Source organism: Protopterus annectens, chromosome 2.part2 (assembly GCF_019279795.1).
Source record: "Protopterus annectens isolate FY-2018-M chromosome 2.part2, PAN1.0, whole genome shotgun sequence".
NCBI classification, from domain to species: domain Eukaryota; kingdom Metazoa; phylum Chordata; order Ceratodontiformes; family Protopteridae; genus Protopterus; species Protopterus annectens.
The window spans coordinates 805,484,859-805,556,947 of record NC_056730.1 but is presented as its reverse complement, the minus strand read 5'-3'; positions in this window follow the sequence as shown (position 1 = coordinate 805,556,947).

The window sequence follows — 72,089 nt, the reverse complement described above, 5'->3', positions numbered from 1 at the left end:
TTCTCCCCAGGCCTCTGCTGAAAAAGGGCTTTAGCTCAGTTGGACACCCCCGGTAAACAAATGTAAAATAAATAAATAATAAAATAAATATTTGAAATCTGTCAATAGTTTTGTGCCTTTGTCTATCCATTATTTTAGACTTTATCCTGATTTCTTGGGTGAAGAGGTTGTGAGGTATGACCAGCATGTGGTCAAAGTGTTGACTCCTCCTTTGACTGTAACACAAGTACTGGTTATGTGACAGACATGCACATCAGAGGGCATAACAAAGTCATTATTCCCAGCATTCATCACACCAGTAATGGAGTACAATGCACCCTTCTCCATGTACCTCCTTAGACATGTACCAGTGATGTGTAACTGAAGTGTACCACATTTGTCACAGTACACTATCACACAGATATTGCCCATACCTAGGTATTCTTTCTGTGGAATATACATGACTGCCTGATGATGCAGAACACCAATCATGTTGTTACACCAGATGCATGTATGCTACCTGTTCACCTTATGCATCCACTGCATAGGTTCATAGGTTCATAGGTGTGTAGTAAGCTAATGGCCTTGGAGCCTTTACAAGCCTAGCCCATAGGATTACCCTGGCATTGTGCCACCTGGCATTAGTTCCCAGTGCCTCTGTCGAGTAGAGTCACTGGAGTGATCCCCAGGGTATATTTTCTATTTCCCATCCACTCATCAAGATTTCTCTTGAAGAGGACCAGTGAGGTGCTCTGTTTGACATGTATGGGAAGTTGTTTCCATAGCATGGGCAGTCTCTGGGTTATGAACCTGTCCCTCCAGCATGTTCTGTTGACTGTGGTAATGAAGTTGAGGTCTCTGCAGCATGTGGTGCAGAGGGATTGGGATTTCTTTAGATGTAGCATTTCTAACAGAGCTGGGTCAGACATGGCTTTGTAAGTCAAGCAGAGATCGCCTCTAAGTAGGCGATATGAGACAGAGAATAGTGGGAGTTTTTCTAGTCTGTCTATACAGGACAACTGTTTAAGACCTAGGATCATCTTTGTGAGGTACTTTTGCGGCCTCTCCAGTTGTTGCAGGTGTCTAGTGAGGTACATGGCAAATGGGGCATTGTACTCGGTTATTGGCCTAATGAGGGAAGAGTAGAGGGAGACAATGACCTCTTTCTTCCTGGATGCAAAACCTTTAGTAATGAGATGTGCCACACAGAAGAACTTTCCGACCACAGTAGCAATGTGGTGATCAAAAGAGAGATTGCTGTCAAGCTGTGTTCCCAGATCTCCTATAACAACTTCTGTGTTCAATGGACTACTATTGATGTGGTAATTCATGAGAACTGAGTTTTTCCCAAAGGGGATGATGACACATTTTTTGGTATTGAGCTTAAGGCCATGGTTCTGACACCAGTCATTGGTCTCAGTGAGGCCTTTCTGCAGGATGTCAACATCACTTGGGGAGTTAATAATTGCTCCCAACTTGCAATCGTCTGTGAACTTTGTCAGCCAGAGTCCCTTAATGTTGGCCTGGACTTCAGAGAAGTAGATACCAAACAGGAGAGGACCCAGGACCAAACCCTGTGGGACTCCACTCATGACTGGTTGGCAGTCTGACTTGGAGTCAGATACTTTCACACTATGGGCTCTATCTGTGAGCCAGTTTGCAACCCACCTAATGATATAGGGGTTGATGCCTAACTTAGTGAGTTTTTCTATGATTTCTGAGTGGGGAATGGTATTAAAGGCCTTGGCCAGATCAACGTAGGCTGTATGAACCACCTTGCCTTCATCCACAGCTCTGGTGACTGACTCAAAGAAGTCAACCAGGTTGAGCAGGCATGCTCTACCCTTCACAAAACCAAACTGTGTGGGATACAGAGTTTGGAGATTCCCTATATCTTTGTTTATTAGGTCCATGATGATACATTTCATAGCTTTGCATTTTAGAATCGTCAGGCTAACGGAGAGATAGCTCCCAGGGTCTGTAGTTGTTCCTCCTTTGTGGAGAGGGTGACTGTAGCAGTGCGCCATTCGGTAGGGACAAAGCCTGAGGTGAGGCTGTGATTGCACAGGGCACACAGGTGTGGTGCCAGTTCACTCTGTAGTTCATGTAGAGCACAGCCAGGGATATTGTCATGTCCCATAGAAGCTGTATTCTTGGCCTTGGGCAGTGCTGTTTTAACCTGTGCAGCAGGAATACTGGGTGCCTGGCAATCTACTGGTATTGTGTTTGGTCCTTTTAGGGAGGAGAGAGGTAAAGTTAGCACTGAATCTGTTAGCCAGTATATTGGCAATATCTGTTTGGCTCGATATAGGCGGTACCATTGCGCAGTAGCTCAGAGCAAATCTGGGTACTGCTGTGGAGATTCTTTACATAACTATAGAAGGCCTTGTGGTTGTCTTTGCTATCTGCTGCAATTCTGTTTTCATAGCTAGCTTTAGAAGATTTGATGAGATCTCAACTTTTTGTTGAGGCTGATAAGGGAGTTTTTCCAGTCTTGCGACTTCACCTTATTCAGCATTGGTTTCTTCCTTCTGTTGTAGAGTTTGTTTATGGCAGGGGACCACCAGATTGGCTTCCTTTTTTTGGAGGAGAGCATCTTGGTTCCATTGGGTATGGTGAGATCCATGCATTTGTGTACGTGTTCATGCAGTGCATTGATATATGATTCAGCGGTCATGCAACTATTCTCCATTTGCATGGGTGCCGTGAAGTTAGCCACCTCTGTTTCTAGGAGCCCAAAGTTAGCTTTGGAGAAGTTTTTCATGGTGGTTACCTTTGCGGGGGGTGGGGTGGGGGGTGGGAGGAATGTGGATTTCCAAGATGATTAGCTTGTGGTTGGATCTAACCACGGAGGAGTTGACTATTGGTGTACAGCAATGGTCGCCCATGTTAGTAATGACCAGGTGAAGGATGTTGCTACCTCTAGTGGGGAAAAGAATGAGCTGGTTCAGGGCATTGGAATTAATAAATTCCAAGAAACGTTTGGCAAGTGTGTTGGTACATGAGTAGTTTACCCAGTTAATGGAGGGGTAGTTGAAGTCACCCAATATGAGTGTGTTAGATTGGACCCTAATATTCTCCAGGGTGCTTAGGAATGTGGAGTGTGAGTCTTGAGACATGAAACTCTGAACCTGAATCTCTGTCTTACCCAATGTTAGTTGCACCTGAAGTATCTCTGATGCATTATGTTGGGCTACAAGTCTGGAGGTGTGCACATCCTTTATGAATATGGAAACACCACCGCCTTTGGAGCTTCCGGGATAGAAAGGTGTGGAATGAGTTATAGCTTGGTAGTGCAGGGGTGGTTTCTGCTGCTTTGAACCAGGTCTCTGTTACAGCACAAATGTCAGTGTTCTCCATTTTAAGGAGTGCTTTGAGCAAGTGCATTTAGAGATTTAGACTTCTAGCATTGAGCAACATGACCCTCACATTGCATTTGTTTGTAGCTGTTATGGTGGTAATTTGGTCTTTGAAACACCACCTAAAAAAGGCACTATAGGGGTGGCAAGAGCCTTGGCCAGTATCCAGAAGCCTGGGGGTGACAGATGCAGGCAATCTCTGGCAAGGCATCAAGGTATGTCAGTCAATCATGTCATCCCAGGCAGACAGATACTGGATCCCCTTGGAATGACACCAGAAACTTAGCCAATTGTTGAAATCAATCATTTTCTGCTTGTACTGTGGTATCATTCTGGGTGATGGTAGGATGCTGCTCATGGCTAGGGTCATACCCGCCTGGGCTACATAATCCAAGAGCTCCTCCATGTCTCTTTTCATGTAGTCCAGGGGGGTACGTCTTAGGTCATTCACACCCATATGTACAGTGACAGATTCATATTTGTACCTGCTGTTGAGGGACCTGAGTGCATGCATTATGTGGCGGATCCTGGCACCTGACAGACAGGCAGTTACTTTCGCCTTATTCAACCAAGTGAGTGGAACATCAGTGTGCCTCACTATTGAGTCACCTATGACTAGTGTGTTGTGCATGCTGTTTTGCCTAAGGGGTTTGGTTGAGTGGAACACTATTTAGGAGAGTTATGTGTCTAGTGATTAGTGTTGTGTTGTGGTGGTCGAGTGCGTACATCGTTGTTTGACAACATTAATGGCATGTATATCATTTGTTTGTTGTTAGTTTAGTTATTTGACCTTATTTTGTTAGCCTAAGCCTCTGCAAACTCCACATTTTATTAGAGTCGACTTGTCTTGTCATCCTTCCTGAAAATTGAATTGAAAAACTAAGTCCGGACTCCATCACCATGGCTCTGTGCTTTCAGTCACTGCTTTAAATTGAAATTGCATTAATGACTAGTACTGCCCTGCTCCAGCTGGGTCTGCGTAGTGTGTGTGTGTGTGTGTGTGTGTGTGTGTGTGTGTGTGTGTGTGTGTGTGTGTGTGTGTGTGTGTGTGTGTGTGTGTGTGTGTGTGTGTGTGTGTGTGTGTGTGTGTGTGTGTATGTGTGTGTGTGCAAGCATGTGTATGTGCGTGTAGTTAGATAGTTAGTTTAGTTAACTATAGTGGATCGCTGGGCAAATGTTTCCTTGTCGGTGCTTGTGCATACTTGGAAACTACTGAGGGGATGGATTGCTGGGGGAAATGCTTCCTTTTGGTGCTTGTTCATACACACTTGAAACTACTGAGGGGAATGGGGCTAGATCGCTGGGGGAAATGTTTCATTTTGGTGCTTGTGCATACTTGGAAACTACTGAGGGGATGGAGTGCTGGGGAAAATGCTTCCTTTTGGTGCTTGTGCATAGTTGAAACTAGTGATGGGAATTAAGCTTTTGGCTTTTTGCTATAGGTCAATTTCTCATAAAATTGTAGTCTTCTGGCAAATCACTGGCAGTGGCAGATCTTTGCGGACTGAAGTCAGAAAATAATGGCAGGCAGCAGACATTACATTTGATTTTCAGACTTCATCCTTCAGAAAATTCATGCTATACAAAATCTGTTATTCTGTCAACAGTCTAAGTTTGGAAGAGCAGTATTTAAAAAGTGGCACTGACCATTTCTGTGCCTTTGTTTGGTCCCCTATTATTTGTGGCTTTGTTCAAAATGATTTCTTGCTCTAAGAGATTGAGAGGTATGGGTCCCGTTTTTCACAAAATTGTAGATTTCTGGCAAATCACTGGTAGTGGGAGTGGCAGATCTTTGAGGACTGAAGTCAGAAAATAATGGCAGGCAGCAGACATTACAGTTGATTTTCAGACCTCATCCTTCAGAAAATTCATGCTATGCAAAATCTTATTCTGTCAACAGTCTAAGTTTGGAAGAGGAGTATTTAGAAAGTGTCTCTGACTCTTTCTGTGCCTTTGTTTGGCCCCTCATTATTTGTGGCTTTGTCTAGAATCATTTCTTGCACTAGAAGTTCAGATGCTAATATAAATAAAACAGTTTTGTTCTGGTTATATTTTGTGTTATTTAATATTAATGTAGAAGGCTGATGTGCAGCTAATTTTATTTTTATAAAAGAAAATTGTATTTTAGTTTTGCGCAAGTTCAAAGTTTGATACAAGTTTAAATGTTAATATAAATAAAACACTATTGTTCTGTTTATTTTGTGTTTCATGATCATATTTTGTCTGTTCTTCATTTTGCGTTCAAAAGTTGGTATCCTACAATTCCTGTGGAGTGGGCAGAGTTACATAATTATGTATGCACATTTTATGTTAATTAGTGTGCAGGTTTTTGGTCAGTAATTAGCATACAGTTTTTTTGCCAGTTGTACCTATTTTTCATGGGCCTTTGTCCAGATTTTTGAGTTTCCAGGTTGAGAGGTATGCTCCAGATCACATATGTTCTGTCAGAGACAGCAGATTAGTGATGGTATTATTCAGATATTGTCTGTGATTGTGCTTGGTTTTTGTAATGTTTGACATTATCCTTTCCCTGTGGCCACCATACTGGAAACCTCTGCTGAGAGTATAGTCATATTCAGGGATATCATTTTGTACAGCTTCCCGATATGCATCCTACTTCAGTTGTATGTCAGATCCCTGATAAATATCCTCTGCATTATTTATGTAAAGATGCTTATCTCTCACACACACACACATCATCCCCATTGTGTCACCTTGCTTGACAGTCACAGACACATTTTCACTGTTCAGTCTGTACTGTACCATATATGTATGTGCTTGATGTTGTCACTGCAACCATCTTCCACTGACATGCCCTCCTCTGCTGTACATGCGGTAGTTTCACCTGTACTCCTTCCCTGTGTTCATTCCTACAAGTCATCTGTGTGTCCCTATTCAATATACACACTTCCCCTGCATGAATATTTTACATGTCAGTCCCATGCCCTTTTACAGATCATTAACTCATCATCATTACAGAATGGCAGGAAGTGGATATCACAATACCCTGCACTGTGGGTACACTGTCCTGTACTATGTTTGGACCATATACTTCACATTCACACCTCTCAACTACCCATATATTCCCAGGATGTCTGGATGCTTTCATTTTCAAATATGTGTCTTTCCGACATTTCACTAGAATGATGTCTGGACTGCTGAGACTCAGACTTACAGACATTTGGGTGCATACTGCTCAACTGTCCTGATCTGTGCAGAATGTCCAGTTTTTTACTCATATCTGTGATCTTTTCTCTCATAACATGTTTCCCTGGCAAATCAATGGTATGTCATTGCAGAGTGCAGTCAGTAACTGATGACTGACATTTGAGTTTCACACTTCATGCTCTTCAGAAAGTTCATGCTAATGTACAACCTATATATTCTATCAACTTCATAAGTTTTGACGTGGACTATTGGCAATCTAGCCCAATTTCTGACCCTTTGTCCCCCCCATTTTTATGGCTTTGTCCACGTCTCGGTCTAAGAGGGTGAGAGTGTTACATTAAAACATATTCCCATGGACATCTCTGTCAAATAGGCTCCTGCTACTGGATATTTGTCCTGTCATTAAGGTGGCCTCTATGTAGATATGTTGCACTGACCGAATGGCAGCTATTTGTACATCCATACCTCTCCACTGAATTTCCAGATGTTGCCTCATATTTTGCTCTGTTTCTTATACAATAGTGTTTTTTTGGCAAATCATTGTTAAAGCATTGAGTGTTGAAGTCAGAAAACAGTGATCAGACTTCTTACCCTTTTGACAAGTCATGAGAATGCATAACCTGTCATTCTATTAACTTTCTAAGTTTGTAAGAGCAGTATTTAATATGTGTGTCCCTAGCATACCTCTCAATTGTCCAGATGTTCACAGAATATCCAGCTTTTTGCCTCTTGTTTTTGGCCTGTTCCTCAAACTGTATAGTTTTATCACAAATCACTACTATGATCTGAGGATTAAAGTGGGTAAATAATGACATGCCTTTGAGTTTCAGACTTCATGTCCTTTAGACAATGCACGCTAACACAAATTGTGTTATTCTAACAACATTCTATGTTTATAACAGCAATATTTAACTTGTGTCTCTATTTTTGTCCCTTTGTTCCCACATTATGTCATGCGTTGCCCGGATGTCTTGGCCTAAGAGGTTGACAGCATACCTCTCAACTGTACAGATTTTCCCAGAATGTCCGGATTATTGTCTCATATTTTTGGTCTGTTTGTCATTAAATTTGTAATTTTCTGGATTTCTGAGGCAAATCAGTGGGGTTTGAATTCAGTAAATAATAGGCAGTCCTTTGAGTTTCAGACTTTGTATACTTCAGAAAGTGCATGGTAAACAAGAACTTTTAGTCTAGCAACTTTCTAAGTTTATAAGATAAGTATTTAAAATTTGACTCAGTTTTTGAGGCTTTGTCCCCCCCCCCCCATTACTGTTGGGTTTGTCCAGATCTTTCTTTTGTACCAAGAGATTGAGAGATATGGTTAGCAGCAATGTATAAGTCTGTAAGACCAATATTTAAAAAGTGTTCCTATGCCTGTCCCTTTTCCAACCCCCTGTTGGATGTCTTTGTCCAGATGTTTTCCCTGACAGGTTGTGAGGACTGCCTGACTTATGATATGTACTGTGCCTTGGGGGGGGGGGTGGAGTGCATACCTCTCAGCTGTCCAGATTTTCATAGAATGTCCCGATTTTTTGCCTTGTATAGTTGGCCTTTCCCTCATAAAATCTCTTGTTTTCTGGCAAATTATTGGGATAATATAAGGACTGAAGTCACTAAATAGTGACATACATTTGAGTTTCATACTTTATATCCTTAAGAAAATGCATGCTAACACAAATCATTTTATTCGAACAGCTTTCTAAGGTTATAAAAGTAATACTTAAAATCTGCCCATATTTTTGGTCCTTTGTCTCCCCATTACATCAGGCTTTGTCCAGATTTCTTAAGCTAAGAGGCTGAGAGGTATGGGGGGCATGGCATCCAAGCTGCTTTCTGCAAAGCCGGTGTGATTTGCAATGTTTTAAAAGTTTGTATGAGCAATATTTAAAAAGTGTCGCTATTTCAGCCTCCCCCCCCTAACTTGATGCCTTTGTCTAGATGTCTTGCCCTAACAGCTTGCACCCTGACCTACAATCTGTACTGTGATTTGGGGGGCATGGCAGCTGAGCTGCTTTCTGCAAAGCCGGTGTGCTTTACAATGTTTTAAAAGTGTATGAGAACAATTATTTAAAAAGTGTCTCTATTTCAGCCCCTTTCCCCACCCTTTACTTGATGCCTTTGTCCAGGTGTCTTGCCCTAAAAGCCTGCACCCTGACCTATGATCTGTACTGTGCTTTTGGGGGGCATGGCAGCTGAGCTGCATTCTGCAAAGCCAGTATGCTTTGCAATGTTTTAAAAGTTTATAGAAGCAATATTTAAAAAGTGTCCCTATTTTTTAACCTTTGTCCCCCTTTTATGACAGGCTTTGTCCACTCCAGATTTCTTGCTCTAAGAGGTTGGGAGGTATGGTGATGTGTACTGTTCATCTGGGGGCAGGGTGAACCTTTTGTCCCCTCCTTTACATGGACTTGATATCCGTATTAGGATTCAAAGTTTTGCGGCCGCCAATAGTGACATGAGCCACAAAACCTCAGTTAGGCGAGCTTTGCTTCATTAATATGCATTGGGAGCTGCTGAGGACTGATTGCGGTTGTGTACACGGATACACTCCGTGTAGGCTCTACACGGAGCCTACACAGAGTTTAATGAATCCTGGGATAGGTTCTTCCATCCCATAGACTTATGTGTTGCATATTCTTTCTTCTTTACATTTGCATTCTGTATTCATTCTTACTGACAATTTGCATAACGATAATTACCACAAACATTTCCAGATTCTATTGAATTGTGCTTAAATGTAAATGTTTTAGCCCATGTAAACATCTTTTTGGAAATGCTAGGGATGTTATATTTTTGGTGAGTTCTTTTATTCCATCTTCACTTATTTATGTTTTGTTTTTATCTCTTGTGAATGTGTGTTGTTTAATAGTACTTAATACAGAAATATTGTGTTTAAAAAAATCTCCATATTCTGGCTAGGAGGACAAGGGATAAATGGTCACAAGTATTTGTGGTTGATAATTTTATCTTCAAGAAAAAATGTACTGCATGCCAAAATGGTTATGGTGGTCATAGAAGTAACATGCTGAAGTATGATATAGCATCCCAAGGACCTCTATTAGTGGGGAATTGCACCAGTGAGGAAAAATATAGAGCAACTCATCAGTGTGTGAGTGTATGCACAACATGTACAGGCAGTAGGGATGCATTCTGGGAAGGGGTACACAGACTGCTTGTATCTTTCCCTTCTTGACAACAAGTACAACTAGAGCTAAGGAGCTGCAGCACATGGGAGCCAAAGTTTCAGAGATTAATGCTTCTGTGCACCAGAATGTGACCTGGGTAATGCTCCCTAATCACAGCTGCTCTGCATTGTCATCCCTGAAGTTCTTTTATCAAACTATCACTTGGAGAAATGTTGTAAGGGTCACTGTTTTTTAATTCTGCAGATCTCACCCCTTGTATCTGTCTTTACTGCAGGTGCAGTTTCCTACTGTGATACAGTCTCCAGTCACAAATATTTGCCAGCATTTGTCCCTTGACCTGTTAGTCAGATTCCAAAATGTCTTCATTCATGCATTTGCTTAAATTATTCAGATTTTCCCCATATCCCCTTCTTAATTTCTTTCCAGATCCAAGTGTCTCCAAGCATCTAATTAGTGCATTTTTATAACATTCTAAAACCAGTTTTCTCGTTTCTTATAAACTTTCAGCATCAGTTTTTATCTGAAAAGTATTTTTATGAATATACATAACTATTTTCAATCCCTTTTCTCATTTTTTTGCAATGCGTTTTCTCAAAGCTCTTCATACTTCATATACTTCAAATTTTCTCTGAAGTTAGGCACTGGACTAAGCTGCTTAACACGTCTCCTGCTGTGTCTGTGCTATTGAACTTGGCCTACAACCAATTTCTCTAAAATCAAGGAAGTGATATTATTTGTTTCATTTCATTTTATTACTTAAACTGCTAAGCTACTTGTTTTAATTATGTTTTCCTTAATTTGTGCTTGGGAAAATTCTTTATGCATTGAGAATTTGCTTTGTGAGAGAGAATAACTAGCTAGTGCTCTGAGAATCTCATTATCCTAGGGAACAAAGCAGATTAAACTTATTGGCTACATTGATTTTTTGTTGTGTTTAAATTGCAGTGCTCTATTTTGCTGGGCTGCACCAAGCTGCTCAGTAGGCTTCTTGCTGTGTCTGTGGTACTGAACACGACCCACTGGAATTGGGGAAGTGGCATTATGTGTTTAATTTTATTATTGAACTACTGTTTTTAATTTTGTTTTGCTTAATTTATACTGGGGGGAAAAGTTTGCTATTTGCACTGTTTGCTTTCAGAGTGGTAGTAGATTGCCAGTGCTCAGTGCATCTCTCTAAACCACGGAACAAAAGAGGTTAAAATGATTATCCATGTAGCTTTTTTGTTTTGTGATTAAATTCCAGTGTTTCATTTTGCTGTGCTGCACAAATGAAATGTCCTAGTATTTATTAATGTCATCATCAAACACACAGATTCCATGCACAGAACACTGTATGAGGATAGGGTGACAACTGGTTGTCTTTTTGGTGCCAAAATCCATCACATCACAAGGACTCTTCAGTCCATCATACAAGACATATATGAATATGACCTAGTAGTAGTCCATATCAGTGTGAATGACTTGTAACACTCAACCTAGAGTTATAAGAAGAGAGCCATGAAGGATCTCACCATGTATGTTCTGGTCCTATGTGGAATCCTACAGTCTCTCCAAATGATGCCTAAAACATACGTAACATAATTGGTTTCAACAACTGGCTAAGCAGTTGGTGTCATTCTGAGGGGTCCAGTATGTGTCAGCCTGGGATAAGATGGAAGATTACCAACTTGTTTCACAAGGGGTGGTCTGTACATCCTATTCCAGGGCTTCTACGCTCTGGCAAAGCTCTTGTTTTTTTCTCAATGGTGCCTTTTCTAAACCAAGTCCAGCTGCTGGTCATCCCAACATAGAAGACATATTTACAGCAAATTTCACTTCTGATCCTGTCAAGGTTGCTTTCTCAATGCCAGAAGTCTTAATAATAAAATGCCTAGCCTTGAGGCTCTTCTGTATCGTAATGGAGATTTGGTTTCACTGTAAAGATAGCTCTCCTTCCTGTGCAGGGTTTAACACTTATGCATTCATATCTGAGGGTATCTGCAGAGGCATTTCCATACTTTTCAGATATTATATCGCCTGAGTCACCAACTCCCTCTCCTTTGATAATCATGTAGTATCAGTAGTTAGGAAGTCCTTCTGTCTAACACAACTAATTTCTAAAGGCATAATCCCTCTGTACTTAACCCTAATTAGACCAATGATAGAGAAGAATGTCCCTTTTAGCATGGACCTAGTCAGACATATTGTACAGCCAGGAAGGCACTAAAGGTTCATAACAAAAAATGCTATTGGCATAAAAACTCTTGGATGCCCATACTGGTGTAAAGCCCCATCTCTATACTCTATCTCTTGCACTCACCAATTATGAGCTCTCTGCCATGCATTCCATGCCATGAAGAACCCTACCCTACTCAATCTCTTGTATCTCCATAAGACAAACAGCTCCACAAACACTTAAACCAAGGATCTAAACATCCACCCACACACACAGGTAAAGAACATTGAGAGACATTTATTATCCCCTAGTCACTCCATCTCTGAAAAAATTCCCTTTCCTGTTGAGCAGAATGACATTTTTACATCTTTAAGATGAACATGCATGCCTGGATTGGTATAAAAAAAATCATCCTTGACCTGACTTGCCTTGTCTTCCTGGAAATGAGAGGAACATCTTGAAGGTAAATATTGCCAAGACAGAAATTGTCTCTTGGCGTGCTTGCCTTACAACTCCAATGATCCTAGACTTTCTTTCTCAGCAAAAAATCATCTTCAGTACTTAAGATATGTAAAGAGATGGATCTGAATGTAACACAGCCAGCCTACTGCTTTTCTTCTTCTTGTACACAATACCACTTTTTATTGGATTTAATTTGAATCCCTGTATAAAGTCAAATGTAATCTCTATCATCTCTTTTTCTATCACCTCTTGCAAAGCAAATATACTTTCCAAATAACATTATTCCCAGTAATGTCCCATTTATTACAGATACTTTTTTGGCAAATGACTCCTCCTGAAATGCATTCTACATCTTAATTACATTATTTTGGCACTTTTTTCTCTCACATTTCTTTTACACAGTCTTGCTTTCCATACACTCTTCCTAGCACTGAAATCTTTATCTCAAACCTACTACTAGGAAATGTAAAGCCAACTAAAAACTTAAGATTTTCAACTAATTGAAAAAACAACCATAAGCTCTTCTTCAGTTATATTAGGAAGCAGAGAAATAACCTATAACTCTGTACTGAACTCATCTCCAAAGGTAACTCCTTCTCTGGCCTGAAGAGTATTGCTAATATTCTTGTAGACAAATTCTCTTCAAACTTCACTATACCAAGTCTCCTCACTGTCCCCTCCATTCCCCATCACATCCCTCTCCTAATGTAAATCTGTCCAAGTCATTTAGGCACTTTCTAAAATTACAAACACTACTACTACTAGTACTACTACTACTAGTACTACTACTACTAGTACTACTACTACTAGTGCTAGGAGTCCTGACAATATCCTGTGATGTTTGTTGAGAAGTGTAAACTCAATTTTTCCACTGGTTATATTCCTGAAGTGTGGAGAATGGAAGTTGTGGTGCTCTTGCATAAAGGTGGCCCCTTTATTGACCCTAAGAATTACAGGCCCACTAGTCTCACTAATATTATTTCCATGCTATGGAATGCATTATAGCTGAACTAACTGCAGTGACACAGATGACATCATATCCCTGGATGCAGACCACACCTTTATAAAAGGCAGATCATATCTCCTCAGCCTGATTGAGTTCTTTCAGAAAGTCACAGAGGCCATGGATAAGGGACATACAGTCCACAGTAATTATCTGGAACTTGTTTAGTCCTTTGACACTACCCTACTCAGCCCCATGATGGGATTATTGACAAACTCTCCCAGCTCAACATTAACCAATAAATATTTCAGTGGATTGGGAAACATCTGTCTGATGGAACACATGCCATAAGGTCAGCAGTATTTGCTCTTTTCAGAAAAATGGCACCGGTGGTATCACACAGGGCTTAGTCCTGGGTCCCCACCTGTTTGATATATATTTCTGTGAAATAAAAGCTGATATCAAAGGACTTTGGCTAACCTGGTGTGCTCATGATTGTGAATTGGTGGGTTATACAATACAACCAACGGTGTAAAAAAGGCACAAAGAAACCAGGAAAAACACACTCCTCTTTCGCCTGGCTAAAATGGTGTGTGAGTAAAAAACAAAATAGAACAGCAATCCAAACGACAGTTGCAACAGGTTTTTTCAAAGAATATGCTCAAGCGCTTTCTTCCAGGAACCCTGGACTTCATCAGAACCAATTATTTTTAAAAAAGTCCACATTTAAAAATAAAATGCAACCAATCAAATCACTTCAATCAATACATGTGATAGAATTTAGAAAAACACAATTAAACTTTTTAATTTATACAAATATAAATGAAGAATTTTAAAAATAATTTAAAATATTAAATAACACCATTAATTCAAAGTGTCAAAGCTCTATACTTTAAAAATGGCATGATAGATATAAATTCATTAATACCAGGGGTGTGGGCGGCATTTAGTCATATTTGCCATTTCATTTCAGCTATTTCTAATGTATTCGCCCATTCACCCCCCCAAAATCCTTATAAACAATTTCTAAAATGCCAAATGAAAACTTTGTGCAACATGGATTGCTATTTAAATGTCTAAAAAGGGCATTATTTGTGTTTTCTGTCTAATGGCGTATAAATGTTCGTACATTCTTCTACGAAGTGTCCTTTCAGTTTTCCCTATGTAAAAACTAGAACAATATTGACACAATGCCAAATAGACATAACCTTTAGTACCACAATTGTCCACAACTGTATTTATCCTAACCCCGTATTCACCTATGTTTAGTAGTGAATCTTTAAGAATGTATTTACAGTAATTACAATACCCACATCCAGTAGTGCCTTTCCCATGTACATCTTTGAAAAGAATAGAATGTTCAAACAAGAATTTTAAATTCACATTGGTTTTGAACACAAAAGTTGGGTTATTTCCCAAAATGGGTAGAAGTTCATTGTTGGCTCTAAAAAGGACGCAGTTCTTACTTAAATTATCTTTAACCGTTTGGCTGTAACAACCAAAAGTTAATACCATACTACTTGTATGTTCATCTGGGTTGACTGTCTCCTCACTAGTCCTCATCGGGTTACCCAATAGTGGAGTGTACTTAATGCCCCAATTCTCCTTTACAAACTTATACATATCCAAAACTAATTTTTCTGGGTAACCTCTGTTCCTAAACAAATTAGTAAGTACTTCCATCTCAGTAACAAATCGTTCAAATGTTGAACACATTCTAGCCACTCTAATAAATTGTCCTTTCACAATACTTTTTTTCATTGAGAAGGGGTGATTGCTGCTAAACTCTAAATAATCGTTGGAAAATGTAGATTTCCTATATATAGTGGAAGAAAATTCTTTCCACACAGCTTCCTTACGAATTGTCACATCCAAATAATTAATTTCATCATTATTATGTGTAGAAGTGAACTTAAAATAATCACAAATACTGTTAATGTGTTCACTAAATTTTTCACCATACCTATTTATATTCCACATAATAAAAATATCATCCAAAAATCATACATATAAGGACCATTTGTGTTGGAAATCAATATTAAATACATACTTTCTCTCCCAACTATACATAACTAAATTAGCAAATAAGGGGGCACAACTCAAACCCATGGCTACCCCTTGGTTCTGTTTAAAATACTCCCCCTCAAAACAAAAAAAAATATTTTTTAGAATTGTGTCGATACATAACATAACGAAGTTTAATAATGAATTGTTTAAAGTTGTTTTCTCCTTAAGGGCATCGTAAAATAAATCTAACCCAATTTTATGTGGAATGGATGTAAAGAGATCACAAACATCAATGGTAGAAAATGAACAGTCATCACTGTATAGTTCCTTTTTTAACCTTGTCAGGAAATCCCATATATCTTTCAAGATATAGTCTATGGGAACTGAAAATTCTCTTACTATTCTGTCAACAAAGACACCAAGTGAATAAGTCATACTACAACGAGAAGAAATTATAAGCCTGTATGGGGGATCAAAAATATCCTTGTGTGTCTTTGGTATTCCAAAGACCACAGGTAAAACAGGGTGTTTATTAACCAAAAAGTTATAAATTGCTTTGTTGATACTACCTTGGAACAAACTATCATCCAACATTAACCCTATCTTACTCAAAGCTATGTTAACTTTGTTCTTAGATGCACAACAAACTTCCCTTCATCGTGTAACATAGCAAGGGTACTAGAGTTGTAGTCAATTTTAAGTACAATAACAATACCCCCACCCTTATCTGGCTTCATGACTCTAATGTTTATGTTTCCCCTGATGTTGTCCAGTACATTGCTCTCACTAACCGATAAATTGTAGTGTCTTCTTTTAGTAGTATTATATAACCTGAAAATCTCCTTTGTACAAACGTTCTCAAAGGATGCAATTACTGGGTGTAACGGAGGGTTAAAACAACTTATTTTCTTAAACTTTGAGGGTAGTCAAAGGTGCTCACCAAGGCCATTAAAATACCTATTTTTAAACATGTACTTTAAATTTAATTCCTGGTGAAATTCTTAAGCTCCAAAAGAGTGTGTAAAGCTTCTTATTTTCTATTGGGAATAAACTTCATCCCCTTCTTTAATAATGAGAAGTGTTCATATGTAATATGTTCATCTGAATAGTTGAAAATATTGAAGCCTCCAAGGCTCAAAAGTCTTCCTTCCTATTTAACTATCATACCCTCAGACTCCTTATTATTTAATGGTTGTAATTCCCCCTTCTCCACCCTTGTCCTCGGGGTATTTGACCCCTCCCTTGACCCTGTCTCACTAAAAAATTATTATTATTAGTATTATTATAACTGTCACCCTTGTTAATGAGCCTTTCAGATCTCCTCAGGGGTGGGTACCCTTGGTCATAAGAGTCTTCTTCATTAACTGAATAACCTTCATTTTCATTCCTAAAAGTATTCGGCTTCCTCCCTTGTTGCCCTATTTTATTCATATTCACATAATACGATTTAGGGAATGGGTATGCTGTTCTGTCCTTAGAGCAATGTACTGGACAACATCAGGGCATTCACAAGCATTAGAGTCATGAAGCCAGATAAGGGTGGGAGTATTGTTATTGTAAATGAAATTGACTACAACTGTAGTATCCTTGCTATGTTACACGACGAAGGGAAGTTTGCCGTGGCATCTAAGAACAAAGTTAACATAGCTTTGAGTAAGATAGGGTTAATGTTGGACGAAAGTTTGTTCAAAGGTAGTATCAACGAAGCAATTTATAACTTTTTGGTTAATAAACACCCTGTTTTACCTGTGGTCTTTGGAATACCAAAGACACAAAAGGATATTTTTGATCCCTCATACAGGCTTATAATTTCTTCTCGTTATAGTATGACTTATTCACTTGGTGTCTTTGTTGACAGATTAGTAAGGGAATTTTCAGTTCCTATAGACTATATCTTGAAGGATTCATGGGATTTCCTGACAAGGTTCAAAAAGGAACTATACAGTGATAACTGTTCATTTTCCACCATTGATGTTTGTGATCTCTTTACATCCATTCCGCATAAAATTGGTTTAGATTTATTTTACAATGCCCTTAAGGAGAAAACAACTTTAAACAATTCATTATTAAACTTCGTTATGTTATGTATGGACACAATTCTAAGAAATTATTTTTTTGTTTTGAGGGGGAGTATTTTAAACAGAACCAAGGGGTAGCCATGGGTTTGAGTTGTGCCCCCTTATTTGCTAATTTAGTTATGTATAGTTAGGAGAGAAAGTATGTATTTAATACTGATTTCCAACACAAATTGTCCTTATACGTACGATTTTTGGATGATATTTTTATTATGTGGAATATAGACAGGTATGGAGAAAAATTTAGTGAACACTAACAGTATTTGTGATGATTTTAAGTTCATTTCTACACATAATAATGATGAAATTAATTATTTGGATGTGACAATTAGTAAGGAAGCTGTGTGGAAAGAATTTTCTTCCACTATATATAGGAAACCTACGTTTTCCAATGATTATTTAGAGTTTAGCAGTAATTACCCCTTCTCAATGAAACAAAGTACTGTGAAAGGACAATTTATTAGAGTGGCTAGAATGTGTTCAACATTTGAACGATTTGTTAATGAGATGGACGTACTTACTAATTTTTTTAGGAACAGAGGTTACCCAGAAAAATTAGTTTTGGATATGTATAAGTTTGTAAAGGAGAATTGGGATGTTAAGTACACTCCACTATTGGGTAACCCGATGAGGACTAGTGAGGAGACAGTCAACCCCGATGAACATACAAGTAGTATGGTATTAACTTTTGGTTGTTACAGCCAAAAGGTTAAAGATATTTTAAGTAAGAACTGGGTCCTTTTTAGAGCCAACAATGAACTTCTACCCATTTTGGGAAACAATCCAACTTTTGTGTTCAAAACCAATGTGAATTTAAAATTCTTGTTTGAACATTCTATTCTTTTTAAAGATGTACCTGGGAAAGGCACTACTGGATGTGGGCATTGTAATTACTGTAAATACATTCTTAAAGATTCACTACTAAACACAGGTGAATACGGGGTTAGGATAAATACAGTTGTGGGCAATTGTGGTACTAAGGATTGTGTCTATTTGGCATTGTGTCAATATTGTTCTAGTTTTTACATAGGGAAAACCGAAAGGACACTTCATAGAAGAATGTACGAACATTTATACGCCATTAGACAGAAAAACACAAATAATGCTCTTTTTAGACATTTAAATAGTAATCCATGTTGCACAAAGTTTTCATTTGGCATTTTAGAAATTGTTTATAAGGATTTTAGCGGGGGTGGGGTGACTGGGCGAATACATTAGAAATAGCTGAAATGAAATGGCAAATACGACTAAATGCCACCCACACCCCTGGTATTAATGAATTTATATATATTATGCCATTTTTAAAGCATAGAGCTTTGACACTTTGAATTAATGGTGTTATTTAATATTTTAAATTATTTTTAAAATTCTTTATTTATATTTATATAAATTAAAAAGTTTAATTGTGTTTTTTTAATTCTATCACATGTATTGATTGAAGTGATTTGATTGGTTGCATTTTATTTTTAAATGGGGACTTTTGTAAAAATAATTGGTTCTGATGAAGTCCAGGCTTCCTGGAAGAAAGTGCTTGAACGTGTTCTTTGAATAAACCTGTTGCAACTGTCGTTTGGATTGCTGTTCTATTTTGTTTTTTACTCACGCACCATTTCAGCCAGGCAAAAGAGGAGTGTGTTTTTTTTTTAACTGGTGGGTTATCAAATCCCATTCTGTTACTCAAATTTTCTATCAAGGGTAGAACTAAATATATGTTTGATGTATTACATACAGGCTTAAACTCAACATCGAGAAATGCAACAGAGCTTATCTTGATAAACTAGCTTACTATACAGATACCATTCCATTCACATTTGACACAGTTATGAGGGATAAAGGTATGTGTGTTTATAGGTTCATAGGTAGGTACTAGGCTATTGGCCCTAGGGCCTATACAAGCTTAGCCAAAAATGTACCCTGGCTTTCACCACCCAAGAAAATTATTTTCCTGTGCCCCTGTCAAGCAGAACCACAGAAGTGATCCCCGTGGTGAATTTCCTATTACCCATACAATCATCAAGATTTTTCTTGAAGATTGCTAATGAGGAGCTCTGTTTGACATAGATAGGTAGTCTGTTCCAGAGTATGGGAAGTCTCTGGGACAGGAATCTATCCCTCCAGCATGTTCTGTTTATTGTGGTGACAAGGTTTAGGTCCCTAGGGCGTGTAGCTCGGAGGGATTGGGATTTCTTTAAGTGGAGCATGTCCAACAGCTCTGGGTTTGACATAGCTTTGTATGTTAGTCAGAGATCGCCTCTGAGTAGGCGATATGCGATGGAGTAAAACTGGAGTTCTTTTAGATGGTCTGCGTAAGCCATCTGTTTGTGGCCAGTAATCCTCTTTGTGAGGTATTTTTGCGGCCTTTCCAGTTGTTGTAGATGTCTTGTGAGGTACATACCAAAAGAGGCATTGTTCTCTATAATGGGTCTAATGTGTGATGAGTAGAGGGGAACAATGACCTCTTTTTTTCTGGATGAGAACCCTTTTGTGATGAGGTGTGCCACATAGAAGGATTTCCTGACCACTGTGGCAATGTGATTATCAAAGGAGAGACTTCTGCCCACCTGTGTCCCAAGGTCTCTTATCACACTTTCGGTGTTAAGTAGACTACCGCCTATGTGATAGCTCATGGGTAAAGAGTTTTTACCAAAGGGGATGACAATGCACTTTTTGGCATTGAGCTTGAGACCATGGCTTTGACACCAGGCATCTGTCTCAGTGAGGCCCTTTTGTAGGATGTCCACATCATTAGGAGTTTCAGATATGGCTCCTAGATTGCAGTCATCTGTGAATTTAGTTAGCCAAAGACCTTCTGTGTTAGTCAGTACTTCAGAGAAGTAGATACCAAACAGGAGAGGACCCAGGACTGAACCCTGTGGTACTCCACTTGTCACTGGTCTGAAGTCTGATTTGGAGTCTGCTACTTTCACAGTGTGGATTCTGTCAGTAAGCCAGTTGGCAACCCATCTTGTGACATAGGGATTTATACCTAGTTTAGTGAGTTTATCTATAATTCCAGAGTGGGGGATGGTGGTGAACACCTTGGCGAGATCCAGATAGGCTGTGTGAACCACCTTACCCTCATCTATGGCTTTGGTGACTACTTCAAAGAAGTCTATCAGGTTTAGGAGACATGATCTGCCTTTTAAAAACCCAAACTGTGTTGGGTCCAGAGTTTGGAGATCTCCAATGTCTTTGTTTATGAGTTCCATGATGATACGTTCCATGGCCTTGCAGACCAGACTTGTCAGACTAATGGGGCGGTAGTTCCCGGGGTCTGTTGTGGCCTGCCCTTTGTGGAGTGGGATAACTGCCATGATGCGCCATTCAATGGACACAAAGCCTGAGGTGAGGCTATGATTGAACATGGTATAAGAGAATCTGCTTTGATGATCTTGTCTCTGTGGTGGTTAGAAAATATTTCTACCTTGCACAGTTTCCCTTCATGTCATCTCTTCAAGTTCATCCATTATTAGGCCCATTATTGAATATAATGAACTCCTCTGCATGTACTTTACTAAGCACATGAAACTGCTTGAGAAACTTCAATGTTTCATCAATACAAATATCTTGGGTTTCACTACCCTTAGATATTCTGGAAGAGTAAAAACCATGGCCCTTAATTCAGCATCATACAGACTCCTGAGGGCTGAGATTTGCTTAACATTCCATGCTATGAATGACCCACCATTTTTTGAACTCTTTTACCTGAATAGAACTATTGGTAAAGCATGCACCCATTCTAGAGACCTAAATGTATAGAAGCACATCAACAATACCAGATGGCGTGACAAATCCCTAACATAACATTTGCCCCAGTTTTTGAATAAGCTGCCTTTACTTATCACTCTGTGTACTTCCATAATAATATTTAAAATCTGTCTGGATGACTGCATGGATGATTACAAATTTTCACCAGGGATACGTGAAGAAAGTCTGTTTAATGGTGTCACTGTTAGTCTGCCATCAAGATTTTGTGATGTGTCTGAGCTTCTCAATGGTCTGCTTTGGATGTTAGCAGTAAGAACCTTTGAATCTATGGACCTATCTCAGAAAAAAACAAATTCTTCCCACTGTATTAGTTTCACCTAATCTTGTATTTTTACTGTTACTTCTTTTTACCTATAAACATATCTTTTTCACATTTCTCTATTACTATAATAATTTCCTTTATCCAAATGTTATTTTTGCTGATTAAAGCAGAATCATCAATCTTACACATTCTAAGAATCCCCACTTTCCTTTTTACAATTTATCTTTACTTTTTCATATAGCATTCATCATTAATCCAACAATTAAACTAATTAGTGTGTGGCCCTGCCTCAGTCCCTTACCTGTTTTTTAATCTACTCCCCAAAAAACATTAATCATTATCTGAATTTTCATATAGCAATATACTGTTGCCAGAAAATGTCTTGCCTTTTTCATCCTTCCATGTACCTTTAATACATCCCATGCCTGTTTATTACAAACATTATCATATGCCTTTGCTGCATTACATGCTAATATTTTGCCTTCCTTACCTACTCTCAAATTATCATCTACCAGCTCTTTAACAATTAACATTGATTCTTTCACCTCTCTATCCCTCATGCTATAAATATTCTTACTTAGCAAACAGTTGACAGTTACATACACACTGCCATCCTTTCCTGTACTATTTACATAATTAGTGATCTGAATTACTAAGGCTATATGATACCCTTTTCTATTATCTTCCTTTATCTATTTCTTAAAAAAACCTAATAACTACTTTAAAGAGCTGCTCCTTTCATATTGCATTACCTAACTATTCATTTCATATATTTAAAAAAAATTATAAACTTTATAAAGCAAATAACTTAAAACATGTTTTCACTATATTTTTTATCTGTTAAACTTAATTTTTATCTAGCTCTTCCATAATACTTTTTCCCATTCTTTTCTATGCTTATCTTGAATATTTTGAACTAGCCATCTTTTTAATATTTGTTTTTCTTCTTTATAATTTGGCTTAAACAACTTCCCTACCACCTCCACGATCACATTCTGTTGTTATGCCATCTTTCCTTTCCTATTTGACATTTCCCATTACATTTTCACCAAATCTCACTTTCTTTTTTTTCTTTTTTTTTCTTTGGTTTTAAAACAATAGAGAAACAAATCAATTATAAAGAAAATAAGTATTTACATAGGTCCACAGCCGATCAATACATTAAAGTTATACATATCAACAAATTAATATTTTTCAAGTCTTTATATTTAAGCCAAGATTTATATGAATGTGTAATATTAGAAGTTCTCATCTTTATGGTATGAATTCACTACTGCAAACAATGTTTGCCATACTAATAAATTCAACACTAGAAGGGGTAACTTTACTTTTTCAATTTCTAGTAATTATTTTTCTGGGTATAGCAAGAATAGATCAAAGAAGAGGCACTTGGGTTTCTGGAATTATCTCATTAAATAAAACTAAAGATTTTGAAATAGTAGATCTATCTGACCATAGAGCTTGAATGGAGTTATTAATTTCTTTCAAAAAGGGGAGATGACTTCACATTCATATACCATATGCATCCAATCAGCTATTATTTCAGAATCACATCTCCATCATTTAATTCTATTTTATTTATACATAATTGTAATTTTGTTAGGCGTGACAAAAGCTCTGTGTAAGAATTTTCAAGTGAACGTTTTCCAGTATAATGAAGATGTGGTTTTAGCTGTATATTTTAATATTATTTTCTTGAATTCTACAGAGAACTCTTCATTACTAATTTTTGAGGAATAATTCCAATAGAAATTGTCTAAATATTTGAAATCTAACTTAAGAATTTTATAAATTTGTGACAAATATGATGTATTTTTTATTGCATTATTATTGATATTTATTAAGAATTCCAATAATCTGGGGAACTGTTTATCTAGGTTAAATATATACATCCCTGTGTTCATACAGTCTCTGTCTCTATTTGTAAAATTAACCAGTTCTGAGAATCTTAATTGTATTTGGACCTTAAATTTTCAATAACATATATATCAGTACCATTCAAGAATTGATGATAATAAATTAAGTTACTTTGTTGTTTCAATACTAGCATTTTGTTGAAGTTATGAGTTTCTAAGCAGCCATTTGTATATGCAATTAGAAATATAGAAAATATTAAGTCTTTGATACAATGGTTAGAATATGTGAACTTTTCGAAAAATAAATTATGTTATTTAAATATGGAATTTAAGAAGAGAGTGTAATTCAATTTACTCAAAAATCTTTTAATAACCAGATACAACTATTAGGGACTATTTGTTTATGACATGCTGTAATATATTTATTATTTACTAATAATATTTCTTGATGCATTTGTTTCCATTTTGAATCATAAGATGAATTTATCTACAACACTATAACTTTTACAATTGTTGAAGCAGTATACAATTGAATATCAGGGAATCCAATTCCACCATTATCCCAACCTTTCTGTACTATTCAAAAGAAACTCTTGGTTTATTAGAATGTCAAAAAATTAAGTAGAATATTATTTATCTTCTTCATCAATTTTATGTAGGAGAGAGTACTAAAATTGTAAGGCAAACAATATATTAGGGAAAATTACCATTTTAATAAGCATTAATCGTTCTTCCATGGTAAAAAAGATTTTGTTCCAATTTATGATTAAACTTACAATTTTATCAACAGCCTGTTGAAAATTTGTTTGTATTATTTCTTTACTATTAGATATAATGGTTATATCAAGATATTTCATTTGATTGCTATTCCAATTTAAGTTGTAATATTTTTGTATGATTTTTATTTATTTTTTATTAATTAATAATGTACTTGTTTTATTATGATTAAATCTTAAGCTTGAGATTTCTTCAAACTGATTTATAATACTAATTATATGATCTAATGAATGTTTTATATTCCCTATGGTTAGTAAAATATCATCACAGAGTTGAATCTTTAGTTCAAAATCTTCTTTTATTTTGATACCATTAATGTTCTTATTGGATCTTTAATACCATTAGCAAAGGGTTCTATAGCTATTGCAAAAAGTAAAGGTGATAATGGACAGCCTTGTTTGTGCCTTTTTGTAATTTAAAGGAATTAGAAAGAAAATAACCTATTTAACATAAGCACATGAGTTATTGTATAACTTAGAAATTAATGCAATTAGCTCAGTTAAGAAATTATACACTTTAAGTGTTTTAAATAGGTACAACCAATCAACTGAGTCAAAAGCCTTATCTAAATTGAGACTAATGATACAAAGTTCTTTTTCTGTTTTTATTTGCATAGTCTATTAATGTGTGTATTCTTATTATGTGATCCTATACTTGCCTATTTAAAATAAACCCAGTTTGATCATTGTTAATTTGTTTAGGTATAAGAAGATTAATTCTGTTAGCTAAAATGGACATGAACATCTTACAGTCCACATTTTAAAGGGTCTGTATGATGAACACTTTGTAGGATCCTTATCTTGTTTTAAAATAGGTGATATCAGAGAATATTTCCATGATGAGTGACTTCTGAAGTTGTTTTTATTTCTCTGTAGACCTTATCTAATATTTTAACTGCATCATCCGGTAGTATTTTATACAGTTCTGGTATAAGACCATCTAAACCCAGCTCCTTATTCTTTTTTCATCTTTTTTATTTGATCTTTTATTTCTGTTAAAATGAAAGGTCTATCATTTTTTTATTTGTTCACTTGTTATTTTATTATTAATATTTTTCATTAGAAAAATTTCAACTATATCATCATTATCTAGGTTATTTGTATTACTATTTATATTTTCATAAAATATTTTAAAGCCCACAGTTCTTATAATTTTCAGAACTTCCACAGCATTACAAAAGTGCTCATAACTCAAATTAAGCTGCTTCAAGCTGGTCCTCATAACAAGGGCTTGCAAATGAACGGTTTTCCAGCTATAATTCCCACAAAAACATTCACTAGTGATTCCAAGCCACCTGTACATTATACATCAATCTCTCAAACCTTTCCAAACCACTAAAAAAATGAAAATAATTTTAAGTATGTTAACCATTAAAAGCTATTATATTTAAAGAAATAACATGTAATGACTCTGTAAGCACTGTGTGTGTGAGATGTTTAATATAAAGCAGACTGTCATTTCTTTAAAGGAGACATTGACTATAAACTTACATTAAAAGAATGACTTACATTAAAAGAATGACACTTATGTGTGTGTGATCCAGATTTAACTTGTAAAATTGTGGCTGTTACTCCAATAGTAAACTTTATATATGTAAGAAACTATATTTTTTATACTTTGTTTATAACATAGCATAACTTTCCTGGGTACTATTGCATGTCAAGTATACTATTAGAAGCAGGCAGTCAGAACTATTTAATAACTGATAGTGGTTTAGAATGCAATTCACTGTTTTTTACTTATCTATTTTGTTTTGTATTCATTGACATCTTAGCATATAATTCAAAATATTATGATTATTTAGTTTTAGACAGGAAGAAGTAACCTGGACAGCTCTTAACATTTTCAGAACTCCCCCAGCATCACAAAAGTGCTCATGACTTTAATGAAGCTGCTTCAAGCTGGTCCTCATAACAAGGGCTTCCAAATGAACAGTTTATCAGTTACAATTCACACAAAAACATTAATCCCTCAAATCCTTCCAAACCACTTAAAAACAATGAAAACTATTTCAAAGTATGTTAACCACTAAAAAGCTATTATATTTAAAGGAATAACATTTAATGATTCAATAAGCACTATTTGTATGAGATGTTTAATATAAAGCAGACTGTCATTTTTTTAAAGGAGACATAGAATATAAACTTGCATTAAAAGAATGACAGTTATGTGGGATCCAGGTTTAACTTGTAGAAGCATGAAATTTACTCTAACTATTTAAAATACCAAAAGTAACTTTTGTATACGTAAGAAATTATATTTTTTATACTTTGTTTATAACATAGCATAACTTTCCTGGGTTCAACTGCATGGCAAATATACTATCAGTAGCAAACATTTAGAACTATGTAATAACTGACAGTGGTTTAGAAAGCGATTCACTACCTTTTGCTTATTATCTAACTTGTATTCTTTGACATCTTAGCGTATGATTCAAAATTTATGATTATTTATTTTTAGACAGAAAGAAGTAACTTGGACAGTTCTTAGCATTTTTAGAACTCCTGCAGCATCACAAAAGTGTTCATGACTCTAAGTTGTTTCAAGCTGTTTTTCATGATGAGGGCATGAAAATGAACAGTCCATCAGTTACAATTCACACAAAAATGCTCGTAAGTGAATCTAAGCCACCTCCACACCACACACCAATCCTTCAAACCCTTCCAAACCACCAAAAAAAAAAAAACAAAAACAAAAAACAAACACCATCTCAAAGTATCCCAAACACTACAAAGCCATTGCACTCAAAGAAATAACATTTAATAATTCAGCAAGCACTATTTGTATGGGATGTTTAATATAAAACAGACTGTCATTTTTAAAGGAGACATAGGATATAAACTTGCATTAAAAGATTGACAGTTGTGTGTGATACAGGTTTAACTTGTAAAACTGTGAATGTTACTCTAATTATTTGATATCATTCCAACAGTAACTTTTACATAGGTAAAAAGCTATATTTTTTATACTTTGTTTATAACATATCATGTCTTTCCTGAGTGCAATTGCACTTCAAGTATACTACCATTAGCATACTGCTGGACCATTTTAAGAACCCAGAATGTAACTTAATATGCATCTTTAGTGCAATTTGTTTCAACTTGTATTGTATTCAATAGTACATTACTTAACCATGCCAAAATATCAGAAAGTGTGCCAATTAATGTAAGTTTTGTCATAATAATGATTAACTTTTAATAAAATGAATAGTTTAACCTTTTAAACTCTAAATGAAAACATGTGGTTTTAATTCCCCATATAGCTAAAATAATCAAGCTCTAACATTTAAAAAAAACCTAGTAACCATTTGAAGTAGGAAAATAAATAAATAGATGATTTACCTTGTAAGAAGTAATATTTACCACCTATTCATAAGTATTCAAGCACTTCTTTAAATTAATAAGAATTCATAACCATGAAATACATTGATTTTCATTTGTCCTTCAGTTTTTTACTGTTTTTAGCTTTTATTAACCAAACATCTCTTGTTACACTTCTCTTCAAAGAAGTTGATAGATTCCAGTCCATTTCCGATGTTTTTTCCCTAGGATTTTATTTTTCTGTATAAAATCCATTGCATCTTCCATGTTGTTAAAAATCTTCTTTCCTTCTGAAAGGTGAATCTTTTTTTCTGCTGGAAACAAGATTTGTGCTTTAATATTATTTTTCTTTAAGCTTTTAACAAGTGGTACACATGCTTTTCTCTTTGACATCACTAATACTGAATAGCCATCTTATTGTATTATCTTTAATTCTAAGTGGATAATTAGTCCATGAAACTTTTAAATCTAAATCTTTATTTTGACTTAAGAAAAATCTTACTATCATTGACCTTGATCAAGGTTTTTTTTAAGATTAGTTAGAAAGTGATATATGTGCCTTCTTGATGCCAAAGTAAAATGCTTCAGGCAGGTTCAAAGTTTTAGGCAGCCAGGTATTAAGGAATTGAATCATCCTGTACCCCTCTTATTTTTCAAGAATCTCGCAAATCCTGATGTTATTCCTTCTAGATCTGTTGTGTAAGTCTACTATTTTTTTCTGCAATAAGTTATTTTCTTACAGAAAAAAAAAATCAGTGTTATTCTCATTTTAAAGTAATCTTCTATCAAAATCAGACATTGCCTTTTCTATACTCAAGATTTGTGATGATTGTTGTTTAAGAGATTCACTCAGCACTTAAGCATGTTTTTTTACATTCCTCTTTAACATTGTCCATTTAGCTTTCTAATTTATCTATCTTTACAGATAACTCACTGATGTTACATAGTATAGCCTGTACGTCTTTTTTTCATAGTACTGTTCTGTACACTAGAGTGGCTTATTCTGAGACAATAAGTTATTTCTAGTTTTTTTTCACAGGAAAAAGCAGCTGAAATAATTTCAGACTCTTTATTTTTTTGTAGTAAATCTTTCAGTAGATGCTCAACTATAAATCCATCAAGTTTTAAACATCCTATTTGAGTTTTTTAATAAAAATCCTGTCAGAGATGTTAAAATGAAGCAAAGCTAAAACAGTGCTGTTAGCTGCTCACCATCTTGGCCACACCACTTCACTTTCTTTTTGGCAGGGTTAATTTCCTCATTTGTACTATTCAAATAATATTTTGGATTTTAACTGTATCCTTCATATTTACTACATGTTTTCATATAACCCTTTTGGTAACCATCTGAAATGTCAGGACCCACAATGCTGAGGCTGAATTGTCATAAAAAGACAACTTACATAAACTAGGTCCAATATGGCGACTTCTAAGAATATTCTCTTTTCTCCAAGGTATGTCAGAGTTGGTATATAAGTTTGGTGGGGCTTGAACACTGCAAAAAAAAAAGATGTTTAAAGGAGAAGAGCAGTCTTCAGTATTTGCGGTTCTGCATTTTGGTGTTTTTGGTGTCTCAGCAGTCGATATTAATTATGCCGAGATTTCAGTAGGGGAGCCAACTTTTTCTTTTTTATAAAGCATTCTTTCTTCTTGAATTCCAACAGTTTCTCATAATTTGCAAAGTATCTTGTACCACATTTTGTTTTCAGTTCTCACCTCTTTATCGCCATGCAAATCCTTTTTATGCTTTGCTTTGAAAGTGAATTTGCCAGTTATATTCATATTTAAAAAAAATCTCTCTCATTTGCTGTCATTCTTCCAACATTGTTTTTAAAGCATCTTTCATATTCTTAATTTTATCAACTTTTCCTGTTTAAATGCTTTAATTATTTTCTCCCGTATACTGCGGTGGTGGTGCTGCGGCAGCGTTGTCGCCTCATAGCAAGACATTGTCCCATTCGATTCCCAGCTAGAGCGTCTTCTGTGTGGAGGCATACGTGACTGGGGCATGCCTTCGTTGAAGGTTGTGCGTCAGGGCTGGTAACCCGGTGCGTAAAAATCCACTACCAATCATTAGCGGACCGGAGTTCTGCTGTGGCAACCCCTAACCGGGAAAAGCCGAAAGACACTGTAAGCATAAAAAATCTGAAAAAAGTGGGTTGTAGATGGGATGGATGGATACCCTAAACAGAAAGTGATTTTAAAAAAATCTATCAACTGCTTCCAGTTCTCAACTTCTTTTAAATTTTCCGCAAATGTAGAACAATCTGTTTCCAGTTTTAGTTGTGCCATCCTATAAGTACAAACATGTTTTCTTCCTAGTACTAAATCTATCCATGCTATAAGCTCTTAACATTTTTAACAGTCTTTCCAATTATTCCTAAATATCCTATTAATAATATTTCCATCATCACACATAACTAATTTTTAATTTATTGAAACACTTTATCTGTTTGCCCCTATATTCAAAGAAACATATACTGCTGCCACCATCTTAAGTCCTTTTCTTGTTCTTTTATTTATCATCAACACTTAACTGTAGCATCTAGTATGTTCACCTATTTATTTCTAATTACAGTACATATCCCTGAATGTTCATCAGATCCAAATGTCCACACCGCACCCCCAGATATTTTAAATGAACTTCTATTATCTGATATATGTCTGACGTCTGATAACCATACTAAACCACTTGCAACCATGTTACTTAATTTCTACATCACTAGCCATCTGAAACATTTAATGTTACTATATGAATTGAATACTTTCCTTTATGATTTGCAATTTGCTTTTTCAACTCTTTCTTCATTTTTTGTTTATTATTTTATTTGCTTTACCATATGATGTATGCACTTCCATCCCATTATTTTTCTGCTACTGAGTGCACACTTCATTTTTCTAACCCCCAAATTTTAGATTTAGTCTCTATTCAAATGCTTTACCTTATGTTTCAAATAAGAAATAGTTGTAAACCCTCCCTTTCTGAATATCTTCCTTTTTAGCCATTTCATTTTCTGGTTTATGAGAACATTTACCCTTGTCATTTATGTTCAGCCCTCAGTCCTACTTCAGTCACATTATGCACATCTTGTTTAGAGTCAATGTCTCATAACTCCTCCTCCAACACATTTGTACCTTCAAGCCATATATGTTCCTTCTTCCTGCATTTTTGCTTCGCAATGCACAATTCTCCTTATTTTGCCTTTTCTTTCCAAACTATGCACATTTTTGTCTTTAACACTCTGCCATGGAGTATAATGCTATCTTTAACATACTGTAGCTCATGCCTTTCAACCCTTGTCCATACATTATATTTATCAATGATTTTTTTAACCAAGTTTTACTAAGATAGATTTTACTTTTAAATAGATCTTAATACTGTGTCTCTGAATCATTTCTATACTGTAACAACAGTTTTAGGGGGAATTCAGTAATCTTACACAATTTTTTTTGTGTATGATTTGTGGTGTGATGCGTACATGAGCAAGAACAGTTTTAGATTCAGTAAACCCTGCTTAGTGATGCACAAGCATGGGTAAATAGGGAAACTTTCATGCAAGTCTACATGGAAAAAAGGGGATGCAAAAGTCCATAAATATGGACATAACTCCCCTGAAAAGGTTAGATCACAGAATTAAATGTGCAAAACATACATTGTGTCTGTCTGAAAAAGGCAGGGAATATGTGAAATTAATACATTTTTTTTATTAATTTCTACATGTTTGCACTATGCAACACAGTGTGCAAACATGCTTAACAGAAAAGTAAAAAAAAGATTGTAAGAATAACACTTATATTGTATTTTACATAAATGTACTGTAGTGCCTTTTATCAAATCTGTACAATGGTGCATTTGTGCTATTACCCAGCTTACATGACTATGAACTGTGCAGTTTCCAGGTTGTCAGCATGAATATTTATGCAAATGAGGGGTATATGACATGCATTTGTTGAATTGCTAAAGGGAGTAACCGTGTCCACATATCTACATCATGTAGGCTCCTACACGATGTTTACATTCCCACTGGATTTTTCATGCACAGTACATGTGTTTGCATAGCGCACCACTTGCTGCAAACAGTTTACACATAGCTTAGCATTTTCATGTGATCAGACCACCCACCTGACACTTATGACATAGCTGCTATGAATTAAAACCGGATATATTTAATTAATATTATATAGTATTGTATAAGCTATGCTGTGCAATGCTGCACATAGCACCACATCACGCAATAAATAGGATCTTTAAATCATGTCAATTATACCTTAAGTAGGTGAACTGCATTATAATTAGCCTATCCCACATGGTGGATCTACACCACAACTGTATAAAGTATGCATAAACCCTACACTCTGATTTTCCCTCAGTACTCCGAACCATTGGAGTAGAGACTTGGGAAATTTTAACTGAGATAATGCTAGGGGCTGCTGCAGAAATTCTACATCTGCATGTGCTAGAGTCTGAAGTCAATGCTGCTGGTGCTGCTGACAATAAGCTTAGGCCGAGGAGGATGAGAGTGTTTAGGCCCAGATTAACCTACCAGGAGCTACATGAGCTGGAGATTGTAGAGCATTACAGGGTGGACAGGAATATATTACAAGATTTCAGTGAGGTCTGCTGCCCTCAACTCAAAGCCAGAGCTAATGGGGGGAACCCATCCCATTGGAAACTAAGGTATGTGTAGCCTTTAGGATACTAGCTACAGGTACTTTTCAAAGACCAACTGGGGACATGATGGGGGTGTCACAGGCATCTGCATCCAGCATACTCCACCAATTTCTGGATGCTATGCTCCCACATGCCAGTGAGCACATATCTTTTCCCCTTGCCCCTGAGGTGAGGGCCAGTAATATGCAACACTTCTACCATGTAGCACACTAGCCTGAAGTACTGGGTGCCAGAGATTGCACTCATGTAAACATCAAGCCACCATCTGGTGAGCAGGGTAGAATCTATGTTAACCTCAAGGGATAACACTCAATCAACTGCCAAGTCATGTGCAATGCCCAGGGGATTATCATGAATGTGTATGCTGACAACCCTGCCAGTTATCATGACTCCCGTATCTGGCACATATCACAGCTGTACAGGATGTTTGCTAGGACATCCCACAGGGCCATTTACTGAGGGATGCTGGCTACACCCTGGAACCGTGGATGATGACACCCATCAAAAATGCACACACACCCACGGAAGAATGCTATAATGAGGCACACACACAAACTAGGAACATCATAGAGCATGTGTCTAGACTGCTGATGTTGCGTTTCTGGTGCCTCAATATATATGGAGGAGCCTTGCAGTATACTCGATTCTCATGCGCACAGATATTCACAGTGTGTCCTATGCTACACTATCTGATCCTGTGGAAAGTGGAGAAGCCGGATAAGCAAAGGGAAGGGATACACAGCCCCTCCACCAGTGCCTAGGTCACCACAGCCACATTCATAAGAGGACTTAGAAGAACAACCCCCTGCTGATGTCCCTATAAGCAGATGCAGGTGTGCTCAGTATGCCATGGCTTTGGCTAAGAGATAATGCATAGCACATTCACTGACAACCTAGGGAGCTGGGGACTAACATCTTACTCCTACTCACATACAAATATCAAAATTGATGCCAGCCAAATCACACATCCCGTACCTATCTATCTACTGGATTTGTACTGCTTGCATCAGACAGAGTCATCCCTGAACTACAGTTATGTCAACTGCTGTACTTGCAAGGTAAGTCAATAACCTACACAGTAGTATAATGGATTGTTATGTTATATCATTGTAGCTATGGACCAGGTACATTATGCAGGCAACTATACTGGGTTATTTGGACTGAAATTACATCCACACAGGACTACAGACACCCATTCCACTAACATGTCACCATTTGTATTTGTTAGGCCTCATGCATGGAATATTCATGCAGTCCTACTGCAATAGATTACTGGTACATCATTCAAGGGACATGTTAGAAAGTGAGGTTAAATGATAGACTAGTGTGTGTCCTAGCAGAACAAGGGCTGTTGTTCCCCCACCCCTCAAAACAGCAGTGTCCCCTTGTAACTGCCATACCACTAAATCATCTATGCTATATGAACATTTCAAACAGTTAGTATGCCACACAGCATCAGGACTGTAATGTACAATTTGAACTTACATTTTATGTGTTAGTTAAGCGAGAATAGCAAAATACATATTTATGCAGGTGATGGTGTGATGAATGATCCCTGTCTGGCAAGCAGTTTCCATGGCTCAAAGGACTAAGGCAGGTAGCTTGTATTATTGTGTTCAGAGCTCTTATCCTGCAATATCCAGATATTTTGCATGTGAAGTAGTAATAAGTATTTTTTACAGACTGAGACTTTGTGTGTGCTATAGTAACATTAACTTATTTCACATATTAATTGCACATTTGCTACTGCGCCACATATCTAAGACCTATTTAAAAAGCCTTAGATGATATTAGATAAGTTATTATCAGAATTGTAAAGGTTGGGACTTGAAACCATATATCAGCATGCATATGTTGAAAATAGATCTAGTATCACCTGTAACATGATGTACTATAACAATATAATAACAGCTATAAATGAAAAATTGTACTGTGATGTAATTTATATAGATTTGACAGGGACATATTCAAAACACTGAATCACTGATCAATAAATTAGAACAACTAGGTATTGATGCACTCTTGATAAGATGGATAGCTGCGTGACTTACATATACGACATGGCAAATATAATACAGCAATCGGACAAGTGAAATTCTTGGTTACAGTCAGGGTGTCCCACAGGGCTCTGTCCTAGGCCCAGATTTGTTTAGATTTGTCTTTAGACCTATCTTTTCCATCCTGTATACAGATGACTTGAAATTGGGTATACTGCTTACATGTGTTACAGATGGGGCATGTCTGCTAAATAACTTGACTAAATTAACCATTTGGGCAAAAGAAAATAATGCGCTGATAAATACATCAAAAATAATAAAGCATATGAGATTTGGAAGACATAAATAGAAAGGTAAATATTAAATACAGCACACAGTGATTAAAACTGTATATTCATTTATGGACCTGAGTATATAGGTAGATCCAGCTTTAAGTTTTTCTAATCATATCATAATCCCAACCTGGAGTACAGATGGGTGTTGGCTGGAGTCAGTTTACAGAACAGTAAATCTCTGATGTAAGCAGTGTGCCTCCCATTTGTGTACTGCTTAGCAAACAATCCAAAAAATGCCACTGCTAAGGCCCACATACTTAATTAAACAGAGTGCAAATCCATTGCTCCTTGTGCAATTTTTTAAAAAAGTTTATATATATATATATATATATATATATATATATATATATATATATATATATATATATATATATATATATATATATATATATATATATATAATATTATTACATTTATATATATATATATGTGTGTGTGTTGTTTACTATCACATAGTCGATCGTCGTGCGATCAACATATGTGCAAAACTCAGTTAGCAGAACCGTAAGTGTGATTATTACATTGTCGAACCTTACAATAGCGAACAATAGCTATAGCAAGGTTCGACATTGCAGTGCAGATTGCACCATAGTGGGGATTGGGAAATGTACCCTTTCCCTCAGTGTAGAGCGATCTCAGAGTTTGTATATAAAAGAAGGGGGGTGTGGGGGTGCAGGGGTGTGTTTTACAATGTTGAGTGGATGTGAGCATTTCAGCAAAGTCAGCATATTCGACTTTACTCAAATGCTCAGTTCGGTATTTACTGTGTTTGGTGTTCCGATTTCCGAACAGGGACGTCAGGAGGCATACTGACTGTACACATTTCAGTACAGTTTATCTGGAGTTGGGGGTAGGAATCTGGCTGGCTTTAGGACCCATGAGTTGTTTGTGAAGTTAGCTACAATTTAAACGAATGGCTGCTGATTGGTCCAGACTCCCACTTTAGTTGTGAGAGAAAGCTCGCTTTAGTTGTGAGAGAGAGTGTGTAAACCTAGGAGTAGACAGCAAGTACATGGTGGTAGTCTAATAATCTTCTAACTTTGTACCAACCTGAATCATTTTTGTATGTAAGTTATTTGAATTTTGAAGTTTTTGGTTTGTAAATAATAATCTTATATCTTCCACCTTCCAATTCCCATTGACCTGCTTGAAGCTTCGACTTATCTTTATTGCAGTCAGAGATTTGTACCAACCTGAATAATTTTTGTATGTGTAAGTTATTTGAATTTTGAAGTTTTTGGTTTGTAAATAGTGCAGTCTGACTCAGTATACCTCAAGTGTAGTGAAAGTGAACTAGTCATTGGCAGTTGATGGCCAATTTTGCTGATTATCACAAGAGCATTTTTTTTTGTATTTCTAAGTGCTTTCATACCATTTGCGAGCCACATGCATACTAGTATTGCTACTTATTTTCCTCGGCAAACAGCTTTCTTTCTTTAAAATCAGATTTAAGTTAGTGCACCTAGACTAAACGTAATATTTGAGTGTGACTGGTGCGGTTACAGACAAGAAGACTAAAGCACACAAACCTCAACTGCCCGATAATTATCCGGTAATAAACTATGTACTGCTGTTGTTTGTTTTCCAATCCCAGAGACACTTGACATCAGCTTGCTTTTATTTTACCTCCCTGGAGGTTTTGTTAATAGTGTTTTCCCTTGTAAAATGTCCACTTTACTTTATCACGTCTCCCACTTCTATTATCTTTGTTTTATTCTTTTCTGTTTTAATACTCTGCATGTCTTTTATAAAAGGTTTCAAGTTTAAAAACATTTATATAACACTATATGGAAGAGACTCAGAGAGATATCTACTCTTGACTTGTGCAACACCAGATGGTCCAGTATAATCTAGAAAATAATTTAACCGAGCAGTGGTGCGGGTGGCGTGTGGCACATTTCAAATCTGATAAAACCTGCCAAAGAACAAACTCACGCACAAAACATTATGACAGAAGAACGAGAATTTGGGTGAAAAAAGCATACAGTAGTTGAGAGCATAATCATATACCCTGTGGCTTTATGGGAACACTACTTGTACCTAACACAAATTCAGAGACTCGTATATACCAAATACACTATTTTTCACTCTCTCTGAGTCTGAATTTGTGTTAGGCCGTGCAAGTAGTGTTCCCATAAACTTATTCACAGGCTGAGGCCAGCCAGGGTATACTACTGTCCAAGTCCAAGGTCTCCACGTACAGTAACAGTACGATACGATTGTTGTCATGTACAGGTTTGAATAAAGTATGGCATAACTGACAATACTTACTTGTGCTCAAATTATTACTGTTGTCTCATACATCGTAATACTATTTCCAGATGCACCCTGCACATAAAACATCCTCCGTTCAGATGTTCATCTTTTTCTTATGCTATCTTTTCTTATATGACTTGCTTTATAGAACAGGCTAGTATATCATGCAATATGCTCTGTGCATAACTCTCAGCTGCTACGGTTCAAGCATACCGCTGATATGACTTTCAGTCTTAAATTTTGTCTTGTTTCTCCTAGATTTACTTATTTTCTTCTAATTTTCATCATGATGGAAGGCCTTTTCAAATATATACATTTATAAATAAGGAATAAAAAATGAAAGCATCTACAGAAATCCACCAACGATTTTAATTGAGTAACTCAATTAAAATCGTTGGAGGATTTCTGTGGATGCTTTCGTTTTTTATTCCTGGTTGAGTTTTTACAGTTTATCATTTTTACATTTATAAATAACTGAAATTAGCCCATGCAAAGTTTCCTTACACTAACTATATGGGTTCTGTAGCAGCTGAATACAGTTAGGTTGCAGTATTTTTTTCAGAAGAAAAAAATATATTAAGTCTGGGACTGGAGGTATTGTTGAAACTGATGCTTTATGCAAGCATTTGTCAAACTGCTGAGTTTGACCCCTTGATGTTGCTTTGTTTCTTTTTCAGTTGATGCTGCTAGGATTCTTTTGGCTTTAAGGCTGTTTGGTTGCTTTGGTGGATAAAGAGATCTTCATTTTTTTAATATTTGTAGCTGGAGAGACCATGGCTTTCTCATATGTACATCACCAGTGACCAGAATGGACTGTTCTGTAGGAGAAGCTGAAGATAGGGTAGGGATTTTGAAAATAAACAATAATGCTAGTAGACTATTTAATATTGATTTAGACCTCTGTGCACTATGGACATTTTCCATGATCCATCATATTTCTTCACTGGCTACAAATGATTGCCAAAAAGATTCCCAACTAAGTCTTGTATCCTAGTCTGTAACAGATGCCAAACTATTTCCAGTATCTCAGCATGCCAACTGGCTATCCAGTATTGTTTAATGCTCAGGATATGTTTGATGGGATATGCATTGGTTCCCACTTAACCTCACTGAATGCCTTGTTTGCATTGATAGAACAGTGCTGTGTTTGCCAGACTTAAAGGGTCCTACTGTGTTCAGTGTTTTCTCTCTCTCAGTTTTTATGGCTTTGCCCAGATTTCTTGCTTTAAGAGGTATGCACCATAATACCCATCAATCTATATTGTTTGCACTTGGAATATTCATCACAGGTGGGGATTCTGTAAAAAAATAGTTATTTATGATCCCGTCTTTACTAATGCTGTAATGCCCGTGCCCTAGCCCAGCAATCAAGGAGCCTCAATCCTCACCACTAACACCAGAGAGGGCGTCTAATATATGAGGAAAGGATAACAAATACACACAGTAAAGTGCAATTTCCCTTAAGAGCACACAGAGATCCGTCAGTCTGCGGCTGGTTGCTCCCTTGCTCTCCAGGTCCCCAATAAGACTCCCCACTGGCACAGCTATAGGGTCCAGATCTCAGCCTAGCTGGCAAGCTAACCTCCAGTACCCTCTCTGTCCAACCAGTACTTCATGTCCCTGCCCAATTAGCTGACACACACACACACTTTGAGATAAGCATTTAGACAACTTTACAGACACTCCTGGGAAAGGCTGACACAGATTCTCCAGCTGTGTCCCTATACCAAGACTATATGGTAGTAATTCCTGCTAATACTTATCAGCTACCCAAAGGTCCTTACAAGGGTGTCCAATTATTATTGTGCAATATTATTATCCAATAGTAGTGCAACTGAACAGTCAAAGCTTATCAGAGGGGCCTTGTACAGTTTTACCAAATACATGCAATGTACTCTAGAGCTTAAATTATCTCTACACAAAACAGCCACAGTTGAAAAAGTGTTTAAAAATATTTAATAATAAATACTAAAAACACAACAATACTACTACACACAGTGCTATTCAAGAGTTCAGAGATCACAGAGAAATACTTAAACAATACAGTAGGACAGTTCTGATGAATATAGAAAAACACTTAGTCTCAAGACTTTCAGCTTTTCCCGGTTAGGGGGAGCCACAGCGGAACTCCGGACTGCTCATGATTGGCAGTGGATTTTTACGGTGCCGAGTTGCCAGCCCGACACCCAACCTTCAAAGAAGGCATGCCCTTTCACCCTCACACCTACCTTCCATTTCTTCCCTAATCCTTTCACTTTTTTCCATTCCTCATACATTCCCTCTGTGCTTATCACATCTTTGCTCCCTCTCTTCTGTTGGCTCTGAGTTGTGTTAATGTCTACACCACATCCCTAAATTACTGTCCAACACTGCCTGCTGTAGCTGACATTAATTGCCTGTTTAACCACATTGGTGCATTCTTTATTAATCTATTTCTCATGGCACTTGTAAATCAAGGTCACTCTATTTTCAGCACACCACCCTTATCAATGGCTAGTGAACAGACAGCAGCAATCATTGCTATTTTCTTTTTGCTGTGTAACTCTTCTAGTGTTTTCCTGTTTGTTTCCTCTGAAATTGCACTAACATCAGGCTATGCTAAATGACAGACAGCTGCTAGCCAGATAGTTGGCTTTGAATGGCTACCTCTTGTGGGTCTAATGCATCACCCAGATTTAAAGATTTATTTTTGTATGCATCTCTACCATCATCAACTCCTCAAACACCCACCAGTCAAACCGAAGCCCCCTCCCCCAGACTGCCTATACTTCACAAAGATTTTTGACTATTGGGTCACCTGTTTACTAGAGCAAATCATGCTTGTCTTTCTTCTGGCCTCAGAAAACCTCTGCCCTTGTTTTTTTATATTATTGCAGAGACTACATGACCATTCCTTTATTACACATCTGCAGTCATGCTTTATTTCAAACACCATGCCTACAGTCTTGAAATCCACTCTGATCTGACCGTTTCCAAATATTCAAAAACCGCTGCTATAAATCCACACCATCCCATATCAATACTCCTCATTCTGGGCAAATTACTGGAGAAGCCCATACACAACCAACTCAGCACATATCTACAAAAATCATCTTCTCCAATAAACATCATGGATTCTGGTCAGGTAAAAGTTCATTGACTGCACTCTGGACACTGACCAAATTACAGGAAAAGGGAACCTTGGAGGAAATTATTCATTTTGATGTAATTTTGTGGTTGCTATGCATACAAACAGACTGCTGAAGAAGTCGTTGGGGAAAATGTTTTGTTTTTGTACTTGTGCATAAGTGGAAAAGTAATTAAGGGAACCTTGGGGGAGTGATTCATTTTGATGGCATTTGGTGGTGCTTGTGCATACATGGACAAACCTGACTGAAGGTGTCATTGGAGAAAATGTTTCATTTTAGTGCTTGTGCATACATTAAAGTACTGAAGGGGTCATTGGGAAAAATGTTTAATTTTTGTGCTTGTGCATACATGGACAAAGTATGCAGGGGATCCTTGGGGAGAATAGTTAATTTTTACATCATTTTGTGGTTACTGTGTATACAAACAGACTGCTTAAGTAGTTGGGGAAAATATTTTATTTTTGTGCTTGTGCATACATGGAAAAGTAACTAAGGGAACCTTGGGGGGAAATGATTCATTTTGATATTATTTTCTCCTTATGTGCATACATGGACAAGCAAATGGGTCATTTGGGAAAATGTAGGACAAACTGCTTAAGGAAACCTTGGGAAATGATTCACTTTGATATCATTTGCTTTTTGTGCATACATGGACAGACTACTCAGGGTGGTCATTAGGGGGACTGCTTCATTTTGGTGGTTGTGCATACATGGGAAACTACTGAAGCAGTCTTTGGGGGGGATTTAACCCTACAGCATATTATAGTTTTCATTTATTAGTTATTTCTTGAGTGTTTATGGTACTACTACATAGGTTTATAGATTTATATGCTGAACCCTTTACTATTTGGAATCTATTTCTCAGAAGTCTAGGCAAAAGGAAAATGGCCGGTGGGAACATGGGTATAACATGGCTAGCCTGGCCTGTGGGAACATGGCTATAACATGGCTAGCCTGGTAAATGTCCTATGGCCATTAGCATAGTAACTTAATAACTTGGAAAAGCCCTGACTGCTGTCTGCTCCTGTCCCAGCATCTTTTGCCTCATACCATACTCTTCCTGTGCTATTCCTGCACTAGTCTCTAGAAACCAACCTATCTTGTGGAAAGGACCCTATCCAAATCCCTGCAGTTGCATCTCAGCCTAAATTCCCTACATCCTGTCTCAAGAAAACAAGAAATACCATACTCTTCCTTTGCTATTCCCGCACTAGTCTCTAGAAACCAACCTATCTTGTGGAAAGGACCCTATCCAAATTCCTGTAGTTGCATCTCACAGCCTAAATTCCCTGCATCCTGTCTCAAGAAAACAAGAAAGTATGTTGTTGGTCTCTATATTCTGCCAGTAAAATTGTAAACCATTGTACTAAAGCTTTAGGGGTTCAAAAGCACGCTTTAAGCCAGGACAGCCAGTAGTCTCTACCTCCCTCTCTTAACTACATTATTACCCACTTACCTCCTAAGCTTCGCAGTAACCCCTCTTACTTGCAGTCACCCCTCCCAGTTCTATACCCAGCTAGCTCCCTCTCAAACTCACCTACAATAGAAGACCCGGCTACTAGGTGGCACCCTTATCCCAGCCTTTACCTCCTGCTTATCATCTGTTCTCTTGTTTCCTTACCTTAACATTTCTGAACTCCCAGACCTCCTCTTAATACTCTCTCCTCACCCTTTACTAATACTGCCTACAACTACCTATTCCATCAAAGACTCCTTACTTATCTCTGCTCTTACCTACTCCTGACTTATCTAACTTACCTTCAGTATCCAGCTCACCTCCTGCTTATCATCTGTTCTCTTGTTTCCTTACCTTAACATTTCTGAACTCCCAGACCTCCTCTTAATACTCTCTCCTCACCCTTTACTAATACTGTCTACAACTACCTATTAAATCACAGACTCCTTACTTATCACTGCTCTTACCTACTCCTGACTTATCTAACTTACCTTCAGTATCCAGCTCACCTCCTGCTTATCATCTGTTCTCTTGTTTCCTTACCTTAATATTTCTGAACTCCCAGACCTCCTCTTAATACTCTCTCCTCACCCTTTACTAATACTGTCTACAACTACCTATTCCATCACAGACTCCTTACTTATCTCTGCTCTTACCTACTCCTGACATATCTAACAGACCTTCAGTATCCAGCTCACCTCCTGCTTATCATCTGTTCTCTTGTTTCCTTACCTTAACATTTCTGAACTCCCAGACCTCCTCTTAATACTCTCTCCTCACCCTTTACTAATACTGCCTACAACTACCTATTCCATCACAGACTCCTTACTTGTCTCTGCTCTTACCTACTCCAGACTTATCTAACTTACCTTCAGTATCCAGCTCACCTCCTGCTTATCATCTGTTCTCTTGTTTCCTTACCTTAACATTTCTGAACTCCCAGACCTCCTCTTAATACTCTCTCCTCACCCTTTACTAATACTGTCTACAACTACCTATTCCATCAAAGACTCCTTACTTATCTCTGCTCTTACCTACTCCTGACTTATCTTACTTACCTTCAGTATCCAGCTCTGCTGATTGTTTCTTCTCCAGCTGCTTTACTACCTGTTTCAACCTGCTCCATTCACCCTGCTGGCTCACTCCGCTCCCTTCCCTACCCCCAATTCACACCCACCCCCAGGGGTCCTACTCTTATACTATTTACCCACACCCTTTCCTCCTCCCATAACTCTCAGGCTACCTTACCATTGGCCACACACCCCATTCATCCTTCTCTAACCACTTCCTATTCTCTCCTACCACACCCTCCAATTTTTGTTCTTCCCTATCCACAACTACCATACACCCATACCTACAACAAGACACCTAACTAATAATTCATCCAAATGTATAAACTATCAATATGAACACACTTACACTTTCACCTGTTACTTCTACTACTTATTCTACCACCATTACTTTTAGCCTACATACTTACCTCCTATGAACACTCATTATATCCACACCTTCATAACCCCAATAAGCTAATTACTTCTTCTTCCCCCCTACCAGCACTCTCAAAACAAGTAAACATAACATCTACACCCAGCTATCTACTGTCAAGATTTCATAGAATACTCCACATTAGGTTCTACAATCATAATCCCAGAAAATCTCCACATCTATACAGAAGATTCCCAACTCCAGCCTTTCTAATACAACTCCTCTCATTAAAAGATGGAGATATCCACCCAAATCCTGGCCCAATAACACTTCCTACCACACAACTCCACAATCCCAATCAATTCAACACTCATTCCCTTACTCAACCAATAAACTCTCTCTTCATAGCCCACCTCAACATACGTAGCATTAATAATAAAGTCTCACAACTCCATGCTCTCTTAGAAGTCTACTCTTTCAACATTCTTTGTTTAACAGAAACTTGGTTAAAGCCTGTAACTAAAGACAATGAAATCACCCCACCCGGATATAATATATTTAGATCTGACTGTGTAGCAAAGAAGGGCGGGGGAATTGCTATCCTATTTAAATCAGGTTTACAGATCACCACATATGACCTTAAACCACCTGTAGATTCTACTGCTGAAATTCTTATTTCCAAACTTCAACTCAACACTTTCAAATCCATCTATATTATCTGTATCTATCTACCTCCTGGCAATAACAATGCCACCATAGAAGATATCCTCTCCTGGCTATCACATAACCTGCCCCAAGAAACCATTATCCTAGGTGATTTTAACATAGATTGGAACTGCTGTTGCAGCAGCCACCCTACCACCCACATTAACCTATTTGGTTTCTCTCAAATCATTACCTCCCCTACCAGGATAAACAAGCCCAATAAGAAAGAAAGTACCTTGGATTGGATTCTTATAAATAACCATCCCCACACATATGAATCTGGAACCCTCCCTGATGATATTAGTGACCACTCACTTACCTACATTATCAGGCATAAGACCAATGTCTCCATTCCAGCCACTTTCACGTTTATTAGGTCCAAGAAAAACTTTAACCCTGATCTCTTTCAAAGCGAACTAAGAGCATGCAATTGATCTCCCTTAAAACACCTCCCATTGGAGGAAGCTGTTAAATACTTTAATTCCAAATTTCTCACCATTCTAGATAACCATGCACCAAACTGTTCTGTTAGAATCAAAACTAAATCTGCCCCATGGCTGTCAAAAGAAACCAAACAAAAAATCCGCCTCAGAAATAAATATTGGGCCAAATGGCGTATGACAAAAAACTCTGCTGACCGACAAAACTTTAGACAACTGAGAAATTACACTAAGAAAGCTATACTGTCTGATGAAATAAACTACTACTTACAGTTCCAGCAAACTAAACATAATAACCCACAAAAATTCTGGGCAAGTATTAACCAACTACTACACCCAGGTCAATCCATTACACCTAACCCACAAGGCACAGACCAGGAGAACCCAAAGCACACTGCCAATGCCTTTAATACATTTTTCACTGAGGCCATTCAAACACTTGCCAGTCACCTGTCGCCTAATAATTTCACTTTACCTATCTCTAACACAACTCCACCCCTTCTGTTTCTCTTCCAACCCATCCCTACAACATATATTATTTCCCTTATCCAAAAACTTAAACCTTGCTCTCCTTCAGCAGATCAATTTCATAGGTTCATAGGTTCATAGGTTCATAGGTTTATACTAGGCTATCTGCCCTAAGGCATTTATAAGCCTAGCCCAAATTATTGTGGCTTACGCCACCCCTTATATGAAAAAATACTGTGCCCATTAGTTTGTTGTGCCTCTGTCCAGCAGTGACACAGAGATGATTCCCGGGGTAAACCTACGATCTCCCATCCACAGGTCTAGATTTCTCTTGAACAGAGTCAGCGAGGTGCTCTGCCTCACATGGACCGGGATTTTATTCCACAGCATAGAGAGTCTCTGAGTGATAAATCTATCCCTCCAGCACGTCCTATTTATATCCGTGCTAAGGTTTAAGTCGCTTGCTCTAGTGGTTTTGGTGGATTTGGATTTTTTGAGGTGGAGCATGTCCATTAATTCCGGGTTGGACATGGCCTTGTATGTCAGGCACATGTCACCTCTGAGAAGACGGTATGCGACTGAATAGAGCTGGAGTTTCTTCAATCTGGCAGCATATGACAGATTTTGGAGTCCCTTTATCCTTTTGGTGAGGAACTTTTGGGGTCTCTCCAATTGCTGCAGATGTCGGGTGAGATACATCCCGAATGGGGCATTGTACTCGATCATTGGTCTGATAAGTGAAGAGTACAGGGGAACAATGACCTCACTAGATCTGGATGTGAATCCCTTCATGATCAGGTGGGCAATGTAGAAGGTCTTTCTAACCACTTTAGCAATGTGAGTGTTAAAAGAAAGGCCACTGTCAACCTGGGTCCCCAGGTCCCTGATAACCTCTTCTGTGCTTAGTGGATTGCCACCTATATGGTAGCTTGGGGTTACCTTGTTTTTCCCGAAGGGTATGACTATACATTTTTTGGCGTTTAACTTCAGGCCATGGCTCTGGCACCAGCTATCTGTTTCCATGAGTCCCTTCTGAAGGATATCCGTGTCCGATGCACTTTCCACTATGGCGCCCAGTTTGAATATCTACAGAAATCAGCCAAATCCATCGCCTAACTCATTTCCATTCTGATTAACAGAACCATTAGTGAAGGACACATCCCAAGCATCTGGAAAGTCTCCCATATTATCCCCCTTCATAAAGGTGGAAACTCTACTGAATTCTCCAACTACCATCCCATAGCCCTACTTTCACCTTTGGCAAAACTAATGGAAAAATGCATCCATAAGCAACTGCTAGACCACCTAATCCAAAATAACTTACTTTCCAGCTGTCAACATGGTTTCAGACCTTCTCACAGCACTACTACTTCCCTCCTTTCCTTTACTGACTGTATTAACAAAAACCAAAATGCTTTCCTCAGCACTATTTATCGATCTGTCCAAGGCATTTGATATGGTTAATCACCAAATACTTCTAAATATCTTCAAATCCCTCTCACTAGATACACTCACTATTAAATGGTTCCAATCCTATTTAGATAACAGACAACAGGCAGTACTTTGGCACAACACTCTATCTACCCACCTGCCCATTAACATTGGCGTCCCTCAAGGGTCCATATCAGGTCCTCTTCTTTTCTCCATATTTATCAATGACCTTCATCTAACAATCCCCCAAGCTACATGCATTCAATACGCCGGCGATTCTACACTTATATGCACAGCCACATCCACTTCTAAACTTCACTCCCTTATCCAAGAAGTATTTAATACAGTAGAACAATGGTTTACACAACATTGCCTTCTGTTGAACCCCCAAAAAACTAAACTCCTCCTTTTCAATCCTACTCGTAAGACCGTCCCAATAGATTTCTCAGTTACATCCACTGATGGTACTCCCATATCACCTGACCCAACTACCAAACTACTTGGTATTACCATAGACAACAATCTTAACTTTGACACCCATATCAACAATACTATAAAAACCGTTAACAAAAAACTAGGCTGTCTCTACAGAGTCAAACCCTTCCTTTCACCAACAGTCAGAATAACTATTGCTTATACCCATCTAATCTCTGCACTCCTCTATGCCTCACCCATATTTACTAATTTATCTAAAAATAACCTCACCAAACTGGAAATCTCCTACAATAACATTGCCAGGTTTGCTACTGGCAACCCATTCAGAACCCACCACTGCTATAATCTTAAGCAGCTTGGATGGCTAGAAATTCAGAATCTGCTTAAATTCCACCAACTAACCATTGCCCATAAGACTCTTTACCAACCTTCCAGTACTCCTATATTAACTAACCTCATATATCACTATAAGAATCTGAAATCCTTGCGCTCATCACACAAACTTCTTGTAAACACCTCTAAATCTAATAACAAGGCTGGGGACTCTCTTTTCAGCAACACTGTTGGAAAATCCTGGAACCTTCTTCCCAGTGAACTTTCCTCAGTTTCCTCCATGTCTCTTTTCAAAAACAGACTGAAACTTCCTAAGAACACACTGGCTATGCCCCTGTACTAAATCTGACTAATCATTTTTCTACTTTTTCTACTCATAACAGGCACTGCCTGCTCACTACTTCCCTACAACTAGTTCTACTTTCCTTACTTGCCACATTACCTTTTTACTATTCCTTACCCTTCTTTTCATCCCCTAAGCTTACTCATAGTGTGACAACTCTTTATTTATATAATTACACAATATGCCTATTTTATTGTGACTTTCTGTATTCTACCTGTAATTTGCACTGTACCTGCCTACTGCACTGCAAAGTATTTCTGCCCTCTCTGTAATTTTTGCATTGTACCTGCCTTTGGCACTGTCCTCTTTCATTTTTTCTGGGTTAACTTCTAATGTTCTTTGTAAATATAAATGTATTATTTCCTCTTATCCCAGACCTTATCTCCCAGACTATAGTATATTATTAGACCTGTATTTTTTAGTATTGTACCTGAATTTTAGACCTCCATGATAATTTCTGTATTAACCTGTATGTAAAAATGTTTTTTGTTATTTTTTGCAAGGAGCTTATCTCTCCTGGCCTCTACTGAAAATGGACATGTATCCAGTTAGACTAGCCCGGTCAACAAATGTAAAATAAATAAAATAAATAAATAAAATAAAATAAACTTCCTGTAAATCTGTGAACCCTTGATCTTATAACTTTGTTTGGATATTAATGCATGGAATTTGACAGTAAAAAAATTCTGTAGTGTGAAAATTTGATACAGGCCTAGTAGACGGACCTCATCCTTAACCTCATGCCCTGTGCCCAGACACCAACTCTACTGACGTGTGCACACTAGATCACTTACACTAGCTTATATGTGGCAGTTTATTTCTTTAAAATTCCCTGTAATCAAACCTAAGATTATGTCGAGAGAGTTCCCTAATTTTTAAAGGCTATTTGCCTAGGCGTTGCAGATTTTATAGTCAGCAGCACCAGTGGAGCTAAAACAAGCCACTGCCGTCAGTGCAAGGGGGGGGAGTTTAGTCCTAGGGGAACCAAATTGGTTGACTATGCCGTCTATCTAGGGAAAGAATGAGCTGCCAAACTCTTGGCTTGGATATAGATTGTCTGGTTTTCAGCCCCAAGACAGAATCGAGCAAAAGGATGATGTGACATTGGACAACAGCCACTGGAAAGGAGGAAAGCTTTTAATCTGGGTGGCAGGGTTCAGATTTCACTTCTCAACAGAATATGCTGTTGTCGTTGAATTTGTTTTTACCTGCAACAGCTTTTAATACAACAATCATCCAACTTTGTGATTTACCAAGGAAGCATTATGGCAGTACTTCACCTATATTTCTGTGCCTGTAAGTGTACATGTATTACATGTACATTAATTACACACAGCTGTTCTGCTGCATTAATACAGCTTGCATTTCTGATAGGATGGAAGCTGCAGTGAAGAGAAAGCAACCATCTGGTGCCCAGCAGAGGAAAGCAAAGCGTACATGAAAAGAGATTACTCAGCTTTCAGTAAGTTTGGCCTCCTTCCTGACTCGGTACGCACATTTATTTAGACATACTAGGGCTTTATTACAGAAAAACCTGCAAATGTAAAAATGTACAGTGTACTGTTCTGGGGTACTTTGTATTTACTTAGTACTATTTGTTGAATTCTGGTGTTGTAGAGGACAAAGCTCTGACCAATGAAGAATTAACACATGTTGATGGTGTATTCATTGTCTTCACTATTGCCAGGTGGCACTTATAATGTGCAATAGATTTTTAGGGGTGCATCTTTTGAGGGTCTGTATGTCCATGCATCCTAAGATGTATTAATAAGCTAATCTAGGCTTACTTTATCTGCCTTGCAGTCATTATGTGCTGGTGTATAAAGGCTGTAGCTCTGTTGTGTCCAAAAATTGCTTTAGAATGTAATTGTACATGTTAGCATTGGAAATGTCGTTGAGCAAAGAGTACTTTTCAGAAAAGAGATTTTGTGTTGTGTATTGTAGGACATTAAGAGTATATGCCTGCAAACATGTACAACATATAGTTTTGCTTCTTGCATAATTAGCTTTTGTATTGCTTTTTAGAAAAGGCACACCTTCAAGTTGTGCATCGGTGACAGACTTACAAATGCTGCCTACTTCTGTTGCGCCATTTGATGTACAAAAGCAGCCATCCATACAATGGTACTTTTTCTTGTGTACTGATTATGATACAATGCATCAGATTACATTATATCTCAGTCATGCTTAACATGATTTATTTTTGCAGTTCCAACAATGGATCTACTTCTGTTGCACTAGAACATTTTTCAGAAAGACCGATGACAGTTTGGTAAGTCTTTTACACTCATCAATTGCTGGTGAAACACTATACAAAGCAGTACTGTGTGAACACATTTCATGCTTGTGCTTCATGTGTGCATTTCTTTGTTTTACTGCTGGTGATACACTATACAAAGCAGTGCTGTGTGAACACATTTCATGCTTGTGCTTCATGTGTGCATTTCTTTGTTTTACTGCTGGTGATACACTATACAAAGCAGTACTGTGCAAACACATTTCATGCTTGTGCTTCATGTGTGCATTTCTTTGTTTTACTGCTGGTGACACACTATACAAAGCAGAGCTGTGTGAACGCATTTCATGCTTGTGCTTCATGTGTGCATTTCTTTGTTTTACTGCTGGTGATACACTATACAAAGCAGTACTGTGCAAACACATTTCATGCTTGTGCTTCATGTGTGCATTTCTTTGTTTTACTGCTGGTGATACACTATACAAAGCAGTGCTGTGTGAACACTTTTCATGCTTGTGCTTCATGTGTGCATTTCTTTGTTTTACTGCTGGTGATACACTATACAAAGCAATACTGTGGGAACACATTTCATGCTTGTGCTTCATGTGTGCATTTCTTTGTTTTACTGCTGGTGATACACTATACAAAGCAGTACTGTGCAAACACATTTCATGCTTGTGCTTCATGTGTGCATTTCTTTGTTTTACTGCAGGTGATACACTATACAAAGCAGTGCTGTGTGAACACATTTCATGCTTGTGCTTCATGTGTGCATTTCTTTGTTTTACTGCTGGTGGTACACTATACAAAGCAGTGCTGTGTGAACATTTCATGCTTGTGCTTCATGTGTGCATTTCTTTGTTTTACTGCTGGTGATACACTATACAAAGCAGTACTGTGGGAACACATTTCATGCTTGTGCTTCATGTGTGCATTTCTTTGTTTTACTGCTGGTGATACACTATACAAAGCAGTGCTGTGTGAACGCATTTCATGCTTGTGCTTCATGTGTGCATTTCTTTGTTTTACTGCTGGTGATACACTATACAAAGCAGTGCTGTGTGAACACATTTCATGCTTGTGCTTCATGTGTGCATTTCTTTGTTTTACTGCTGGTGATACACTATACAAAGCAGTGCTGTGTGAACACATTTCATGCTTGTGCTTCATGTGTGCATTTCTTTGTTTTACTGCTGGTGATACACTATACAAAGCAGTGCTGTGTGAACACATTTCATGCTTGTGCTTCATGTGTGCATTTCTTTGTTTTACTGCTGGTGGTACACTATACAAAGCAGTGCTGTGTGAACGCATTTCATGCTTGTGCTTCATGTGTGCATTTCTTTGTTTTACTGCTGGTGATACACTATACAAAGCAGTGCTGTGTGAACACATTTCATGCTTGTGCTTCATGTGTGCATTTCTTTGTTTTACTGCTGGTGATACACTATACAAAGCAGTGCTGTGTGAACACATTTCATGCTTGTGCTTCATGTGTGCATTTCTTTGTTTTACTGCTGGTGATACACTATACAAAGCAGTGCTGTGGGAACACATTTCATGCTTGTGCTTCATGTGTGCATTTCTTTGTTTTACTGCTGGTGATACACTATACAAAGCAGTGCTGTGTGAACACTTTTCATGCTTGTGCTTCATGTGTGCATTTCTTTGTTTTACTGCTGGTGATACACTATACAAAGCAGTGCTGTGTGAACACATTTCATGCTTGTGCTTCATGTGTGCATTTCTTTGTTTTTGCTCTAGGCACATGGATAGCAAAGGTGAAGAGATCACTGCGGTTCCTCAAACTGATGTACCTATTGAACCCGCTGCAGCAAGCTTCCCTTCTGTGGAAAGAGGCATACAAGAAGTAATTACCAGTAAAGGTCCAATTAGTTTATCTTCCAGCAGTTTGAATGCTCACGCATTGGACACTGTGAATCTGGGGAAGAATGATGAAAATGATACAGATAAAAGGCTTTATCACTGCATGAGTGATGCTCTGCAGACGGATGATGGAGATATAGGGCTATCTACTCACACAGTCCTCAATGACATGGATAAGAAGACAATCTTAATGGTACAGTGGCAGCCTCCTAGGGATTTTACATTCCCTAAACGACTTGTGGATTATGCTGGAAGGAGGCATTTTTGCAGGTGTAATCCACAGCTGCTTCATGACTTTAAATTTAGACGGTACTCAAAGAAATTAGATTGAGTTTTCTGTGGCCCCTACTTTGTCTTTAATAGTTCAAAGGACACTGTGTTGGTCTCCACACCAATGACCAACTGGTTGAATGCAAAAAATATCTTGGAGCAGCACAGTAACTCTAAAAAGCATGGCAATGCAGTTGCGAGGTCAGAGGCATTTTTAGAAGTGTGTTGTGGCAGGATGAAAACAGCACTGCACTCCATTTCACAGATAGATAAAAGACTGCAAGAACACACATTACGTGCCTTAAAACATATAGTGAGAATAATCATCTTGTGTGGAAGAGAAAATTTGTCATTACGAGGATGACTGTCCGACAGTGGGACCTTCAAGTCTCTGCTGCAATATACTGCTGAACTGGACCCTTTGTTTGCAGAACATTTGCAAAAGGTACCTAGAAATGCTCTCTATATTTCAGCACAGATTCAAAATGAATTGATTCAGCTCATTTCTTTGCAGATTCAACAAAATATTCTTAACCGTGTGAAGGATGCATGTTACTTTAGTTTAATTGGAGATGGTATTACAGACATTTCCCGGAAGGAGCAGATTACGCTAACTCTAAGATATGTTCACCACACTCACAGGAAGGTAGAAATTCGAGAAGACTTCATTGAGTTTGTAGAGGCTATGGATACCACTAGAAAAGCATTGGCACATCTTTTCTTGCAGCAACTGACAGCATGGGGTCTGGATAAAAGATGTATTCGTGGACAGGGTTATGACCGAGGTAGTAACATGAGTGGCCACTTCAGTTGAGTTCATGCAAGAATTCGGGCATTCTTTCCAGAAGCACTATACTCGGTGTGCAAAGCACATAACCTAAACACTGCTATTGTACATTCCTGTGCAATGCGTGAAAGGGGAAATACACTTGACACATGTCAAAGTGTAATTGCCACTTTAAATTCCTCTGCAAAACATCATAATGTATATTTGTGTCAGCTGAAGGAATTTGCAAGTTTGCCTTCAGAATACAATGATGTGTCTGCAGACAGAAGTACTTCTCTACGTGCACCAGGGCAACAAGGTGGATGAGTAAAGCAGATTGCCTGCATGCCTTTAAGATGAAGTATGTTGTTATTGCCAGTTGTTTGGAAAATATGGTAGAATTTGACAATGAGGCAGAAAGGTGCCTATATTCTATTTCCAAATTTGATTTCATTGTTGAGTTGGTAATAATGGAATCTATACTGGGCATTGTTAAGCCTCTTCATCTTTATTTTCATCGTGAACAGATTGATCTGATACAGGCATCAGAAGAAAGTTCAGTTATCGTAGAAACTCTTAAAAATATTACAGGTGATGCTGACAGCAAATTCAAAGTGCTCTATAAAGACGTAAAGGAACTTGCAAGTCAAGTCTTCACCGAAGAAAGTGTACCTAGAATATGTGGCAGACAAACAAAAAGGAGCAACATCACTGCTTCTAATCCAGAAGAATACTACAGACGAAACACATTCATACCATTCTTAGACCATGTGATCGCTGAACTGCCTGAACAGCTTATTGAATGCCGCCCACGTTTTCTGGCACAATATTTGGCACCAAAGTTATTGTACATGCTTCAGGATGATGCCAAAGTTATTGAACTGTATGAGGCTTACAAGACTGACTTATCCTCTCTACATAACCTACGAGAGGAACTGGTAAGATGGTCCACACAAAGTGGAACATGGTACCAGAGAACCAACTCTCTACCACAATTATTGATACACTGCAGCACTTAAAACCTGAGTTCTATCCAGATATCAACACTGCATTAAGTATTCTGGCAACAATGCCAGTCAGTGTTGCATCTGCAGAAAGGACATTTAGTGCCTTGCGGAGGATAAAGACATGGCTCCAAAACTGCATGAGTGAACACCGTTTAACAGGATTGGCACTCATGCATATACATGATGACATAGACATTGACATTGAGCAAGTCCTAAGAGAGTTCAATCCGTTTCCAGCATAATAGTGCAGGACACTGAGATGCACAAGTGTTTTTAGCTTGTGTTTGTAGCTGAGAGATTTTCTGGCTCTTGTGTTTCCCTGCTGCTTGCATATTGAATTTAGGTTTTTCACCATGTTAGTTAACCAAGAGCAGAGCATCAATCAAGCAACTTAAAGCAGTACTTCCATCCCAGGTTTATGAACCCCCCCCCCAGACTGATTTTCAACTACATTTAGATACTTTCTTCAATAATTATTTTCTAACTACTTTTTCTTTTAAACCTGTACTGCACTCCATATATTACTAAAAAGCTTTACAGTTTTCTGTTCAACTATACAGAAACATGCCTGACTACTGTATGTCGAAGTAGCTGTTTTTTGCAGTTTTTTAGGTTAATAAGCAGAGCATCACAGACTAAACTACTGCCTGCATTCCTAGTTATAAAACCATTAAAAAAGATTATTATGATTATAGTTTCATAGTTTCATAGTTTAGTACTAGGCTATCTGCCCTGGGGCATTTGTAAGCCTAACCATAGTGATATGGCTTTCTCCACCCCATGAAATGGTACAAAAATGCACAGAATAGATTTAAAATACTGTGCCTCTGTCTAGTAGTGACACAGTGAAGTTCCCCTTATATAATAGAATTAGTTTACTGTGCCCCTGTCTAGCAGTGACACAAATGTGACCCCTGGGGTAAACTTACGATCTCCCATCCACTCATCAAGATTTCTCTTGAAGAGAGTCAGTGAGGAGCTCTGCCTAACATGAACTGGCATCTTGTTCCAGAGCATGGGAAGCCTCTGGGTTATGAATCTATCCCTCCAGCATGTCCTATTCATACTTGTGCCGAGGTTTAAGTCTTTAGTTCTCGTGGTTCTGATGGATTTGGATTTTTTGAGGTGGAGCATGTCCATCAGTTCCTGATTGGACATGGCTTTATACGTCAGGCAGAGATCACCTCTGAGCAGGCGGTATGCTACTGAATAGAGCTGGAGTTTCTTTAGTCTGGCAGAATAAGACATATGTTGTAGACCCTTGATCCTCTTGGTGAGGTACTTTTGTGGTCTCTCCAGCTGTTGCAAATGCCGGGTGAGGTACATACCAAATTGGGCATTGTACTCAATCATGGGTCTGATGAGGGAGGAGTATAGGAGTACAATGACATCCTTGGATCTGGATGTGAATCCCTTCATGATAAGGTGTGCAAGGTAGAATGTTTTTCTAACCACTTTGGCAACGTGGGTGTCAAATGAGAGGTCGCTGTCGACTTGGGTCCCTATGTCTCTGATTACTTTATCCGTACTCAGTGGGTTGCTGTCTATGTGATAATTTGTGGGTACTTTGTTTTTCCCAAAGGGGATGACTATACATTTTTGGCATTTAGTTTAAGGCCATGACTCCGGCACCAGTTGTCTGTTTCTGTGAGGCCTTTTTGTAGGATGTATGTGTCCGCTGGTGTATCAACTATGGCGCCTAGTTTGCAATCATCTGCGAACTTTGTCAGCCACAACCCTCCCATGTTTGCTTTAACATCTGAGAAATAAATGCCGAACAAGAGGGGTCCCAGGACAGATCCCTGTGGGACACCACTTGTGACTGGCTTTGAGTCTGACATTGCTCCAGCGATTTTAACTTTATGGGTTCTGTCCTTTAGCCAGTTTGCAACCCATCTAGTGACATAAGGGTTTACGTTTAAGCTGTTGAGCTTATCTAAGATGCCTGAGTGGGGTATTGTGACGAAGGCCTTAGCCAAGTCCAGGTAGGCTGTATGGACTGCTTTGCCCTCATCAATGGCTCTAGTGACTGTTTCAAAAAAGTCAACAAGGTTCAAAAGGCAGGATCTGCCCTTTACAAAGCCGAACTGGGTGGGGTCAAGTGTCTGTAGGTCCCCAATGTCTCTGTTTATGAGTTCCATAATGATTCTTTCCATAGCTTTGCAGACCAGGCTGGTTAAGCTTATGGGGCGGTAGTTCCCAGGGTCTGTAGAGGTACCCCTTTGTGGAGTGGGACCACTGTTGCTGTACGCCAGTGTTCAGGTACATATCCTGTAGTAAGGCTAAGGTTAAATAGCATTTTTATGTGTGGGTTTAGCTCCTCTTGGAGTTCACGTAGCATGCAACCCGGGATACCGTCAGGTCCCATTGATGCTGTGTTTTTAGCTTTGCTGAGGGTGGCTCTTTCTTGGACATCTGAGATGACAGGGAGATTACATTCAGCTGGGATAAGTATTTCTTCTTTTGGGGGTGAGGGAGGGGAGAAATTTGCACTGAACCTGTCAGCCAGAATGTTGGCAATATCTGTGGGTTCAGTGTATTTTTTGTTGTTTTTTGAACTAACTCTGAGCATATCTGAGGGTTTCCGCCCAGGTTTCTAACATAGCTGAAGAAGGCTTTGTGGTTATCTTTAGTGTCCTTAGCGATTTGTCTCTCAAAGTTGGCCTTGGATGTTTTTATGAGAGAACATAGTTTTCTGCTAGTGTCGATCAGAGATGTCTTCCCTTTATGTGATTTTGCTCTGTCGTGCAGTAGCTTCCTTCTTTTGTTATACAATTTGTTAATGGCTTAGGTCCACCAGACAGGACGCTTTCCTTTGGTGGAGAGGGACCTGGATTTATTTGGGATTGCATGATCCATGCATTCTTGGAGATGTCCATAGAAAGCATTTGTGAAGGATTCAGCATTGTGGGATGTGGTATCCACTGGCTCAGTGGGCTTAAAGGATACCATCTCAGTCTTAAGAAAAGTGAAGTCTGCTTTTGAGAAGTTTTTCACTGTGGTCTTTTGTGCTGGGGGAGGAGGTGGGATATGTATATCCAGGGTGATTAGTTTGTGGTCAGATCTCACTAGTGAGGGGTATACCTCCGGTGTGGAGCATTTTGTCCCCATGTTTGTGATGATCAGGCCTAGTATATTATCTCCCCTAGTGGGAGAGGTGACTAGTTGTTCCAGTGCATTTGAATTTATGAATTCCAGGAACCTTTGGGCTAGGGTGTTAGGACTAGAATAATGTACCCAATCTATGTTAGGGTAGTTGAAGTCTCCCAGTATGATGGTATTTTGTGATACATTCATATCCTCCAATGTCTTCAGGAAGGCTGAGTGGGGTTCCTGAGATTGGGAGGGTGGTCTGTAACATGCTACCAGTTGTATAGCAGTTTTGCCTATGGTTAGTTGCACCTGTATGGTCTCCGATGCTTCATGTTTTGCTACTAACCTGGAGGTGTGGGTGTCCTTAATGAATATGGACACTCCCCCTCCCTTTGTGGTTCGGCCTGGGTTTTTGGGCCGAAAAGCATGATACGAGGTATAGCCTAGTAGCACTGGGGTGCTCTCAGGAGCCTTGAACCAGGTTTCAGTTACTGCACTGACATCGATGTTCTCCATACTGAGGAGTGCATCGAGTGCCTGCATCTTGAGATTTAGACTTCTGGCGTTGAGCAGCATTACCCTTAGTTTTTTTCCATTTTTGTTTTCTAAGGTGGTGGGTTTGTCTTTTGAGCCTTGCCTAAAAAAGGCACTATGGGAGTGGCAAGAGCCTTAGCCAATATCCAGAAGCCCAGTGGTGACAGGTGCAAGCCGTCCCTTTCGAAGCAGCATGGCTTGTCCAACATGTCATCCCAGGAAGACAGACATTGGATCCCCTTAGAATGACACCAGTACTTGAGCCAATTATTAAAGCTGATCATCTTGTCTTTGTATTGTGACATCATTCTTGGTGAGGGCAAGATACTGCTCAGGGTCAGGGTCATACCAGCCTGGGCTACATAATCAGAGAGCTCCTCTATGTCTCTTTTCATGTAGTCCAGGGAGGTACGTCTCAGGTCATTCACGACAGCATGGACAATGACGGAGTCATATTTGTACTTGCTTTGGAGTGACCTGAGTGTGTGTGTTATGTGGCGGATCCTAGCTCCTGATAGGCAGCTCACAGTCACCCTCTCCTTGTTCAGCCTGGTAAGTGGGACATCAGTGTGTCTGACTATAGAGTCACCTATTACTAGTGTATCAGGCATGGTGTTTGGCCTTAAGGGCTGTGATTGATTGACACACTGATTTATTGAAGTATGTGCTGCATGTGTTTTGTTTTGAGGCAGTGGATTTTTGGATGTCTGCTTTGGGAGCCTCTGTTGTTTTGGTAAGTTTTTTATTAGAGCCTCCGAGTATGTATTTGTGTTTTTATGTGTTTGGTTTGCAGTTGTGGTAGGTCTATGTGGGACTGGGTTTGTTGTGTGTGTGGTTACCATCTCCTCCTGTCTGGTCATGCCAGCCCTGAGTTGAGAGAATTTAGCCTCCAGTTTGGCTATATAGTTGCATCTCTCACATGTATTTGTGTTTGTTGGGAGGAGGAGAGGGTTGTCTGTGTACATGAGACAATTGTAGCATTGTCTCAAGATACCCAGATTAACCAGCTGAACTGGAGAGGACGCCAGTAATCTACCACTTGACATGCTAGAACAGTATAAGGGAGTGCTGTGCCTTTAAGGGAAGTGGATATTCACAGGGGTGGTAGGTGGATGTAGTGCTTACTTAGTACGAGAGTGCTTACTTAGTAGAGAAGTTTTGAGAACAAGTGCTAGGCTTATAATATAGCGAGTAGTCTGATTATACTAAGAGTAGAGCTTCCTTAAGGGAAAATTTGAAGAGCAGACTTGGCGGAGCCAGAAGAAGTTTAACCTAGTTTAGGCGCACAACTGTGCAAAGCCGTGCAAATGCGGATTTTAAACAGGGAACTTCAAAAGAGCTAGAAATGGTCCAAAACAACCAATTACTACAGCTCTTGTGCTGAGGTCACTTCCTACAGGGACAGGTAGGCTGCTCAAGGCTCCCCACTCCCACTGGTGAGCAAAGAAACTTCCTTCTATCCAAGTAAGGTAATGGACAACACAGGAACTACACCACAGCCCAGAATACAGCAATGCCTGTAAACTGGTCTAAACTAGTCGAGGAGAGGCGGGAAAACAAGGATTATTTTTTTTTTTTGTTTTTAGATAGAAACACACAGAAAATGCAGAAACAGTAATAAATCAGTTACACAGGCTAGCACACTTTAGTGGGCAGCCTCAACAGTTAAATTAAACAAACAAACAAACAAACTTTCGATCAAATTCGACTAAAATGTAACTTTAAGTGCAGATATTAAAATAATGCAGCAAACAGCTAAAAAACAGTTTAAGCTTGTTTAGGGTAAGCTAGAGAAGCTATTTCAAGTAAAAAACAGCAAAGATACTTAAATCCAGAAAGTAGTCACTTTTCTGAGTTCTCTGTAGCTAGGACCACTCTGCAGGACCACGAGGAGCTTGTCTGAGTAGTATAGCCAGAAAAAAATGCCCAGAGGCGGATTTTAAACAGGGAACTTCAAAAGAGCTAGAAATTGTCCAAAACAACCAATTACTACAGCTCTTGTGCTGAGGTCACTTCCTACAGGGACAGGTAGGCTGCTCAAGGCTCCCCACTCCCACTGGTGAGCAAAGAAACTTCCTCTATCCAAGTAAGGTAATGGACAACACAGGAACTACACCACAGCCCAGAATACAGCAATGCCTGTAAATTGGCCTAAACTAGTCGAGGAGAGGTGGGAAAACAAGGATTTTTTTTTTGGTTTTTTTTTGTTTTTAGATAGAAACACACAGAAAATGCAGAAACAGTAATAAATCAGTTACACAGGCTAGCACACTTTAGTGGGCAGCCTCAACAGTTAAATTAAACAAACAAACAAACTTTCGATCAAATTCGACTAAAATGTAACTTTAAGTGCAGATATTATAATAATGCAGCAAACAGCTAAAAAAACAGTTTATGCTTGTTTAGGGTAAGCTAGAGAAGCTATTTCAAGTAAAAAAACAGCAAATATACTTAAATCCAGAAAGTAGTCGCTTTTCTGAGTTCTCTGTAGCTAGGACCACTCTGCAGGACCACGAGGAGCTTGTCTGAGTAGTATAGCCAGAAAAAATGCCCAGAGGCGGATTTTAAACAGGGAACTTCAAAAGAGCTAGAAATGGTCCAAAACAACCAATTACTACAGCTCTTGTGCTGAGGTCACTTCCTACAGGGACAGGTAGGCTGCTCAAGGCTCCCCACTCCCACTGGTGAGCAAAGAAACTTCCTTCTATCCAAGTAAGGTAATGGACAACACAGGAACTACACCACAGCCCATAATACAGCAATGCCTGTAAACTGGTCTAAACTAGTCGAGGAGAGTTGGGAAAACAAGGATTATTTTTTTGGGCTTTTTTGTTTTTAGATAGAAACACACAGAAAATGTACAGACAGTAATAAATCAGTTACACAGGCTAGCACACTTTAGTGGGCAGCCTCAACAGTTAAATTAAACAAACAAACAAACAAACTTTCGATCAAATTCAACTAAAATGTAACTTTAAGTGCAGATATTAAAATAATGCAGCAAACAGCTAAAAAACAGTTTAAGCTTGTTTAGGGTAAGCTAGAGAAGCTATTTCAAGTAAAAAAACAGCAAAGATACTTAAATCCAGAAAGTAGTCACTTTTCTGAGTTCTCTGTAGCTAGGACCACTCTGCAGGACCACAAGGAGCTTGTCTGAGTAGTATAGCCAGAAAAAAAATGCGCAGAGGTGGATTTTAAACAGGGAACTTCAAAAGAGCTAGAAATGGTCCAAAACAACCAATTACTACAGCTCTTGTGCTGAGGTCACTTCCTACAGGGACAGGTAGGCTGCTCAAGGCTCCCCACTCCCACTGGTGAGCAAAGAAACTTCCTTCTATCCAAGTAAGGTAATGGACAACACAGGAACTACACCACAGCCCAGAATACAGCAATGCCTGTAAACTGGTCTAAACTAGTCGAGGAGAGGCGGGAAAACAAGGATTATTTTTTTTGTTTTTAGATAGAAACACACAGAAAATGCAGAAACAGTAATAAATCAGTTACACAGGCTAGCACACTTTAGTGGGCAGCCTCAACAGTTAAATTAAACAAACAAACAAACTTTCGATCAAATTCGACTAAAATGTAACTTTAAGTGCAGATATTAAAATAATGCAGCAAACAGCTAAAAAAACAGTTTAAGCTTGTTTAGGGTAAGCTAGAGAAGCTATTTCAAGTAAAAAAACAGCAAATATACTTAAATCCAGAAAGTAGTCGCTTTTCTGAGTTCTCTGTAGCTAGGACCACTCTGCAGGACCACGAGGAGCTTGTCTGAGTAGTATAGCCAGAAAAAAATGCCCAGAGGCGGATTTTAAACAGGGAACTTCAAAAGAGCTAGAAATGGTCCAAAACAACCAATTACTACAGCTCTTGTGCTGAGGTCACTTCCTACAGGGACAGGTAGGCTGCTCAAGGCTCCCCACTCCCACTGGTGAGCAAAGAAACTTCCCTCTATCCAAGTAAGGTAATGGACAACACAGGAACTACACCACAGCCCAGAATACAGCAATGCCTGTAAATTGGTCTAAACTAGTCAAGGAGAGGTGGGAAAACAAGGATTTTTTTTTTGTTTTTTTGTATTTAGATAGAAACACACAGAAAATGCAGAAACAGTAATAAATCAGTTACACAGGCTAGCACACTTTAGTGGGCAGCCTCAACAGTTAAATTAAACAAACAAACAAACTTTCGATCAAATTCGACTAAAATGTAACTTTAAGTGCAGATATTAAAATAATGCAGCAAACAGCTAAAAAACAGTTTAAGCTTGTTTAGGGTAAGCTAGAGAAGCTATTTCGGGTAAAAAAACAGCAAATATACTTAAATCCAGAAAGTAGTCACTTTTCTGAGTTCTCTGTAGCTAGGACCACTCTGCAGGACCACGAGGAGCTTGTCTGAGTAGTATAGCCAGAAAAAATGCCCAGAGGCGGATTTTAAACAGGGAACTTCAAAAGAGCTAGAAATAGTCCAAAACAACCAATTACTACAGCTCTTGTGCTGAGGTCACTTCCTACAGGGACAGGTAGGCTGCTCAAGGCTCCCCACTCCCACTGGTGAGCAAAGAAACTTCCTTCTATCCAAGTAAGGTAATGGACAACACAGGAACTACACCACAGCCCAGAATACAGCAATGCCTGTAAACTGGTCTAAACTAGTCGAGGAGAGGCGGGAAAACAAGGATTATTTTTTTTTTGTTTTGTTTTTAGATAGAAACACACAGAAAATGCAGAAACAGTAATAAATCAGTTACACAGGCTAGGACACTTTAGTGGGCAGCCTCAACAGTTAAATTAAACAAACAAACAAACTTTCGATCAAATTCAACTAAAATGTAACTTTAAGTGCAGATATTAAAATAATGCAGCAAACAGCTAAAAAACAGTTTAAGCTTGTTTAGGGTAAGCTAGAGAAGCTATTTCAAGTAAAAAACAGCAAAGATACTTAAATCCAGAAAGTAGTCACTTTTCTGAGTTCTCTGTAGCTAGGACCACTCTGCAGGACCACGAGGAGCTTGTCTGAGTAGTATAGCCAGAAAAAATGCCCAGAGGCGGATTTTAAACAGGGAACTTCAAAAGAGCTAGAAATGGTCCAAAACAACCAATTACTACAGCTCTTGTGCTGAGGTCACTTCCTACAGGGACAGGTAGGCTGCTCAAGGCTCCCACTCCCACTGGTGAGCAAAGAAACTTCCTTCTATCCAAGTAAGGTAATGGACAACACAGGAACTACACCACAGCCCAGAATACAGCAATGCCTGTAAACTGGTCTAAACTAGTCGAGGAGAGGCGGGAAAACAAGGATTTTTTTTTTTTTTGTTTTTAGATAGAAACACACAGAAAATGCAGAAACAGTAATAAATCAGTTACACAGGCTAGCACACTTTAGTGGGCAGCCTCAACAGTTAAATTAAACAAACAAACAAACTTTCGATCAAATTTGACTAAAATGTAACTTTAAGTGCAGATATTAAAATAATGCAGCAAACAGCTAAAAAAACAGTTTAAGCTTGTTTAGGGTAAGCTAGAGAAGCTATTTCAAGTAAAAAACAGCAAAGATACTTAAATCCAGAAAGTAGTCGCTTTTCTGAGTTCTCTGTAGCTAGGACCACTCTGCAGGACCACGAGGAGCTTGTCTGAGTAGTATAGCCAGAAGAAAATGCCCAGAGGCGGATTTTAAACAGGGAACTTCAAAAGAGCTAGAAATGGTCCAAAACAACCAATTACTACAGCTCTTGTGCTGAGGTCACTTCCTACAGGGACAGGTAGGCTGCTCAAGGCTCCCCACTCCCACTGGTGAGCAAAGAAACTTCCTTCTATCCAAGTAAGGTAATGGACAACACAGGAACTACACCACAGCCCAGAATACAGCAATGCCTGTAAACTGGTCTAAACTAGTCGAGGAGAGGTGGGAAAACAAGGATTTTTTTTTGTTTTTAGATAGAAACACACAGAAAATGCAGAAACAGTAATAAATCAGTTACACAGGCTAGCACACTTTAGTGGGCAGCCTCAACAGTTAAATTAAACAAACAAACAAACTTTCGATCAAATTTGACTAAAATGTAACTTTAAGTGCAGATATTAAAATAATGCAGCAAACAGCTAAAATACAGTTTAAGCTTGTTTAGGGTAAGCTAGAGAAGCTATTCCAAGTAAAAAACAGCAAAGATACTTAAATCCAGAAAGTAGTCACTTTTCTGAGTTCTCTGTAGCTAGGACCACTCTGCAGGACCACGAGGAGCTTGTCTGAGTAGTATAGCCAGAAAAAAATGCCCAGAGGCGGATTTTAAACAGGGAACTTCAAAAGAGCTAGAAATGGTCCAAAACAACCAATTACTACAGCTCTTGTGCTGAGGTCACTTCCTACAGGGACAGGTAGGCTGCTCAAGGCTCCCCACTCCCACTGGTGAGCAAAGAAACTTCCTTCTATCCAAGTAAGGTAATGGACAACACAGGAACTACACCACAGCCCAGAATACAGCAATGCCTGTAAACTGGTCTAAACTAGTCGAGGAGAGGCGGGAAAACAAGGATTATTTTTTTTTTGTTTTAGATAGAAACACACAGAAAATGCAGAAACAGTAATAAATCAGTTACACAGGCTAGCACACTTTAGTGGGCAGCCTCAACAGTTAAATTAAACAATTAAACAAACAAACTTTCGATCAAATTCGACTAAAATGTAACTTTAAGTGCAGATATTAAATTAATGCAGCAAACAGCTAAAAACAGTTTAAGCTTGTTTAGGGTAAGCTAGAGAAGCAATTTCAAGTAAAAAACAGCAAATATACTTAAATCCAGAAAGTAGTCACTTTTCTGAGTTCTCTGTAGCTAGGACCACTCTGCAGGACCACGAGGAGCTTGTCTGAGTAGTATAGCCAGAAAAAAATGCCCAGAGGCGGATTTTAAACAGGGAACTTCAAAAGAGCTAGAAATGGTCCAAAACAACCAATTACTACAGCTCTTGTGCTGAGGTCACTTCCTACAGGGACAGGTAGGCTGCTCAAGGCTCCCCACTCCCACTGGTGAGCAAAGAAACTTCCTTCTATCCAAATAAGGTAATGGACAACACAGGAACTACACCACAGCCCAGAATACAGCAATGCCTGTAAACTGGTCTAAACTAGTCGAGGAGAGGTGGGAAAACAAGGATTATTTTTTGTTTTTAGATAGAAACACACAGAAAATGCAGAAACAGTAATAAATCAGTTACACAGGCTAGCACACTTTAGTGGGCAGCCTCAACAGTTAAATTAAACAAACAAACAAACTTTCGATCAAATTCGACTAAAATGTAACTTTAAGTGCAGATATTATAATAATGCAGCAAACAGCTAAAAAAACAGTTTAAGCTTGTTTAGGGTAAGCTAGAGAAGCTATTTCAAGTAAAAAACAGCAAAGATACTTAAATCCAGAAAGTAGTTGCTTTTCTGAGTTCTCTGTAGCTAGGACCACTCTGCAGGACCACGAGGAGCTTGTCTGAGTAGTATAGCCAGAAAAAAATGCCCAGAGGTGGATTTTAAACAGGGAACTTCAAAAGAGCTAGAAATGGTCCAAAACAACCAATTACTACAGCTCTTGTGCTGAGGTCACTTCCTACAGGGACAGGTAGGCTGCTCAAGGCTCCCCACTCCCACTGGTGAGCAAAGAAACTTCCTTCTATCCAAGTAAGGTAATGGACAACACAGGAACTACACCACAGCCCAGAATACAGCAATGCCTGTAAACTGGTCTAAACTAGTCGAGGAGAGGCGGGAAAACAAGGATTTTTTTTTGTTTTTAGATAGAAACACACAGAAAATGCAGAAACAGTAATAAATCAGTTACACAGGCTAGCACACTTTAGTGGGTAGCCTCAACAGTTAAATTAAACAAACAAACAAACTTTTGATCAAATTTGACTAAAATGTAACTTTAAGTGCAGATATTAAAATAATGCAGCAAACAGCTAAAATACAGTTTAAGCTTGTTTAGGGTAAGCTAGAGAAGCTATTCCAAGTAAAAAAAACAGCAAAGATACTTAAATCCAGAAAGTAGTCACTTTTCTGAGTTCTCTGTAGCTAGGACCACTCTGCAGGACCACGAGGAGCTTGTCTGAGTAGTATAGCCAGAAAAAAATGCCCAGAGGCGGATTTTAAACAGGGAACTTCAAAGAGCTAGAAATGGTCCAAAACAACCAATTACTACAGCTCTTGTGCTGAGGTCACTTCCTACAGGGACAGGTAGGCTGCTCAAGGCTCCCCACTCCCACTGGTGAGCAAAGAAACTTCCTTCTATCCAAGTAAGGTAATGGACAACACAGGAACTACACCACAGCCCAGAATACAGCAATGCCTGTAAACTGGTCTAAACTAGTCGAGGAGAGGTGGAAAACAAGGATTATTTTTTGTTTTTTGTTTTAGATAGAAACACACAGAAAATGCAGAAACAGTAATAAATCAGTTACACAGGCTAGCACACTTTAGTGGGCAGCCTCAACAGTTAAATTAAACAAACAAACAAACTTTCGATCAAATTAGACTAAAATGTAACTTTAAGTGCAGATATTAAAATAATGCAGCAAACAGCTAAAAAAACAGTTTAAGCTTGTTTAGGGTAAGCTAGAGAAGCTATTTCAAGTAAAAAAACAGCAAAGATACTTAAATCCAGAAAGTAGTCGCTTTTCTGAGTTCTCTGTAGCTAGGACCACTCTGCAGGACCACGAGGAGCTTGTCTGAGTAGTATAGCCAGAAAAAAAACGCCCAGAGGCGGATTTTAAATAAGGAACTTCAAAAGAGCTTGAAATGGTCCAAAACAACCAATTACTACAGCTGTTGTGCTAAGGTCACTTCCTACAGGGACAGGTAGGCTGCTCAAGGCTCTCCACTCCCACTCCCACTCCCACTCCAATTATGCATTTCTTTTTCTTATTTCAAAGCTGCCATGTGGTGCTTACTGGCAACTTGTCTTGGAACTATTTGATAATGCCTTGGTATTTCTATTTAACTGGTATACCTATGTGTTTGGGTGTTTGTGGGGTACAACTTCATTGGAATGAAGTCAGCAAAATTTTAAATGAGAAGGTATTTTGTTTTTTGATCCATGAAGATATGAAATGCTTAAGCTGCTTCATCATGCAAATAATTACCATCCTGGCATATGGCTCACAATGATCATTCAGGGAGCAGCATTGTGAAAGGGGCGTGGCCTGGTCAGCCATTTAAGGAAGTGTACGGACAGCAGTGTGTAGATGTAGGTGTGGCTTATGGGTGTGGCTTGTGGGTGTGGCTTTTGGGTGGAAGCAGTCTAGGAGCTGTGAGTACAATTCTGAAAATCCTGGCTACACCCTTGTTTCCAAACAATTTGTTCGGACATCTTCACACTCGAACACAGTGCATTCGATTATGTGATAGTAAACCTGTATATGTGTGTGTGTGTGTGTGTGTGTGTGTGTGTGTGTGTGTGTGTGTGTGTGTGTGTGTGTATATGTCCGTATTGCCCTACATACCTAGATAACGGAGAATAAAGCTGGACCACATGCTTATAATGTTGGACAGAGGACCAAAAGGAAGTGCTTAACATGAGATAATGCATTTGCAAAAATGTGGAAGTGCATAGAATAATGTGTTGCAATTGGAGGACTATTGGGATATGTGAAGTTCAGAGTTCTGGCAGTCTTCTATTATGTCATGTGTAAATGATACTACATTTGACAGTAAACCACAATTTAGTGTGAAACACACATAACTATGAGTCAAACCTGTGTACTTGCTGCAAACATCTGGACAGTGGTGAGCCATATCACATCTCCCTAAGACAGCATGTGGAAACCTTGAAAAGGTATGGCATTGTATATGAAGACATACATATATTGTGAAAACATATGTTTGTATCTACATCAGCAACAGCACCCACATTCATTACAGCCCCCTGTGTCTGCTGGATTTCACCACACATACATTAGTAACTGAACAGGTTGTGTCATGTATTATGTTGTGTGGACACTCATTGGAAGGGCTAATTTAGTTTTGCCACAGGCTTGCCCATCCAAATGCAAACAGACACATATGCCCAATATGGGTACTGTTGTCACATAGCTAAGATACAAAATAGTTTTCTGACTGTTAGGCTACTAGCTGCAGATAACAGTAGGAAGCAATGTGACACTGCAGTCCTCCCAAGCTGTTCAACACAGAGCTTATTTATGTTCTCTAGGATTATTTCACCTGCAGTCATTTACAAAACAGACTTGAGTCATAGTGCTTGTGTTAAGTACTGTGATCTGTAGTGTGTAAGACTAGATAGGTAGGGGTTCTAATCTCACTCTAGCCCACTAGGTGTGTGTCAGTATCTCCCAAAAGAGCAAGTGTGAGTACCGCACTGACTTCCAAACTGGCATTGTTTTGCACTTTTTAGCCCTGATGCAGGCCTCCAAACTCTTGTCCTCCACAAGGCTTACTGATGTCATTTACCATAAGATAACCTAAAGCCATGCTAATGTCAGACTTGAGCTGTGGTGTATGCTTTAAGTACTGTAATCTGTAGTGTGTAAAACTAGAGAGGTGGGGGTTCTAATCTCACTCCAGCCCACTTGGTGTGTACATGTGTGTGCATCTCCCTACAACACAAGTGTGAATCCCAAACTGGCATGTTTTTTTTTTGCTGTTGTGGGCCTTGCAGGTGCTGCAGGTCTCCAAACTCTTCTCCTCCACAAGGCCTGCTGATGTCATCTACCATAGGATTACCTAAAGACAGGTTAATGTCAGACTTGAGCAGTGGTGCATGTGTGAATGGTTGTGTGTTCTGTAGTCACTAAACTTAATCAAGTAGGGGTTCTATTCTAAGTACAGCCAACTTGGTGTGTGTTTGTGCACTGTGCAGTGTTCTGTAAACATAAGTAGTGGTACTATTATCACTGCAGTCAATATGGTGTCTGTGGATGTTAGAGCATTTCACATCAGCCTATGGGATCATAGGAAGCTAATGGCCCTAGGGCCCTCACAATCCTTTCCAAGTCCTTAGTCTTACTTCCATGATCAACATCTATTGATCCTGTCCAAGAGGGAAACAGGTTGAATCCCTGGGGTGAATTTACAGTCACCCATCCAATTGTCCACATTACGTTAGAAGAGGGACAATGAGGTGTTTTTTTTTACATGAAGTGGGATTCGTTTCCAAAGGTGTGTTAACCTCTTGGAGAAAAATCTGCCCTCTAGCAGGTTTTATTAATGTCACATACCAGGTTAAGCTCTGTAGAGTGAGTAACCTGTGTAACATCTGACTTATGGATATGCAACATTCCCAAAAAAGCAGGGCCAGTGACTGCCTCATATGCAAGGCACACATCAGCTCTGAGTAGCCTCTATGAAACAAAATAAAATGACAGTCATTTCAGATGATCCACATAGGACAGATGCTGAAGACCTTGATTTTTCCTTGGGAGGGACATTTGTATTTTCTCCAATTGCTGCAGGTGCTTGGAAAGGTACATACCAAAAGGACCATTGTACTCAAGCATTGACCTGATGAGGGAAGAGTACATGGAGGGTATAACTATTTTTTCTGCAAACAATGCCCTTACCTATGACATGAGCAGGATAGAATGCCTTTCTTACCACTGTGGAGACATGGTGGGTCAAAGGTAAGGCAGCTATGAACCTATGTGCCCAGGTCTGTCACCACTGAGTGCATATGTAAGGTGTTGCTGTTGATGTGGTAGTTTGCAGGGACATCGCTTTCACTGAAAGGAATGATAATACATTTTTTTGCATTGAGTTTAAGGCCATGACTTTACCACCAACCATTTGTTTGTGTAAGACCCTCTTGTAGGATGTTGATACAATTTGGAGATTCTATGACCACTCCCAGTCTGCACTCATCAGTAAACTTTGTCAGCCACAGACCTTTAGTTTTTGCTTGTACTTCAGAGAAATAGATTCCAAACAGTACAGGTCCGAGAATGGAATCCTGTGGAACACCACTGGTTACAGGTCTGCTGTTGGAGGAGGATTCCCCTATTTTGACTATATGAGTTCTATCAGTGAGCCAGTTAGAGACCCATCTAGCAATATGATGGTTGATGCCTACTTGGGTGAGTTTCTTTATGATGTCTGAGTGGGGGATACTGTTAAATGTCTTGGTTAAGTCCAGGTAGGCTGTATGCACAGATTTTTCCACATGCAGGGCCTTTGTGACTGTCTCAAAGAAGCCCACCAGGTTTAAAAGACATGATCTCCCTTTGACAAGTCCATGGTGAGTACGGTGAAGTTTTTGGTGATTACCTGTCTTTGTTGATAAAGTCCATGATGATGTTCTCCATGGTCTTGCAGATAAGGCTAGTCAGGCTAATATTCTATAGTTTCTGGGGTCAGTGGATGCACCACCTTTATGCAAGGCAATAACGGTGGCTGTTTTCCATTCAGCTGGTATGAAGCTAGTGCTTAGACTATGATAGAAAAGAGTACCCAATGGTGTTGCTAATTTATGTTGCTGCCCATGTAGGATGCAGCCTGGGATGTTATCAAGTGCCATAGATGCTGTGTTTTTGGCCTTACAGAGGGTGTTTATGGCTTGCTCTTTAGAGATACAAGGTAGGGGCCAGGTGGTAGGGATGTCATGCAGTACATGTAGCAGGGACAGGGGAGTGAAGTTGTCAAAGAACCTGTTGGCCAACAGGTCAGCTATGTCCACAGGCTCAGTATATGTGGTAGCATTAACTAACAGTGTGGCACAAATCTGGGCCTTTCCTTTTAGGTTACGGATGTAACTAGAGAATGTGTTGTAGTTGTCCTTTGTTGAGGAAGCTAATTTGGACTCATAGTTTGCTTTGGAGGATTTCACAAGACTTCTTATTGTCTTGTTTAAACTGAGAAGGGAGTGTTTCCAGTTTAGGAGGGCTTCCTCCCTCTTTGTCTTAGATGTTAATTTCTTCCTCTTATTGTAAAGCCTGTTAATGACAGTTGTCCACCAGGCAGGTGTGCTCTTCCCGGAAGAGCTTGTTTTGGTCCTATCAGGTATGGCAGAGTCAATGCAGTTATACAGGTGTTTGTATAAAGCATTGTTGCTGAGCTTGCCATAGTTGCCAGTTCCATATGTGGAAGGAGGTGCAGTGAAGCTGTTTATACCATCCTGTAAGAGGTTATAATCTGCTTTGGAGAATCTTTTCATGTAGTTGCTGCTTGGGGGGGCAGGTGTGACAGTTGCTTTGAATGAGACTGATTTTTGGTCAGCTCTCACCAGGGAGGACCTCACATTGGTGGTGCTACAATGGTCCCCCATATTGTTAAGCACATTATCCAGGATTTTGTCTCACCCTGTGGGGGTGTTAACCACCTGATCCAGGCCATTGCATTTAGTGAAGTTGAGGAACCTTTGGGCAAGTGAGTATGAGCACGAGTAATGTACCCAGTCAATGGATGGGTAGTTAAGGTTGCACAAAACCATGGTTTTCTGATGTATTTTGATAGAATCAAGTACATACAAACATGCAGAGGGGGGTGTCCTGATTTATAGAGAGGGTCCTGTAGCTGGCAATGACTTGAATATGTGCCCTACAAACAGTTTATTGTGCCTGAAGTGTCTCCAGGGAGCCATACTGCTTAACCAATCTTGATGTGCATTTATCTTTAAAGAATAGTGATACACTGCTCACTTTATTTTTCGCGCTCTCAGTGCCAGGTGTGAACATGTGGAAGGAGGTGTAACCTGGTATGGCTGGGGCACTCTCCACAGCCTTGATCCAGGTCTCTGTGACTGCACAAATGTCTGCATCTTCCAAGGTGAGGACAGCTTCCAGTGAGCACAGTTTTATGATGAGACTGCTACCGTTTAGCTGCATAACTTTGGTTTGTTTTTGGATGTGGTTTTTACATTGGGAATTTTGTCCTTGAGACACCACCTAAAAAGGGCACTATGGTGGTGGCAGGAACCTTGGCCAGTAGCCAAAATCCATGGGGTGAAAGATGAAGACCATCTCTTGCATAGGATTGAGGTCTGTTGATCTTGTCATCCCAGGCTGACATATATTGTATCACCTTAGAATGACATCAGACACTAAACTAATTATGGAGGTCAGTCATTTTCTGTTTGTATTGAGGTATCACCCTAGGTGAAGGGAAAATTCTGTGTAAAGCTAGGGACATACCTGCCTGAGACACACAGTCTGAGAGTTCAGTTATGTGCCTCTCCATATACTCCATAGAGGTATGTCTCAAATCAGTCACACCAACATGAACTATGATGGCGTCATAACAATACCTGTTGTTGAGAGACTAGAGTGCATTTGTGATATTGCATATTGTGGCACCTGACAGACAGCTGACCATGACCTTTTACTTCTCCAGTTTGGTGAGAGGGACATCAGTGTGTCTCATGATGGGATCACTTATGACTAATATATTTGATTTTGTGTATTTCCTTAGGTGTTTAACTGGGGAGATACTGGTGCATGAGCTACTATGTGTAAATGTGTTCAGCAGATGAACTATTATGTGTAGTGTGCTTGTGTTTGAGTTTTGGAGGTCTCAGGTGTTTGGGTCTGTATTACAACATCGAAACGTAATATCGAGCACCAAATGAGCGACACGTATTCATCAAAATGCATTTAAGGAATTCAATGAATACTTTACAAGGCAAATATTTATTTATTTGTCCAACTACACAGTGTTGCCCTTTTCTCCACTGCAGTGCGATCTCAGAGTTGATATATTTAGTAAGGGGGTGTTGGGGGCAGAGCCCCCCACGTTGGGGGTGTGTGGTTTGTAAGTGTGTGTGTGTGTGTGTGTGTGTGTGTGTGTGTGTGTGTGTTTGTGCAAGCAAATTCTTTCCCAGGGAAAGAATTCGCTGTTTTGACTATTCATGCTTTAGTGCATTCGGTCTTTACATGTTGACGAAGAGGCATTCACTTAAACGCCTCTTCTGTGTTAAAATATAGACCCTGGTGTTTAGGTATGTTTCTGGTACTGACCTCTATATGTGTAGGCATGTGTAATGTGGGTTTGGGTGGAGTAGGAGGTGAGGTATGCATGCTGGCAAACTGCTCATTGTCATATGCACTGACTGGTGTATGAGAGAGCATGGATTCAAGGTTCTTAATAGACTTGCATCTCCCACACTTTGTGTTTGTGTGGACTAGGAGTAGAGTGTTGGTGATGCTGTCCACATCTCTTCAACAGACACTGCTAATACCATTAGCAATAGATTATTGCTTGTGTATATATCACAATAGGCCATGGTTAGGCAGTGGCCTGACAGATGCTTAAATGTCAGATGTTATTACCTTTATGGTGTCATTCTAAGGTAACACAGTACCTGGCAGTGTGGGACAACATGGTGGATTCAGTATGCTGCTTTGGCAGGCATATGGCACTTTCCTGAGCTATAATTCTGTTATTAGGCAGGGTCGTGATAGCAGACTAACAGATGTGAGTATGTAAAATGCCAGCAGAGTAATAGTCATGCTGCTACACCCTTGGGGTTCAAAGACTCAAACACACTCTCTGTAGGCACTTTTTGCAGTGAAGATGTGGATGTCTGTGCATGCATAGTAAATCTTCTCAACTTTGCAATAAGTACTTAGTTAGGCCTTACAAGGCTACAGTGCCTATCGAGCACCAAAA